Below are 62,473 nucleotides of genomic sequence, written 5' to 3' on the forward strand. Positions count from 1 at the left end.
TTATGAATGAATGAATAAATAAATAAAGAGTTAGCAACTATTCAAGCTACATGGCAGAATGAACCAATGACACTCCATGGCTTAATGATTAAAAAAATATTTGGGAAAGAAAGCCCATTTCCCAGTTTCCTACAGACATTCCTGGTAAGAAACTAACCTCCCAGACTCTACCTACTTCTGGTGATGGGTAGAAGGAAAATTCAACATTCCTCTCACAGGAGTCTTGGTGAGGGTTTCCAGAATTCAGGGACCTGCCTTTCTGTTTTTTGTGTGCTAAGTAATACACACAAAAGTGTGCATTATTTCTACCTATCACCAGAAGTAGGTACAGTAAGCTGGGCATGGTGGCTCACACCTGTAATCCCAGCACTTTGGGAGGTCAAGGCTGGCAGATACCTGAGGTCAGGAATTTGAGACCAGGCTGGCCAATATAGCAAAGCCCCTTCTCTACTAAAAATACAAAAATTAGCTGGGTGTGGTGGTAGGCGCCTGTAATCCCGCTACTTGGGAGGCAGAGGCACGAGAACCACTTGAATCTGGGAGGTGGAGGTTGCAGTGAGCTGAGATCATGCCACTGCACTCCAGCCTGGGTGACAGAGTGAGACTCTGTCTCAAAAAAAAAAAAAGAAGTAGGTAGAGTCTGGAAGGTTAGTTTCTTACCAGGAATGTAGTAATGTCTATAGGAAACTAGGAAATGGGCTCTTCTCTCCCAACTATTTCTTTAATCATCAAGCCATGATTAAAGCCTTTTTTTTTTTTCATTTTTTTCAGGAAGGATGGTCTCATTATGTCACCCAGGCTAGCCTCAAACTCCTGTGCTCAAGCAATCATTTCACCCCAGCCTCCTGAGTAGCTGGGACTATTGGTGCTTTCTCTAGGTCTGGGCAAAAGAAAGTGTGTTCGTTGCTCCTAAGTTTGCCAGACTTAGCAAATAAACCACAGCTAATAATCCCCAGTTAATTCGGAATTTCAGATAATGAACAATTTTTTAATATAAGTATGTCCCATGCATTATTTGGGATATACTTATATTTTAAAATTTTCATCATTGATCTAAAATTCAAATTTAACTGCATATCCTGTATTTTATTTGTCCCATGCTTTAGAGGACCTAACACAATATAAATGCACTTAAGCAAATAATAAATGTAGTAAAAAACAAAAATTATAGGACACTCTGGTATTTGTCATGCAGATCTGGTGTTCATCAGTGGCACAGCATAGCTTGTAACCCTAAACATTATATTTTATAACTAAAACATTCACATAGGTAACACTGCTCAGGCTCCACAGAATCACTTGTCCACCTTTCTTGCACTTTTGTCCTTGAACTAAAACAGAACTGCATCCAAATGCCATGAGGGCTTATGGGTTGGGCCACAGCCAAGGTCGGAAGTAGATATTACTTTAAAGTCCTGGGAATTTTTGAGTGATCTTCCTTTCAGATAGCATGGATGATACAGACTCTAAAAACTTAAATATAGGTTCACAGTAGTGCTGAGTGACCTATTTGTGCTCAAGTGTGTGGTTCTGGAGGTAGAGTCAGTATCCATGGATCCCATAGCATGTATTCAACAGACCATGGATAGAAAGTAGGAAAAAAATTAAAAATAACAATACAACAGTAAAAAAAAATACAAATCAAAAAATAAAAATAATATAGTATAACAACTGTTTACATAGCATTTATATTGTATTAGGTATTACAAATAATCTAGAGATGATTTAAGGTATATGAGAGGATGTACCTAGGTTAGACGCAAACACTCTATCATTTTAGTTATCATTTTATATCAGGAACTTGAGCATCCACTAATTTTGGTATCTATCATGGTACTGGGACCAATCTCTGCAATTACTGAGGAATGAATGCACTTGTAAATCAGTGGAGCATTTGTGACATGACAGGAAAACGTTTTACAATATTAAACAAATTTGTATATTAAATTTGTATATTTATAAATACACATATGATTGCATAAAACATGATAGTGATTCTTTATGTTGGCAACTAGATAAATAATGCTAGAAATACAGACAGATTTACTTTTATGAAATATTTAATAGGATTTCAATATTTGCAAAACTAAATTTAAAACTCAGCTCTACTTAAATCATTTTGATCTAAAAGTTTAGTATTCATTAACTATTGTTGGTAACTTGCCTTTTAATTGTAAAAGGTAATTTTGACTATTTTAAGAGAAAAATAACTGTCTTAAAATGTATATAATTCTAATGTTTCATATTTAAATTCACTTTTTAAATAAAAATGTATTTGTAAGATTTTGTTATCTTTTAACAATTGCAATGTATTTTCAATCTTTTATATCATTATTATGAAGTGAGCATAAATGATATAAAAATCTTGATTAGAATAAAACAGTGACCAAGCTAAAATAAGATGAGAAAAATTAAATGTATGTACCAATTACATAAGAATCATTAGTTAAGCCTCTATTCATTCATTTATTTATTTTTGGAGACAGAGTCTTGCTCTGTCACCCAGGCTAGAGTGCAGTGGCATGGTCTTGGCTCACTGCAACCTCCGCCTCCCGGGTTCAAGTGATTCTCCTGCCTTAAGGGTAGGAGAAGCTGGGATTAAGGGTGCCCACCACCACGTCCGGCTAATTTTTATATTTTTAGTAGAGACAGGGTTTCACCATATTGGCCAGGCTGGTCTCAAACTCCTGATATCTTGATTCACCCAGCCTCAGCCTCCCAAAGTGCTGGGATTACAAGCCTGAGCCACCACATCCGGCCTTAAGCCTCTATTAATTATTTATGCAAACATTGCTAGCTCATCAAAAGATGACCTAAACATGTACAATGATAATTAAAATCAGTAGTCTATAATATTTTGCCAATTATCAGTCAAGTAAAAACAACAGCTTAACACGTATTTTTAAATTTTGTTGCTATTTTGCACTCTAGGCAGACATAGTACATTTTATTCACCAGTTTGTTAGCTCCATTAATAAGTTTTTCATGCTTAGGTTAGACAAGTGGGCTGTGCTTCTTCTTTGGAACTCTTGCTCTGGAGCAGTCCAGATTGCCCAGGTGAGAAAGGGACCTGGCTAGATACTTTATCTTCCCTGAAGGAAGAAAAAGAAAGACATACCAGTGGGCTCCTGCACGTTGTCATAGGGGAATTCTAACTCTCTCTCCCTTATAAGACCAGAGACCCCTCTAGACCCTGCTGAAGAGGCAAGGTCAAGGCAGCGAGCGTGGGATTGGAAGGAAATACAGAAGGACAGGGAGAGATCCAGCTGAGTCCTGTAATGCTCAGAGAGAATCCTGGGATGCTTCTTCACAGGGGCCTGGAACCTCTCCTAGGAATAGAGTTAGAGGGACATGTGTATGGAGCAAGCTGCAGATGAAGCTGATGAGGCCTTGCATGGAAGATATCCTGGCTAAGGATGAGTCCAAGGCCAGGTGAGGGAATGTGATTGGAAGAGCAAGTGGAAGGCTGTGAGAAATCACCTACACTAGGTCTAGGATGGCATAAAAAAGCACTGTGCAGTGAAAAGGGTCCAAACATCCCTTCCTTGGGTGGTAGCCCCTCACCTCCAGCAGCAGGCCCAAGTGCCTCACCCCACAGCCCTGCCCTGGACACCAGCCTCCCAGCTTCAACTGCCTGGGGCCCACTGAACCCCACAACTACAATGGGTGGTAAGCAGGAGGTGCTGCCAGGGGTTCCCCATGCTGTTTCACTTGCACATGCTCTTCCCTCTGTCCACACCCACTCCCTGACACCCTCTTTCTGTTTCTGGTAGACCCTCATGCACCTTCAAGACGTAGCACAGAGCCACCTCTCGTCCACTGCCCATCCAAGAGCAGGATGATGGCCTTCCCTGGGCGCCCCTGGGCTCACACAGAACAGACTCTACCCCAGTGGTGGTCATCCTTTAGTATGGAACAGATCACACCTAAAGGTTCTGCCTCCAGGAAACTGGGAGTGTTTGAGGCTCAAGAACCCTTTCATCCCTTGGGCCCAGTATCTGTTACATGTTCCTGTCATGTAATCGACAATAAATGTCTATTGCCTGAATTGATCATAATCTTCCTTGATCCTCATTATACCAAGTAGAAATTGGCATATTATAGTATCATCTCATTCGTGTAGGTGAAAACAAAGCCTTAAAAAAACCTTAAGTTCACTGACCAAGGATCTCAGTGCTGTCTTCTGGCTTCTAAGGCATACACAGATCTTTCGACCAAATGGGCATTAAACTAAATGGTGCTTTTTTTAAAAAAAATTTAAGGAGGTTTTGATAGCTATGAATTCTGTTTGAAGAACAAAGGGAACAAGTGGTTCTCACCTTTGAAGCTATGGAGCAATAGACATACACTTTGAAGCCATCCTTCACCAGTGAGAATTGGTTTTGAGCCTTCCTTTTGCATAAGGTTGAGTTGGTATCATTAGTTGGGAAATAATTACACAGTAGAGAACATTCATCCCATGAGAGTCTTTGTTTTGTTTTTTTAATCAACCCTTTACAGGAAGTTGGTTTTCACCCAGGTAACTACTGCAAAATATTTATCCAGCTAAAAGAAACATTCTTCAGCCAATCAGACGTTTCTTCTGTGTGACTTCACCTACCTCATTACCATTTACTACCCTGGCCTTGTAATTACCTTCAGAAGGGAACACATCCTGTTTCTGCTTGCTCGAACTCTCTGACATTTTCTCTGACTTTCCAAAACTGTGCTGAGAAGTCTCGGTCAAACAGGTAATGAGGAGGCCTGGCTCTTTTGGTCAGAATGCTACCTCAAAACATATGGGGGCACAAGTGCACTTAAAGCCATCCCTAAAAAATCAAACACACACCTCTGTTGGGAATGACCCTCAGTCCTTAGGGGAATAACACAGGGATGGGCAAGGAGATGATCACCTGGGGAGGAGAGGCTCTCTCTGACCAGAGCATGGTAAATAATGCCCTGAGGCTCACACGTGTGCACCCTTCTCTCCCCAGGAGTAGACCTAAAACCAGTAACAACTGCCGCAACATTTACATGGGGCCTCAGCTGGGATGGCCATTCAGATCTGAGAAGCTGATTTTCTATCCATTGGTACAACATAATGAGCGAAAAATAGGTTAGGAGTTTTAAAGGGCCAGCCTCAAATACCAGCTCTGCATCTTTGTAGTAGTGACCTTGGGCAAGTTACTCAACTCACCAAACTTGTTTCACCATTTCTAACATGGGAATGAGAGTATTTGTCTCACAGCTAGTGTGAAGATTCAATAACACAGGGTATGTAATGTGCAGAGCCCAGTTGTCTAGCACTGGAGCTGGATGCCACCAAATATTAGCATTCTTCCCTCTTTTGCCCTCTGTCCCTGGAGAAGGACATTGTAAGGACCTACCTGCGAGGAGAGAGATCCAAGATGACTGGTCACTAGCAACTCTGGATTGTAGCTCTCAGTGAAAGTGCAGAGAATGAGAGGATGCCACACTTTCAGATGAATTTTTGTTGCTCATGGACCAGGAGATTCCCAGCAGAGGAGGCCCACGGGTTGCCAGCACGACTCTTGTGGCCGGCGAGGCGGTTTTGCTGGAGCCTCAGCACAGCAGTTCTTGGTGCAGAGTGAGAGGGACTGGGTCCCCTTTTGGCCGATGTTGTTTGGAGCTCCAGGAAGACAGAGTCGCCTATTCAGCTGATTGAAGGACGGACTCAAGAAGGGAGCTAGACCAGAGATTCCTGGGCAGAAAAGCACCATCAATCTTAACACCGCTGTTTTGGCCGGTGCAGTGGATTGCTCAGATTTTGGCGCTGGGAATCAACAAGTTGGACGTACACTCAGAGACCTTATTAGAAAGTCAGTAATCACAAAGACGACATGTGGATAAATTTAAAATAATGGGAAGAAACCAGCATAAAAAGGCTGAGAATACCCAAAATCAGAATGCCTCTCCCTCTACAGGGGATCACAGTTCCTCATCAGCAACAGAACAAGGCCTGATGGAGAACGAGTGTGTTCCATTAACAGAAGTAGGCTTCAGAAAGTGGATGATAAGAAACTTCTGTGAATTGAAAGAACTTGTTCTAACCCAATGCAAAGAAACTAAGAACTTTGAAAAAAGGTTTGATGAAATCCTAATGAGAATAAACAATTTAGAGAGGAATATAAGTGAATTGATGGAGCTGAAAAACACAACACGAGAACTTCGCGAAGTATGCACAAGTTTTAACAGTCGAATTGATCAAGCAGAAGAAAGGATATCAGAGGTCGAAGACCAACTTAATGAAATAAAACGAGAAGTCAAGATTAGAGAAAAAAGGATAAAAAGGAATGAGAAAAATCTCCAAGAAATATGGGACTATGTGAAAAGACCTAATCTATGTTTGATAGGTGTACCTGAATGTGATGAAGAGAATGAATCCAAGTTGGAAAATACTCTTCAGGAGATTATTCAGGAAAACTTTCCCAACCTAGTAAGGCAGGACAATATTCGACTCCAGGTAATACAGAGAACACCACAAAGATATTCCCCAAGAAGACCAACCCCAAGGAACATAATAGTCAGATTCATTAGGGTTGAAATGAAGGAGAAAATACTAAGAGCAGCCAGAGAGAAAGGTCAGGTTACCCACAAAGGGAAGCCTATCAGATTTACAGCAGATCTCTCAGCAGAAACCCTACAAGCCAGAAAAGAGTGGGGGCCAATATTCAACATCCTTAAAGAAAAGAACTTTCAACCCAGAATTTCATATCCAGCCAAACTAAGCTTCACAAGTGAAGGAAAAATAAAATCTTTTGCAAACAAGCAAGTACTTAGAGATTTCACCATCACCAGGTCTGCTTTACAAGAGCTTCTGAAAGAAGCACTACACATATAAAGGAACAACCAATATCAGCCTTTCCAAAAATATTCCAAAAATACATCAAAAAGTAAACAGCATTAACATAATGAAGAACTTACATCAACTAATGGGCAAAACAGTCAGCTAGCATCAAATGGCAGTATTAAACTCATATATATTACCTGGATAAAAAGCCAAAACCCATCGGTATGCTGTATCCAGACCCATCTCACATGCAACGACACACAAAGACTCAAAACAAAGGGACGGAGGAAGATTTACCAACCAAACGGAGAGCAAAAATAAATAAATAAATAAAAAGCAGAAGTTGCAATTCTCACCTCTGATAAAGTAGACTTCAAAGCAACAAAGATCAAAAGAGGCAAAGAAGGACATTACATAATGGTAAAAGGATCAATGCAACAAGAAGAGCTAACGATCCTAAATATACACGCACCCAATACAGAAGCACCCAGATACATAAGACAAGTTCTTTATGACTTCAGTATTAGACTGATCAACAAGATAGAAAATTAACAAGGACATCCAGGACTTGAACTCAGAGCCGGAACAAGTAAACTTAATAAACATTTATAGAACTCTCCACTTTAAATACACAAAACACACATTCTTATCAGTACCATATCACACCTATTCCAAAAGTGACTACATAATTGGAAGTAAATCACTCCTCAATAATTGCATAGCATTTCATAGGTTTAAATGAAATATTGGTTGGCTGCTTGTTTGTTATTTTCTTCCCTTATTCCTTCCTGTCTCCATTGTTAAGCACAATTATTGTCATAAAAGAGGTTTTCAATTCCCATTTTTAGACTGCATTATAGCCTGGGCAATAAAGCAACACTCCCGTTCTCTCTCCCTCTTTCTCTTCCTTTTTCTTCCTCCTCTTCATTCTTTTTTTTTCTTTCTCTCTTTCTTCCTTTTCTTTTTTCTTCTTTAAAAAAAAAAGAAGAGGAACAGACCTGTTTCCTCTAGTGTCCCCTGAGAGCTGATAACTGGATGCCAAGAAGTTGGCCAGATCATGCGGGATAGACAGCTGTCTACATGGTGTAATTTGAGGGGTTTGAGGAAATCCTCCTTCTTAAAATATCTTTCCCAATGGCCCTGACACATGCCTAAAATAAAAAAAAATAAAAATAAATAAAAATAAATTTAAAAAAAGGACCTACCTGCTCAGGGAATGCTATTAATACTTAATGTTCATGAAGGAACATGAGGACTGGCAGTCACAAAAAGCAGGAGCTGCAAATTCAGCTTCCTATGAGGGCCAGGCAGGGGTCCCAGTGTGTGTACAGGGGGTACGACAAGTAGAAGAGAACGTGCCCCCTAAACAGACTTCCCGGGATTATTTTAAATACATAGACAACTGGCCTAATGTTTGCAGAGCTTAGTTTTTTGTTTTGTTTTGTTTTGTTTTTTTGAAATGGAGTCTTGCTCTGTCACCAGGCCGGAGTGCAGTGGTGCAATCTCGGCTTACTGCAACCTCTGCCTCCCTGGGTCAAACAATTCTCTTGTATCAGCCTCCCAAGTAGCTGGGACTACAGGCGTGCGCCCCCACACCCAGCTAATTTTTGTATTTTTAGTAGAGACGGGGTTTCTCCATGTTGACCAGGAGATCTCTTGACCTTGTGATCCACCTGCCTTGGCCTCCCAAAGTGCCGGGATTACAGTGAGCCACTGTGCCCGGCCGGAGCTTCAATTTTTTAAGAGAAGCAAAATGTCAAGATATTTACTTGAGAGTTCCTAGTTTTTAAAAGTTGAATCAAATTAAAATAAAAATGAATATTTTATAAGCCAAATAAAACACGTTCCCACAGGCTACCACCTGTTTGCAATGTCTATACGAAGTAACAATACAAATGGTACAATACCTTACATAGGGAACTGAAGCTGAAAACCAGCGCGAGTCTTGTTGTACTTGCATCATTTACCGTGATCTGCAGTGCCATACACAAATCAGACGTGTGTTACACAGATAGCTGATATCTAATGAGCACTTCCTGTGTGTCTGCATCACCTTATCTAGTCCTAGTAATCCTATAGGGTAGTTGCTATTATGCTCACCATTTTACAGATGTGGTTTAGAGATAACTCTCCCAAGATCATCTATTTGTTAAGAGGTGGAGCTGAGATCAGCTATCTCCTGTACTCCAAATCCCAGGTTCCTCAACGCCACCCAATGCCTAATGTTTACGTGACCTTGAAGAATAAGGGAGAGAGGCCCAGAGAGAATCTTGGTCAACAGGTTATTGCCACCATGTCTCTGGCATAAATTTTTAAGGTGAGATGTTGCTCCTCTCTGGGAGCAGAACATTTTCTGCCAAAGGTCGTTGCCTGGAGGTGTTTTCTATACTGCATGTTTATCCAGAAGACTGGCTTTAAATGTGCCCAACCAATAAACAGAGAGAAGTCTACACTTAAGAAAATTGGAGTCAATATTTGTTATGGCCCTGCAGTCCTTCAGACTAACAGGATGTGGGCACAGAGGCAGTCATTGGCCACAGAGGATGACACAGCTCTCACACACGCTGCCAGCACCCTGGCCCACCCACCACCCCTGTCTCCTTGAGACACTTCAAGTGAGGATAGAGAGTGGATTGTAGATGCAACTCCTAGGAGGCTGAGACCTGTGGTGTGTGGGCACAGTCCACATTCCTACAAGCTTTAACACATGTCAAAAATAAAATATCACCCATCAATGGAAACAACGGAGCTACCATTTCCCACCCATCCAATTGGCAAAATTTGAAAATACCAATTCTTCGTATCGTCAAACATGTGTGGGAAATGAAAATTTTTGCACATGGCTGATAGTATAAATTAGTTCAAACAATGGAAAACATTTGGTATATTGAAAATATGAGTGGCCTATCACCCAGCTATAGCATTTCTAGCTGTATATTTCTGGAGGAAATGTCCCATATGTGCACAAGGAGATGTGTGTAAAAAGGTTCACTATAACATTGTATGTGATGTCCAAAGATCAAGGGATTAACAGATTTTGTGACCTGTTCACACTGGGGAACACTATGCAGAAGTTGAAATGAATGAATTAGATTATTATAAATCCACATGGTTACATTCTGGGAACATAATGTTAACTGAAAAAAAGAAAGTCACAGGATGATAAATACAGCATGTCACCATCTCTGTGGGTGTTTTTAAAATACACTATTATGATGTGTTATATGAGGAAAGACAAAGACACAAATTGAAAGGTGCACAATAAATTTCTGATAGCAGTGACCTCTGGGGAAGGAAGAAGTGGAAAGGGACTGGGAAGGGGAACAAAGGGGACTTGGACTTTCTCTGAAGTAAGAACAATGAAACATGCACATCTGTTCCTTCTGGCGGGTGGGCACGGGGCATTTGTTACATTCTCTATTGTTTCTGTACTTATATACTTGTCCAAAATAAGAAGGAGAATGGCATCTTGAAAAAGCAGTGCTCTGGAAAGCAGTTTGCACACCACCTTGGCTGTGCCATCGCGCCTCCTAACTCTGGGGTGCAGGCGGCTTCCTTCCCAATGAGGGTGTAACACCTCCTGTCTTCTGGTAAGGACCTGAGCAAGTATTGGGTCCAGTCCAATTTTGGGGTCAGTTATTCTGTGAAAGTCAAATGTAACTTGAGGTTTTAAAAGGAGGAAAGTATAGCTAGGATGTAGAACGTTGCCAGTTGTATTTTAAGAAAATCTCCTAATCCTAGTCAGAAAAAGAGTAAAACTTCCTGATAGGTCAATGTACAATAAATTCCAACATGGTATGATAGGGTTAGGAATCAGACAGACCTGGACTTAAATTCCAGGATCATTATTTCCTAGTTTTGAATCATTTGGCAGAGAAACATATTTGCATCTCAGGCTCCTTTGCCACAAAATATGACTCTGTTGTGGGAACTTCACGAATGAATAAGGTCTATCCTTATTCATTCCTCAGGCAAAATAGACACCTATAATCCTGACCATATTTCATTACTTCTAAGCCACACAGTTTCTTCCATTAAATAATCTCTGAAATCAGGGCCTACTTATAATCTATAATATCTTAAAATTATAATTGGTGGAATTTTTTCTTATTTCTTACCATGAACCACACAAAAATATGTCTTATAATTAGCGAGGTTTCTATTCTATTAAAATATAGTATTTTCTGACTTTTCTCTTTCATATAGTAGGTATGTATAAATCTAAATTAATCAGTAATGTTATTGGGCTGTTACCTGATCTGTATCATCAACCCTGAGAAAAATGCTCATAAGAACTTACCTCTTCTTAATCAGTCATAACAGCCTTCCTAGAGAAAAAATAAATAAATGGGGTTCCCTCCACAATGGAAGCTTTGGCCCTAGAAAGGATATCTCCCTAAAATCAATCATCATATTTTCAACATGTTTTATGTTTCTCCTGAAAGACTGCTGCTGGGCAAGATAGGCATATCTGAAGAAAGCATTAAGCACACAATAACAGCCGTAAACAAGCACTCAGCTCATCTTCAGTCTAGTTTCTTAACAAGCAACAGAAGCATTAGCTAAGCATTTTTGAGAAATGAGGAACAATTTGGATAACTTTTGAAACATAAAAAATGTAACAGGACAATAAGGTATAAGTCTCAGGAAATGTATATAATAAGAACACATTATGCTTTATATTTTTCGAAGATTTATCATCTATTTTATTGGATATGATTGCCATGAATTAAAAGAATATTATTATTCTTTTGCACATCAGACTAATGAGGCATGGAAATAAGTGGTTTGTTAAGATCACATAACTAGTAGAAATAGGAGCAGAACCCAGATGTTCAATTTCTCATCCCTTTTTTTCACTCTAACAGCAACCAAGAAAAAAAAAAGATTTTATTTGTGTCCTCTTATGGGCTTGCACACCAAATATTTTATTAGATATCTTGCTTTTCTGATCACCCTTTCAACCTATCTCATTAGCAACAGCCTTGAATTTCTCTTTTTCTTTCCTTCCAACGTATGGATCCATAAAATCATTCCTTCAAAATATTTGACAATCTGCTATGACAGGAAAAGCCAATGTATTCACTTTTGTCATATCCCAGCCTGGCAAATTTGCCTGTGTTTTCTGGCATATTCTAATGAAATTACTGTTCAACTTACAGTGTACTTCCTTACAGCCCTGAGTGAATTCCCCTGCCCCATTAATCTGTATTTTCATCTATCCAAGATGTCATCTTATTTTCCATTCTGCCTAACTCACTAGCTACACAATCTGTGAAACAACACATCAAATGGAAATTGCTCTGAGAAAATGTGGCCATAAACATGTGTCAAGTTTATCACGTGCTGGGATTTTTTAAAAATACAGTTCAGATAGTATTAGGATATATGTAATCAAAAACACATCTGTGTTTTTATTTTCAAACCAGCAGAGATTTCCAGAACTCTTTAGTGGCTTTTATCTTCAAAAAACTTGTTGTGGCCCATTGCCGGTCATTCATCCATTATTTTCCTGGGCAGAAATGATATGAGAGGGTTAATTTGTATCCTGTGGAACCTCCAGCTAAAACAGTTGGTCAATAATAATTGCTACTTTTCATTGAATGGCTACTACGCATCAAGTGCTATGCACTACCTGAGAAGATTAAGTATTATTAAACTGGTTTTACAAGTGATGAAGTTGAGATTTAGAGACGTCATAATTGTCTTAGGTCACCTAGCTAATAAGTAGAAAGTCAGGATTTGAACTCAAAGCCTATGCCCTTATCCACTCTGATGTGAGTTTAATTTGATCTGAACTTCTATCTTTAAAAAACCATTGAAGACTTAGAAATCTGGAATTCTGACTGAATGTTGAGTAACTCTTTAATCCTATTAATACTCGTGTATTTTGGTTTTTATGTATTTAGTCAACTGATACCATTTTTCTTTATTCTGCTTGGTCCTGGGGATAACACGGTGAGTAAATGCAGATATGGTGCTCATCCTCATGGAGTTTACAGCCCAGAGGAGACACCAACACTAATCAAATCACACACAAAAAACGTAAAATTACACTTTGGCCAGGAGCAGTGGCTCACACCTGTGATCCCAGCCCTTTGGGAAGCTGAGTAGGGTGGATCACTTGAACCTAGGAGTTCAAGACAACCCTGGGCAACATAGTGAGACCCTATCTCTACAAAAAATACAAAATGTAGGCAGATGTGGTAGTGTGTGCCTATAGTCCCAGCTACTTGGGAGGCTATGCTGAGAGGACCACTTGATCCTGGAGGGTAGAACAGGCAATGAGCTGAGATCATGCCATTGCACTCCAGCCTGTATGACAGAGTGAGACCCTGTCTCAAAAAAAAAAAAAATACATTTTAACATCCTATACCACATTTAATCCTGTGAAGGAGACATCTGGTACCTGTTCATGGACTCTGACTGAGACCTGGAGGTCATGCCAAAGCTTTCAGAGTGGGAAATGTTGTGATCCACAATCCATAGAGCACAGCCTTGGTTGCTGTTTCTAAAGCTGAGGAGACAACAATGAAAAGGATTTGCAGCTAAGTCCGTGGTCAGCGCTTTTGAACTGAATCGGCTGATTCCCCGACTGACTTGCTCTCGTAGTAATTTTCTTATTATGAAGGACACTGTCTCCATTCCTTTTGGCCGAACGTAAGTATGTTTGCAATAGCACACATCCCACTGATGGCTTGGCCATGAAGGATGGCAGGGAGAATAGAGTCAAGGATAACTGTGAGAATATAAGCATGGGCAATTAAGAACTGCGGACCGTCCCTCACTAGCAGTAGTAGAGCTGAGCAGCAGAAAAGGTTTGGGGGAAACTTGGATTGCAATAATATAATCCATTTTAGACATAGAGATTTAAAGGATGGTAAATATTAATAGAAACACCTTGCCAGACTGGGCAACATAGAGAGACCCTGTCTCTATACAAAGTAAAAACAATCAGCTGGGTGTGGTCCCACACACCTACAGTCCCAGCTACTATTAGGGAGGCAGAAGCAGGAGGATCACTTGAGCCCAGGAATTTAAGGCTGCCATGAGCTGTGATTGCAGCACTGCACCCCAGCCTAGGTAACAGAGCAAGACCCTGGAGAGAAAGACAGAGAGAGAGGGGAAAAGGAAAGGAAAAGAAAGGAGAGGAGAGGAGGGGAGGGGAGGGGAGGGGAGGGGAGGGAGCAAAAAAGGAAGGAAGAGAGGGAGGGAAGAAAAGGAGGAAGGAAAGAAGGAAGGAAAGAAGGAAGGAAAGAAGGGGAAGGGAAGAAGGAAAGAAGAAAAGGACCTTGCAGATTGAGGGGAAAAAAGATGATAACAAAATATAAAAATGGGGATATGAATGGAATTTATCTGAAGTCTGTAGTAATAACCCTCTATAATTACATTATCATCATTTCACATGGTGCTTACTCATGTCTACACACATGTTAATCTCAGAACAAGCCTGAGAGGTGGGTATTGTTAACATCCCCATTGAATGGATCAGGAATCTGAGACCCAGAGTGTCTGTGGCACAGCCACAGCAATAATGCTGAGTTGGATGCAAACCCAGGCAAGCTGGTGCCCAAGACCACATCCCTAACCACCCTGTGGCTCCCTACCTAACACGATAGAGTATACCTCACTTGGGCATCTAATTCCACACTTCATTCTCACAGCAGCACCATGGAGGAAGAACTGTTAATTCATCTCTACAGACAGAACAACAAGGCCTTCCCAAGTCACAGAGTTCCAGATCCCAAACTCATGATTTCTGGTTCCAAATTTAGCGTTCTTTCCGCTCTCCCTCAGCTGCCCCTAAGAGCTCAAGAGCTCCCGCTTTAGGTAGCAAGGAGGGAAAAGAAGGAATTTGTACAAGTGTTGAGGGGAAAAGAGGTGATGGTAAAGAATGAAAAGTCAGAAGAAAAAAAAACCCCAGAGAGCTTAAAACAGATATTTTCCCTGCTAGTAACAATCTGGTCAAATGATAACTGACCACCTGCTGTGGGCAGAACTAAGTTTGGTTTGGTGTTTGATGTTTGCTGAAGGGCAGGTGCAAAGAGAATACTGATTAGACCTGATTCTTGCCCTAGATGAATTTATAATCTTATTGAAGCATAAGTCAGAACTTAAACAAAGATAAGCATTTTTCCAAAGTAATATGTGGTCTCAGCCGGAGAACTCAAAAGGAGAGCAGCAGGATGTCGGCAGAGGCAGAAGTCCCAGCTGAACTGTCAGAAGAGGCTTTGGGAGGGCAGGTGCGGCCTGAGTATTCTATTAAGAGAAGCATTTTGTGCTGTTGCTCTTCTGTTTATTTATGCATAACATTTATAAGGCTCCTGAAGCCTTTTCTAACAATTCAGCCTGGGACTTCTGCCACTGCACATTTACCTTGATCCTTTCTAGACCAAGATGGGAGAAAACTAATTCAAATCCTTTCCTCCCTCCTACTTTTCACTCTCCAAAATATGAAACATAATGACAAGGTCATGTGCTCATGCCTGTGATCTCAACGCTTTGAGAGGCTGAGGCAGGAGGATCTCTTGTGCCCAGGAGTTTGAGACCAGCCTGGGCAACACAGGGAGACCCTGTTTCTACAAAAATTTTTAATATTAGCCAGGTGTGGTGGCGCACACCTATAGTCCCAGCTACTGCAAAGGCTGAGGTGAGAGGATAGCTTGGGCCCAGGAAGGCTTCAGTGAGCTATGATTATACCACTGCACTTCAGCCTGTGTGACAGAGCTAGATTCTGTCTCAAAAAAATAAAAAAGAGAGATAACAACAAATTATCTAACCATAACACTGAGATGGTTTTTGAGTGGCCTGTCCCAGAGTTTGAAAGTCCTTTGAATGAGCCCAGAGGCCCACACTCCAACTGTTAAACTAAGTCACACAGTCCCTCAAGGAAATAACCTCCCTTTCAGGACTCAGGATGCCTTGGCTGCAGTTAAAGGAACATTAGCCCATCCATATGATCCCTGCTTCCCAAGAAGAAGCTAACCCAACATGAACAACATTTGTTAAAGTGATTTCCTTTTCATGTTACAGGAATCACCAAAAGCTAATCCACCAGGAATCTTGGGTTTTATTCATTTTTAAGCTTTTTTTATTGTTGTTTCTGTTTTTAGAGACAGGGTGTGGCTCTGTCACTCAGGCTGGAGTGCAGTGGCTCAATCCTAGCGCACTGTAGCCTTAACCACCTGGGGTCAAGTCATCCTCCCACCTCAGCCTCCCAAGTAGTTGGGATTGCAAGTGCACACCACTGCACCCAGTTAGTTTTTTATTTTTGTTTGGTAGAGATAGGGCCTCACTATGTTGACCAGGCTCGTCTTGAACTCCTGGCCTCAAGTGATCTTCCCACCTTGGTCCTCCAAAGTTCTGGGATTATAAGTGAGAGTCATCACACCCAGACTGAACCTGAGGGTTTTTTAATTTTGTCTACAAGTCCAGCTGTATCAAAATATATGCCTGAAGTAAAGCCCAGAAGTTTTACATGTTCCTTTCCCTTGATGGGGAATCCCATTTCTGCTATTGAATGGGATTTGTATACATTGAGTTCATTAAAGGGAATTATATAAGGAACATAGAATAGGCAAATTCATAGAGACAGCAAGTAGAATAGGGGTTGCCAGGGATGGCAGCAGGGGAATATTGGGAATTAGGTTCATTGGGTATGGAGGTTCAGTTGGGATGATGAAATAATTCTAGAGACGGATGTTGGTGGCGGTCGCATGACAATGTGAATGTAGGTAATGCCACAGAGCTGTATGCTTAAAACTGGTTAAAAGAGTAAATTTTACATTGTGTATATTCACACGATTTCTTTTAAAAAGTGGAATAAAGAGAATTTGTTTCTAAACCAGTTACTAAAATCTCCTAAGGGCCATAACCAGACACCTTTTTATGACAGACACATTTTTAGTAAACTCTTGGAAAATTATCATAAGGAAGGGAAAGAAGAAGTGATGGCTTTGGGCATAACATCAAAGAAAGTCAAACTGTTTGCTAGGAGTCATAGTGTGAGTAACTCAGGTCAATCATGGCTGCTTCCTGGATTACTTAAGGAAGAACTCGGACCCCAAAATGGTCACTCATCGTCTAACAGAAGTGCCTTGAGGCTTCCAGCCAATTGCTATGAGTTTAAGAAACCCAAGTCTTCAATTAGGTTGGTGCAAATGTAATCACAGTTTTTGCCATTACTTTTTTTAAAAAAAACCAGAGTTTCACTCTTGTTGCCCAGGCTGAAGTGCAATGGCCTGATCTCATTCACTGCAGCCTCCGCCTCCCAGGTTCAAGCGATTCACCTGCCCCAGCCTCCTGAGTAGCTGAGATTACAGATGCTTGCCACCACAGCCAGCTAATTTTTTGTATTTTTAGTAGAGACTGGGTTTCACCATGTTGGTCAGGCTGGCCTCGAACTCCTGTCCTCAGGTGACCCACCCACTTCGGCCTCCCAAAGTCCTGGGATTACAGGCATGAGCCACCTTACCCAGCCTTTGTCATTACTTTTAATGGCAAAAATTGCTAATGGCAAAAACTGTGATTACTTTTGTACCAACCAAATATATTTCAGTACCTAGAACAGGCAACTTCACTGACACAGAAGAATAGAGGTTACCAAGAAATGGGGGGATATTGTTTAATGGGTGCAGTGTTTCCCTTTGGGATAATGAGAAAGTTCTGGAACTAGTGGTGATGGTTGCACAGCATTGTGAATGTACTTAGTGCCACTGAATTGTACACTTTAAAACGATTACATTTTATGTTATGTATAGCACTACCATTTTTTAAAAAAATGTAGACCACTTCAGCTATTTGCAACAACTTCTGGAAAAAAGAAAGAGTGAATCCTAAGGGAAAAGACCAATAAAGAATTGGCAGACATTGGTGGGGCAGGGGAGGGAGGGCATTATATTTCAAAAAACAGGCTATTTTGGACATGAGACAGCATTTAGTCAGTCAACTCTGCAGACGTGTCCCAGGCAACCAACTGGCAAGGCCCTTGTCAGCCAGAAGTTTTCCAAGTGGCCCAGTCACTCTCTCCTTGGCCTCCCGTCCCCTTCCTCTTCCTCCTCCTGAATTCTTTAGAGCCCTGACTGATCATTTTCTCCCTTTTATATTGGCAACCACCCACATTGAATAAACAAAATACACAGGATGGAGGGGGATGGTGAGGAGGAGGCACATTTCAGAGTTAAGAAAACAAATAGTCAGCGAAGCACAGGAGACCACAATTTGACTTAGACAGGTTTAGCTATGGAAATAAGTGTCAGACGAGTTGATTGTTTCCAGACCTCAACAGGCCAGAGATGGAGAGAGCAAACCGTACCATTTATCACAGCAAGTTCACAAGGGGTGGAGTCGAGGTTAAGGAAATGGATGGGAAGAAACAAGAAGGGGAGTTAAGGTCCCTTTTCATTAACTTGTCACTGAGAAAGCCAAGTGTGTAATAAAGCTCTGTTGGGTACTGATTAGACTCTGTGGGTTTGGGCAGGGAAGGAAAAAGGAAAACCCAGAGAGCAGGAGGAACTGTGAAAAGATAACGTAATACCAATCATGACATGACTCTTGATGGAACAGAGCGGAAAGGATTGAACCAAACCAAACCCAGAGCCCACAGAGTCACACAGCCACTCATGGAGAGGTTCCCATGGGCTGTCCAGATAGGAGCATCTCCAGAGGGATGAAGAAGCAAGAGGAAATGTGGACCGTGGGGGAAGTAAACAGTCTCTTCCTCTTTCGCATCTTGGCCATCAAGAGGTAAAGAAAGACCCAGATGGACCTTGTCCTTCCATAAGCTCTTCACAGTGGCATGAGCACAAAGACAATCAGACCCTTAAAAAAAAAAAAAAGTTGTGGCTGGCAAAAAAAGTTGTGGCTGGCTGTGTGTAGATGGAATTGATGAAGGCCTTGTTTTCCAAGTCAGATTATTATAATAGAGCTGCAGAATGAGCTACATGCATTACAAGTCAAGTCTTCCCTTTTGAGAACTATCGATATAAACAGTCAGCTCTTTCTTATTGCAAGGGGTCAAAATGCTAGATGTGCATTCAGGCAACACCATTCGTATTCTAGGACAACTTTGCCAATCAAAAGAACATATGCCTGAGTGTCCTGGCCTTTGAAAGTTCTGTTAAACACTGTGAAAAGTGCCATAGGGACCATGGCCAAAGACAGAGAGGACAGGTCAACCAAATACAAACCAAGTGAACACACTCACTCGTGGAGTACCAATTAAGACAAAGGAATAAAGCCCGAAAGGAGCCCCAAACTGCTGAAGCAAAACAAAGTTTAGAGGGAATCAAAAATGGGAGCTACCTGGGGAACCAGGTTTGCAAGTAAAATTGTGAACATTTGGTATTAAACCAGCAATGCTAACATCATTAACCACCACCCAGCTGAAAGAAACATATTTTTGCTACTTCAGAGCAAAGGAACAAAAAACCTTCAGCCAAACCTGTCATATTTTTTTTTCCTTCTAGACTTTGTTCCTTTAACTGCCAAGCTCTGTGTACGACTTTTACTGGAGGATTATAATTAACTGTGTTAAAATGAAGACATTTTATTTTAACTTTTTGTGTCCTACATATTATCAAAATGATCGGGAAAGCAGCAGAAAATGAGTCCCCCTTCCTTACACACACACACACACACACACACACACACACACACACACACGCTCACACATTCTCAAATTCAATGAATCCAGTTTTTGCATATGGAAATCATCACTCTCAGTTACCAAGCAACTGCCATGATTCGTTTTTCTATCTTCTGATGGTTCCTTTGTGTTGGCTTTAATGGAGAATTGGACTGGTTAGTGCCCAAGGTCCTTTTCAACCTCGAGGTGCCATGAGTCTATGAAGGAGGTAGGATCATAAACTGTCAAATCGAGAGTTCTAACAAAGAACAGACGGGCGAGGTAACCCTCACCCTCACCCAATGCTAACACTGGTACCGCCCTCAGGCAATCGTGGTGCCAATCCTGCAGTGACAGAAAGGGACTGGACATATTTGAGGTTTTCTTAATTTTATTTTTAATGAAAGATGCTCTGCAAACACAACTTCAAGACATATTTGAGCCACTGTCCCCCCTGCCCCACTTCTTAGCAGATTGTTGTCCCTAAGGTCGTCCTATATAGGTGCTCTCTAGTGGTCACCATCCGTGTGCTAGTTTCTCAGCTGTAAACTTGGAATAATAGTAACACCAACCTCTCTCTTCCAGTAGCAGTGGTGTGGGGATTGACTAATTAAGCCCTGTGAAATGCCTTGAAAAGTAGACAATAGAACTCTGTGCCTGTCAGAAAGAATTCACACTATTCCCCTAATGCCTGACCCGAGGGTGGCGGCTGCATTTCATGTCTCCCTATGCTGATATTTCATCACACTTGGACAAAGGGCTCTGGAGTCAAAGGGCAGCTTAAACCGTACACCCAATATCACGCTTAGAGGAATTCCTGGGAATCAGTTTGGTGCTGACAATTGCCCGCTGCTCTGAATCACTTCCTTTCTTCCTGCAGATTGGCTCTTTCCTGATTTTTGCCCCCAGACAAACTGGGTTTGCATGTCTGTTGTGGGAGAGGAACTATAACTCTGGCCCCAGGCTTGTATTTCCAGGTGACATGGGGGCTCCAATGCTTCTTTCTACTGCGCACCAGGTAGAGAGACCCCTTCAGAGCTTCCTCTTCGTGCCCCTCACCCATTTCCTCATCTTGGCTCAGGTTTCACTGTGATATTTATCAACTTTAGGAAAATCCTTGACTAGCAAGCAATTCCACCAAGATGAAGCTCGGTGCTTACCACTTACATAATTACCCAGGGATGTTGTATGATTAATAAGTTGCTGTGGTCTTGGTGCAAACAGGTCCCTGAAAACATCTGGGCTTTCTGCAGATGGTTTACTAATCCACATACATCATTGCCAATAAGCTCTTTACAAAACCCTCTTAAAGCATATTGGATGTGACAGGTTTCCAGAATTTTTAGAAGCAGGGATCCTAGGTTTAATGTGCGGACGTTCAGAAAGGCTGGTAGCACTTTGAGCATCTGCATAGCTTCTTCTGAATAACCTGGTGATGAAGTTATTGCAAAGGTGTGGACTTTTCTTTAAATTTGATTTAAAGAAAACAGAGATCTTAAAAAAAAAAAGCTATAATGAGAAATAGTTAATGGCATTCATTAAACATGTATGTTTGTGTATTTAAAATGGTAATCTAACTTTTCATTTAGATCAAAAGAAAGTAACCATCAATTAAATGAGGGCTTAAATTATCTATTTTAGATGGCTGGGTCACAGCTTGGAGGATGAACCTGCTTTGTGTATCTAACACAAGTTGACATGTTCTCTAAATGAATGAAATACAAATTGTATAAACCACTGAATAGATATTTAGTGTAATCAATACCCAAATCCCCCTAATCCTTTCAGTTTTTACGTCATCATGCTAGCCTCTGGGGATATCATGATGAACACACATGGTATAGGAAGAAGCTACCATTGTAATGCCTATCTGTCCATGTTCTCCTCTGGTTCCCACTGTGACTCACAGACCGTGAAGGATACGACAAATTCACTACTTAGTGGACAAAGTCATGACGTTGGCCTAATAAACTGTAGCTGTATCAACTCAATCAAACTAGTAAACTCTATAAACAGAAAGAAGTAATGCTACTTACCCAGAATTGCTTGTCCAATGTCATATAACTATAAAAAAAAAACTAGCCTGAACATACTCATAGACAATATGGAGGTTTATAAAGTGATAAACCTCTCAATTGGAGAAAGTGAGGATAATTTGGCAATTTCCATCACTTCTATGCACGTAAATTTTGACCCAGTGAATTACACTTCTAAGAAGTCCTCCAATAGACAGATGCATGTGTGTTTGCAAAAACACATATACAAGGCTATCTGTCAATTTATAGCAGCAAAAAACTGAAACAACCCTATTCATCCGTAGGGGACTGGTTGAATCAATTACGGTATCAGCACGCATTGTGACACTATGCGGTCATTTTTAAAGAATGAAATAGATCTAAATGTAATGATATGGATCTATCTTTTTTTCCCCCCTGAGATGGAGGCTTGCTCTGTTGCCCAGGCTGGTGCAGTGGCGTGATCTCGGTTCACTGTAACCTCCACTTCCCAGGTTCAAGCAATTCTCCTGCCTCAGCCTCCCGAGTAGCTGGGACTACAGGTGCTCTCCATAACACCTGGTTAATTTTTATATGTTTAGTAGATACGGGGCTTCACCATGTTGGCCAGGCTGGTCTCAAATTCCTGACCTCGTGATCCATCTGCCTCGGCCTCCCAAAGTACTGGGATTACAGGCATGAGCCACTGCACCGGCCCTGGATCTATCTTTATGAAGTATTATTAACTGAAAAAAAAGCAAAAATATGGAGCAGGTTATAATGAATAACATGATAACCACTGAGATTTTTAAAGGAATTAAAAGAATTTTTAAAAATATACACAAATGAGCTTTTAAAAAATAAAAAGTTTTTAAAAATATATGATACACAAATGAGCATATAATATATGTACATATATCACAAATGTATTATGCATACATGCTTGAATATACATAGACACTTGCAGAAGTAGTAACAGAGGTTGCTTTGAATTTAGTTTCGGGGATAACGGGAATCTACATTTCCCTATATCCTTTTGATAAGGTAATGCTTGAATATTTTTCCAGAATTTTAGAATAATTAACAAGAAAAAAATGACCTGAAAAGCTTTATCCCCATGTCCTGTCTCCTCCCACTTCAATGTGGTCTTCTGTGCCTAAAACACCCAGTATGTTTGAGTGCCTCAAATGGACTCCAAACTACTTGAGGGCAGGGACTATGGGTAACTTCTGTAAATCTGTTTCCTTGATAGTAAAATGGGAATGATCCTAATAGTGGTTGCTGATATTTTTGAAGTGACTAGCACGGGTTCAGGTTCTGTGCTTAGTGCTTTGAATGTGATTGATTTATCCAATCTCAAAACAATCCTGATTAGTTTTGCTATCATCCCCATTTTATAGAAGAAAGAGACTTATTTTTATTTTTGGAGACAAAGTCTTGCTCTATTACCCAGGCTGGAGTGCAATGGTGCAATCATAGCTTGCTGCAGTTTGAAACTCTGAGGTTCAAGTGATCCTTCCATCTCAGCCTCCCTCCTATTCCCCTCTTCCCAAGTAGCTGGGACTAGAAGCATGTACCACCATGCCTGGCTAATTTTTTAAGATTTTGTGTACAGACAGGGTCTCATTATGTTGCACAGGCTGCTCTCGAACTCCTGCCTCAAAGATCCTCCTGCCTCAGCCTCCCAAATCACTGGGATTACAGGTGAGCCACCACACCTAGCCAGGAAGAAAATTTGTATCATCAAACTAACAAGTGGAAGAGTCAGGAAGATGTGTCTGTTTCCAGGATGCACATTTGTATAGGGCTGTGTTAAGAAGTGAGAAAGTGCAGGTGAAGTGTCTGGCCCTCAGTAGGTGCTTAGGAAATGCTAGATATGATTACTGATGATACTATTCCTGCCCTACCAGAAAACTCTTTCAGCCATTAAAAACATGCACCTGACTGAGCAGAAACAAGGTGGCTTTATCCTGAGATAACTGAAATTGTAGGAGGCACATGGCCACAGCTTGGGCTCAAACATGTGGAAGCATCTCTCCTCTCTTCAGTTGTGAGTGAATTGCCATGGGAGGTCATTAGGGAAAGTACTATAGCAGGGTGTGTATTTTTTCCTTCGGGATATGAAGGTTTTACTGCTATTAATAACAGATGTGGCCAGGCAATTACAGACTCAAGATGGGTGATCACATCTTGCATTTTAAAGCTTAATCTGATCACCTCCAAGGTCAAGGAATTATATAGCTATCATAATGGATAAAGTCTGTCTTGTGCCACCACTTGTGGACCAAAGTTCACGCCTTTGAGGTCTGAAACATAGTTTATCTTTGTTCTGCAGAGTGTGTGTCTGTGTGTGTGTGTGTGTGTGTGAAAGAGAGATTTATTTTCTGTGCATGTATAAGCAGAGAGAGAGAGAGAAAGAGAGAGAGAGAGAGAGAGAGAGATAGGAGATTTATTTTCTGTGCATGTATAAGCTGCTTCAAAGCTCAGCCATGAGGGTGCCCTGTTACCTTGGCTCCCGCTCAAGTTCAGCTGGTAAAGCTCCTTTGGAAAAAAATGAGCAGTCAAGAGGCTTCAGGTCTGCTACAATTCCCTTTGCAATTCTGAGGCTTTTACTCATTTTTGAAATTTGGACAATCTCATGACATTTACTTATTTATCCTCTCCACAAAACTTAGAGCTCTCTAAAGCAGAAACTCTTCTAGCAATCATTGAATTCTCAGTGTCTAAAATAGTGTCTGGTATATAGCAGACACTCAATAAACACTAAACTAATGAATAATGACTGTCTGGGTTCCCTTCCAGTTACAACATAGCATGATTCCATAAAATTGTAAACTAGTGCATTGAGTTGATGCCTCTGCATGTGGCAGATAACACTGGCTCAGCTTTTTTTTTCTCCTGCCCACTATTGAGACACCTTCATGAACATTTCCACCAGAATGTAAGTAACATATACAAAACGAGATGATTTGAGATTTGCCAAATTTTCCTCTTCTCTAGCAGTACTGAAAATGGTTTGGAAAAAGAAAAAAGTCTTCATTTGAAGTGTTGGTGATCTGCTGGTTTTATTTACACAGGGCGTGCCTGTCAACCACTCCCATCCATAATTGAGGCATGGCCACCCACAGCACCTGTCATCAAGGCCTCTATACTCAGTTCCCCTTAGTGAGATAAGGTGAAGAGAGGCCACTAGCTAACAATGTGTGAAAGCTTCAAGTGACTTGACAGTCACTCTAGATCTGGAAGGGGAAATGACAAAAGAAGACATTCTGGTTTTTTGTTTGTTTGCATGTGCATGAGTCAGGGTTCTTGGTTGTAAATAAGACACTCACTGTGGCCAACTGAAGCAGAAGAATTTAATTTAAGGATTTCAGGTACCACCAAATAAAAAGGATACCATCACTGGTTCCACCACGACTGCTAGGTACTGCCAGTCTCTGGAAACCCACCCACCAAGATGAAGTTTAATGTGTCTCTGTCTTTGCATCACTTGATCAAGATTTAAAGTTCCCAACAGGAGAATCTCATTGGCCAGATCACACACTGCCCCAGCTGTGAGGGGCTGGGAGACCAAGTATCTGGCCCCTTTATGCTCCACGGTGGGAAAGAAGGTCCTAAGACTCTCACAGTGATGGAATGCCCCAATATAAAGAATGTTTACATACTGGTCAGCCACAGAAAAATGAGAAATGTCCACTGCATCACAGTTTAATAGTGTAGCATCATTTATAAAGATGGGTAAAACTCGGTCTATATAGTCACACATCCAGTGCCCTAAGTGGGGCAGATTTATGATTAATGGGCATAGGCTTCTTAGGAATTCTTGCTCTAAGGGCTGAAAATTGGCTGGGTATGGTGGCTTACGCCTGTAATCCCTGCACTTTGGGATGCTGGGGCAGGCAGATAACTTGAAGACAGGAGTTCGAGACCAGCCTGGCCAACATGGTGAAACTTCATCTCTACTAAAAATACAAAAATTAGCCAGGTGTGGTGGTGCACACCTGTAACTCCAGCGACTCAGGAGGCTGAGTCAGGAGAACCGCTTGAACATGGGAGGCGAAGGTTGCAGTGAGCCAAGATCACGCTACTGCACTCTAGCCTGGGTGACAGAGTAAGACTCTGTCTCAAAAATAAAAATTAAAAAATAAAGGCTGAAAATTTTACCAGCCAAAATTAAATTTGAACCAGTTAGCAGTTTCCTGGTACTTTGTCCATAACAATTTTAACAGTTATGGTTGAGCACAGCATGCTAGTGGCATATCACAAAACTCCTGCTGCTAGCATAGACGAACCCAGGGGAACTTTCTCCTTAATCAAGTTTCCATTTTCCCCTCCTAACCCCTTGAAAGAACAAGATGACTCCATGCTTTGCTCCTTCCTAGTCTAGTAGCGACTCTGGAACTCCAGGAACACAGCTTATAGACTTTAGCCCCAGCTTCCCACAGACCGGTTTGGAGGCTGAGTATAGGAAGGGCCAGGGTCCATGCTGGGAAATTGCTTGGTTCATGATGATGATCCTCAAGGCAATAAACAGGACTGAGACCTGCAAAGGAGCTGGCCTGACTGCAGAGGACAAAAGCATAGGTGTGAGTAGGTAAAGTGGAGTCACAGCACAAGGTTTCTTCATCCAAGCAAGGACATAAAATGTTGCAGCACCTTCACTTCCAGGAATCTAATTCCACAGTGTTGTGACATAGAAGAAACCAAAGTGTTTTCTCCTACTCTCACACAGCCAGCAAAATTTTAACACTAGATGTGTGGGGGATGTTTCCCCACAAACCAAGCAATTCTCCAACAGACACAGGCTGGGTGTCCTTTAATTCAATTCAATTCTGGCACTATCTACCTGGAAACAGTCTTTGGTCCCAAAAGACTGCCCCCCATTTCAGATGCCAATCCCACATAGTAGGTTGTTTCCTGTACCTCTGATTGCCCAGCTATAAACTGGAATTCCCCCCACCCCCTCCTCATTTGGGCTAATTTGCTAGAGTGGATCACGGAACTCAGTGAAACACTTTACTTCTGTTTGCCCATTTATGATGAAGGATATTACAAAGCATACAGATGACAGTGAGATGGAAGAGATGCACAGGGCAAGAAATGTGGGAAGGGCCGTGGTGCTTCCATATCCTCTCTGGGCATGCCACCCTCTAGGAACATGATATTCCGCTCTCCAGAACTCAACAAACCCTGTCCTTTGGGCTTTTATACAGGCTTCATTGCATATGTCTGATTGATTACATCATTGGTCATTGGTGATCAACTTAACCTTCAGCCTCTCTCCTCTCCCCAGAGGTTGGGGGAGGGGTGGGACTAAAAGTCCCAATTCTCTAATCCTGCCTTGATCTTTTTGTTGACCAGCCCCCATCCTGAAGCTATCTACGGGCTCCAAGTAACCAATCATCTTAACAGCATGCAAAAGGTATTTTCATCACTCTGGAGATTCCAAGGAATTTAAGAGCTTTAGGTCAGGAACAGGAACTATAACCAAATATCTATATCACAATATCACCACAGATGCACCTGCACAACTACATACTGATCTATGTACAGGGATATTCACTGAAGTATTGTTGGCAACCACAAAAAAAAAAAAAAACTGGAATATATCATCCACATATGATTATATCAGTTCAATATATTACTGTATAATCATACTATGAGACATAATGCAACTATAAGAAAGAGGTCATATATAAGTCATATGATAATGTTGATACATTAAGTTAGAAGAGCACGTGGCAGAAGGGAATATATGAATAGTCTTGTATATGTATAGAAAGCACTGGAAGGGCAACCTAGGAACTGTGGGGACTGTCTGGGGAGGGTAGCAAGGAAAGAGAGACCTTTACTTTTCATTTCCTACCCTATTTCCGTTTTACTATTTACTGTGTGTATGCAGTCTATTTATAATTAAAACAAACTAAGATGCCAGAAAAGTGAAGCATAGCAAGAGAAAGGAGTCAAGGGTCAAGAAATAATTTTTCCTCAAACGAGGCTTCTTTCAGTTAAGAACACTTCTTAGCTGTACTCAGGGAATGTGAAGATCCAAAGGGAAAACAGTCTGACTGTATCTTTTCCTTAATGTCGCTCAGAGCCAGGCCTCTACTCACCTGGTGAGGGCATGGGTCTGTCTCCTGCCCTGGCATTTGGATGTGATCTGAGAGGAGCAAGTCAGGTAAAGGAACCTTCTGAACCTCAGACGACAGTCAGTTTTAGCAGGTGTCACAGAGGTAGGAATCCCGCCCACCCACCCAACCCCCTACAAAAGAGCCAGCAGTTATTAAAAGCATGGGACTAGAGCGGGGCAGACTGGGTTTATGGTCCTGTTACAATGTGGTGAGTTAACAGTTAAAAGGCCATGGAAGCTTGTTTCAAACTAATTGGCCTATAGAGTAGAAAAAAAAATGACTCTACTAATGACCCTAGGTAATTCTGTCTTCTGGGTTACAGCAAGCAGCCCCCAGAATGGCCTTTATTGAAGACTTAGTGACAAGAAGTCTGCAGGGCAGTAAGGGGGACCTGCTTGGAGAAAGACCCCAAAAGAGAGGAGCTCTCCCTAACACTCCAATGACATGGGAAATTTTTGCTCACACAAAATTCCCTGGAAACCCAGCCACCCCCCTGCTACAAGAGAAGGCCTAGAGATGCATCGGCCAGAGCCGGCTTCAGGCCACAGCTCTTCTTCCCCATGCTGGGAGTGCTGCTGCTTGCCTTCACCTTGACCCTGTGGCCCCACTTCCCACCACCCCAGATCTTCCAGGCCGAATGTCCCCTCTCCTTCTCCACTCTTCTGAGCTCTAAGAGCTAACTCCAATGTGTTCAGCATATGCAAAAGTGAGGAACTGAACCCCTTCCACCCCTGCCTCCCTAGGCAATCTATAGAGCGCTGCTCTACAAATTGAGCCCTGATACCAGCGTCTGGGAGGCGCGTAAACGCTTCCATTTTGATCCTTCCACTGCAAAAAATGCCCGGTTTAGTCAGGGAGACACTCAGACCCCTTGGGACAAGGGTGGCTAGAGGAAAGTCCAAGCTGCCCTGGGTGAGTGGGAAGTCAAGGCAGGCCAAAGCTTCAGATTTAGGCAGTAAGCACCAAATCCGACCTGGGCTGCAGGTCCAAGGCCTTTTCCTCTTTCCTGCATGCTCCGCTCTGACGCTGGCCCATCTTCCGATGTAACCCCTACAACAACTACCAAGGCAAAAAGGCCTGTCCCAACTCCATCCTCATGGCCCGGATCCCCAACCCTCGGGAGATCCCGCTTCGTGTCTCTTTTCTATTTTACAAAGCGGCGCTCCTTGCAGCCCTCGCGAAAGGTTCCGCAGTGGGGTCTGCCAGCGCGGGGCCCTTCCCCAGTTCCCTAAAGAGGAGACTCGTTTGGCGGACCAACCCCCAGCAGCGCGGGCCCAGCCCTGGCCTTTCTACTTGTCTTCTGAGGACCCTGCCCGCCGCCTTGGGTCCAGCCGTCGTCCAGGGGGCGGCGGTGCAGGAGAGACCGCGCGGCCTGGCCTGAAGCACGGCCGCCCCCATCCCTTCACCGGACCTGGGGTGGGTCCCCGGCCCACAAGCTCAGGAGGAGCCGAACCCCTGTGCCCGACGCGCTCACAAACGCCGCGGTCGCCCGAACCTTCGGCCCCGCCACGTTCGGCTGCAGGACCGCGACACTACTGGGCCCCGGCTCTGCGCGCTGCGCTCCAGCCGCTTGGCGCGGGAGGACGCGCGGCCGCGCCTGCCTCGGTGGCCGCGCCGGGTAGGTAGTTGCGGGGACCGGAAGGATGGCGAGGAAGTCGGAGAGGGTTTCCTGAGATGAGAGATTACTTCCGTCCGGGCTGCGGCCTCTCTCTGGAGCCGGCTCGCAGGGGCTCGGGGAGCGGGGAGCGGGCTGCGCGGGGCTCGGGGCCGCGCCTTGCCACCTGCAGTGCCCGGGCGGGCCGCGGGGGTCTTGGCGGGACGCGCTCGGCCCTGTCGCAGGGGCTAACGCGGGGGGATCCTTGCAGGTGGGAGCATTTCAGAGCGCCAAGCCATGGTGGCCAAACAGCGGATCCGGATGGCTAACGAGAAGCACAGCAAAAACATCACCCAGAGGGGGAACGTAGCCAAAACCCTGGTAAGGCGAGGTCGAAGCCGGCGGGGCCCAGCCGGGCAACCGGGCAACCGGGCAGCCGGGCGGGGTGGGGCGGGGTGGGGCGGGGGTGGGGGCGGGACCGGGCCGGGCGGTAGCGGCTCAGGGTCCGGCCTCCCGGCTCCCGGCCCGCCCCTTCGGCGGGGTCCTGCAGAGTGGGGGCTGAGAGCTGGGCTCAGGGCGGCGCGGTCCGCTTGTCGTCCTCGTGGGCGGAGAGGGCCCTGGTTGGTCGTGGCCCCTCTGGGAGTGGCCGCCTGAGCTACCGGGGAGACACAGAGGAGCCCCCCTTCCCCTGGGAGACAGCTGGGCCTTGTCCCAGGGAAAATGGAACGCCTCATCCTTAGAGGCCAGTTAAGTCAACTACATGACATAAAACCTGCAACCTAGTGTGTTCTAGAACGTTTGTTGAATGACTGAATGAATGAATCAATGGCTAAATGGAGGCCACTTGTCATCTCCTGCTCCCAGACTCCACCCGTCTTCCCTTCCCAACAGACTTGCACCAGGATCAGGTTTTCTTTCCAGCCCCTTTGTGAGGGTTTCCCTGGAGATGTTGAAAGGACTCAAAGTAGGGAGTGATATTTGGGCCCACATTCCCTCCAGCCTCCTTTTTCTCTTTTACCTCTCTCTTCCAGTGAGACCTCCCTGAGTCCCTAGGCTAGTCCAAGGGCAGCACTGCTATTCTTTCCACTCTGTGAATTCAGACTCATTCTGATGGTGTAACTTTAGAGACCAGTTTATGGCCAGGCGTTGGAGTCCCTAGAACTGTAAATTGAAACTTTGTAACTGGACTTTTAAGTAAAACCTGTGCCTTGCACTCAGGGGTTTCTTTTAGCAAAGCAGATTATCTTCAACAGAAAATGCTAGGCCTGTGACTCTGGACATTCAAGAGACATAAGTCGCATGGGTAGTTTGGGAAAGCTGGTCTCCAAGTGTATGAGCAAAGGCGCCTGGGATCTGTTATCCAATACAGTTAAGTGGAAAACTAGCTGAAGCTTGAAGTTTGGCTGGGAAAGCTTACAGATTTGATGAAGCAGTTCCTTTTAGCCAAATAAATTATACTGGTTTGATTAAGTAAAAAGCTAGATCTGTAATCATCACACCAAAATTCTTGCAAAACCAAGCAGTATTATGGCAGAGAAACTCTAGGATCAAACTCAACTCTACTCAGAGCTTTATACACAGCTCTAGGCTTAAGTAATCCTTAAAATTCTCTCATTTAGGAATTAAATCACTTAGTTGTGATTCGGGCAGCAAAATGCCAGATGCTATCAAAGTGGAACCATTTTGTCACACCAATTTATTTTCCCTAGATATTTTTACTCAGGAAAAAAAAAACAAGCTGCCCAAATTGACATTGAGAAACAACTTATAATTGATGTTAGGGCATGCAGGGTTTTATATCTCTAAGAGATCAATTCTTCCTTCTCAAGATATCAGATCTGCTAACTGACACAGTGAAAAATAGCTAGTCATGTGGCTCTTTTTCATTAACTAAAAATCCAGAGTTCAGATGTCAGATCTCAGTGGACAACTTATCTGATTACAAAAGTAAGAAGAAAACGGGAACTAATTTGCAAGGCTGTTTTATCCACTGGGCTCTGTAGACTCAGTGTCTGCCACCTCACGTTCTTCAAGAAGACTAGAAAATATTTGGGACCCAAAACAAAAATTATTGGCTCCAAAATAAGAGAAGAAAATGGAAAATCTGGGAAAACACTGTTTAAATATCTAGAAAAGGTACCAATCACGTACCATTCAACTCAATGTTCAGAGCTACATTTAAATTATATTTAACATACAGTATGAGTGCATTTTAACATGCTCTGATATGTCATAGGATGACCCCAAAAAACTCTCATAGTGCCTTGCACCATGAGAGTTTTTGAATGGCCCGGCTAAATTTGTAATGATATGTTTCCAGACCAAGCCACAATAAATGTATACTTTGCACTGGTTTGGGGGGGATTTTGGTTAACTTTATTGTAAATAGATCATTATCCAATAGAAAAATGAAATTTTGTTTCAAAGAGAAACTTGATAAATCCTAAATCTCATTTTCTCAATTACAAGTCAAATACAATTATACTTTGTTAAAAGTAACTTGCAAAAGATCACTATTCAGGATGAAATTCATTAAATGGGAACATTTGTATATATTCTAACTGAAAATTCAGACTAATTGTTCAGAAATAAACTCCTTTAATTGTATGCAGATGCTTCAGTATTTTATGGTTAATCACTTAGGAATAAATTAATATTATTCCCTCAGATAGCAGACTAACCCAAGAAACGAGGCCGGGCTTGGTGGCTCATGCCTGTAATTCTAGCACTTTGGGAGGCCGAGGCAAGTGGATCACCTGAGGTCAGGAGTTAGAAACCAGCCTGGCCAACATGGCGAAACTCTGTCTGTACTAAAAATACAAAAATTAGTGGGGCCTGGTGGCGACTGCCTATAATCCCAGCTACTCGGGAGGCTGAGGCACGAGAATCACTTGAACCCGGGAGGTGGAGGTTGTAGTCAGCCGAAATTGTGCCACCACACTCTAGCCTGGGTAACAGAACGAAACTCCATCTAAAAAAGAAAGAAAAAAAAAAACAGAGAAATTGAATCATCATTTTGTGATTATACAGTATTTAAACTCCAGAATGAAGGGGGAGTTTAAATTTCAGAGTTCTGAGTTACCCTACTGGTATCTTAATCACAGGGAAAGCCATTCCCTGACATTTTTGGAGCCTCAAGAAGTAGCAAACTCATGTTTGGAGTAAACCATGTCATTTGCAGAATAGCTACTAGTTTTCCCCACCTTTTCCAGCCATAGAGTCAGGTTTATGTGAATTGTCTCATGGGATTGTGCTGGGCACCCCTTCTAAAAACTAGTCACCTAAGCTGTCAAAAAAAGATATGTGGGTAGTAGGATCAGCCAAAGTCCCCAAATAATGTTGATTCCCTGGAAAATGTCATCCAAAAGGTTTTTGTGTTATATGCTTTAAGCTCTGCATGCTGATCATCTGTTTTTCTGCATATGAAAATTAAAGGACTCCATTTGGTATCTGTCCTGGGCAAATAATTCATTTACAGGCTCCTGAATTCACTTATTAGTTTTGCTGGAAATATAGATAAATGAATTTTTTTATATAGCATTAGTGGCCAGACAGCAACAGAACTGGTTTCTGGGCAACTGTGACAAGTTCCTGGGAAGGTAGCGGAAGAGGGTGGGGAAGGGCGAATGTCACACTTTGTTCAGGTAGCTTTATAGGTGTTGTTTACTTGATCTGAACTTGGCCTGGCCTTAAAGGCCAAAGAATGGCACAGTTATCTTTTGCAATTATTTAAGACTGATTCTGTCCTCGTTTGATCAAGAGTAGCCACCAATTCCTTTGTAGTGTGACTTGCCAGCATGTAAGTTGTGGTAGATACAGCCGTAGTGAAGGACAGAGAAGTGAATGTCTTAATCCTTAGTCAAAGTCTACCTGCCATTGACACTTTAACTCATATTTCTCATGTAGGAGAGATGCAGGGATAATCTTACACCAATAGGAAGTATTAATAAAAAGACAATATCCTTCCTAGAACCTGTGCTTACTCTGCCTAACCTAAGAAATCTTATTTAATGAAACTTGTATGTTTATTTGTTCTTCGATGAACGTTATATTATCTCCTGTGTTTAAGTTCTGTGCCAGGCATTTCTATACATTGGTACATGAACAAGACATAGTCCCTGCCCTTGTGGGGTCTACAGTCTCATAGAGAGACAGATATTAAACACATTATCACAGGAATAAATATAGACCTACAAACTGTGACAGACGCTATCAAGAAAAAGTACATGGCCATACAAGTGACAAGTGAACCCAAGTGAAGTCAAAGAGGAGGGCGCTTTGGTAAGCTGAAAACCAAGGAAGAACTGTTGCCTTATCGATGATTCCTTTTTTAGATGAGAAGCCAATTTATATTTGCATGAGCCTAGAACTTAATTTTACATATAAATACAATACATCATAGGTTTTGCAGTTTTAATTTATGATATATTTTTCTAGGAAAGCAGCTACAGTGAAAATCAAGGGAAGATTATCCTTTTTAAAGAAGTTTTTGTTAGAAACATTACTGAAACTTGTTCAACAATTCAAAAACTTACATCCTTGATTATAGAAACCACTCGTTTTTTTTTTTTGAAACATTATTACATACCTTCACTCTGAATGTCAAGCTGTCATATTTGTATGGATATGAACACACTTTTTAGTCCATATTTTACAATGTTGAATATAATTTTTAAATGTCAACAACATTTAATTGAAATCTGGAATTGGGTTTTGTGATTTCAACCACAATCAATATTTATGAGCATTCCACTCTACCAACATGTTTTTCTTTGTGTGTGTTGCATGTGAATTTTTTTAACTTATATTGAATGCAGCCTACTTTTCAAACTAATCAGAAAAGAATTAGAGTTCTTTAGGGTTTTTTTTTTCACTCTCCTTTTTTTTTTTTTTTTTTCAATGAATGAGAGGTTCTCATATTGCCCAGCTTGGCATCGAACTCATAGCCTCGCCTCCTCAAGCGCCAGGACATCTGGCCAGAGCCATCGCGGCTCCCTTCACTCTCCTTTTCTATTTGAGAAATTCACTTCTTTTCTGATGCATCTCTCAGGAAAAATTTTTGTTCTGATTGATTTGGGTTTAAGGACCAAGCCCTACCTGCACTACCTAGAGGTGTTATGGAGGGAAGATCTTATTACGTTCGTGCTTTTGCTCTGAAAACAGCAGGAGGTCTGTAGGGCTTTATTCACACAGGTTTGAGAGTTCCCTTCTGCTTCCCGGAGAATTCAGAGACCTCTCCCAAGTGCGAGCTTCATTAAGGCTTAGGAGCTTTATTATAAAATTGCTGCTTCACTCATAGCCATTCACAATTGCTGTGGTGCTTCTACTGTTCTAAGGATTTCCACTGTACTGACTTTCTAATTTAGGGGTATGTAAAAGGTCTTGAGAAAATGTCTGTGCTCTCTGATCCTGCTTGGAATTCACAGATGCAGAAACAAAATATTGAATCTATTAATGGAAAACACCCAGGCTTTGTAATGAGGCAGACCTAAATTTGAATCCCAGCTCTTGCTCAAGTTAACAAAGCTTGAGCCTCAGTTTCTCAACTCCAAAATGGAAATAATGATACTTGCCAGAAATAATAAATGCAGACTGCCTAGTATAGTGCCTGGCACAGAGCACACCTTCAACAGATGGAAAGTTATTATTAATATCATTTTGGTCCCTAAATCACCATATTGCTTTATGTATTCACACCATATCTGTCCCCAGAATATTAGAGACCACCAAGTTCACTGAGTTACAGGAATGTTAATAAGGTTATTGATGAATTTTTACAAACCTATCTCAATCCTCTTAATGGACTTTATTCATCTATAAATAGGGATTGAGACCAAGTCTGTCCCATTCACAGTAGAATCCCCAGCACCTAGCACAATGCCTAGTGATACTCAAATAAATGTTTATTGAATCAATGAACCTAATCTTTCTTTTTCCCATTCCCTTTTAGAGGCCGCAAGAGGAGAAATATCCTGTGGGACCATGGCTGTTGGCACTGTTTGTTTTTGTTGTCTGTGGCTCAGGTATGGGTGTTTCACTGAACTTACATCCCATGTTCTCCACTGGACTTTGAAAAACACACATTTTCTTCACAAAGTAAATAGATGAAAAACAGATTGGTCTGGGATTCAAGTTTATCACTGCCTTGAGCCTTAATCTTAATGGGTTTTGATTTAGTTTCTATTCCAAATATAGGTAGAGTCAGAATTGATACACTATCAAATCCTAATCATAAAATGATTAACTGAGCACTTAATGTGGCTATATACACTGTAAAGTTCAGTGAAGCCTTTCTTTGCAGACATAACCTTAAAAGGGCATTAGAACAGAAGGTGAAACACCTGTCTGCCTGTGATAAACCCACATTCCAGAGAAAGGGAGAGGCTTTATGCCTTATAAGAAGGTTCTGTAGAACTCCTAGATACAGCTGAGCCTTTGACCCAAACCTTAAGGTATGGGTCACCTGATACTGTAAGGTGGCAAGTTGAGAACTTTACTTACACACATGCAAATACACACGTACACACACACACAGGGAAGATGAGCAGAAGCATTGTGCCGTTGTTTGTAGTTACACGCTGAACTATCCTTGACGTGGTTCCTGGTCCCCATATGTTGGGTCTCGGAAATCCTTGTGAGTGGAGATCACTTCTAACTACACAGCATGCCGTTAGGGATTCCCACCCTCCATCATCTCACTGTTGCTGAGGGCAGGAAGGCAGGATTTCCACATCTTTCTGCTCAGGTTTAGGCCTCAAGACAGCCTCTGCCCCAATGACAAGAGAAGTCCATGACTAAAGATGGATCATGCATTCAAAACTAAAATCATGAAAATTTTTTAAAAAAAGCATTTTTAAGATGGATCAGTTCCTTTTATCTTCAAGAGACCACTCTTCCAAAGAAGCAAAAACTCTTAGAAGGAAGGATCCAAAGTAATTGGCATTATTGTTACTTGTGGTTCAAATATTTTAAAGATGACTTGACATTCCAAGATGAGAAAAATCTTCCACCCAAAGAAACACAGTTCTACTCTATTCCCAAAGAAATATCCTTAAGGACATCTTTTGAACAACTGTTTACTCAATCTCTGTTTGAATACTTCTGAGGATGGGGTGCTCACTTCTTCAAAAAGCCTATTCCATTTCCGTATGGGTGGAATTCTATTGGAAATGTCCCTCCTCCTAGGATAACACAGAATGGACTTGTTCTCCTCTAAGCACCTTGAATCATCAGATATTTTAAAGATCATTGCCTTGTGACTCCTTCTGCAAACTAAGCTTCCCTAGTTCTCTCCACCTTGCCTCATAAGATGTAGTTTCTAGACTCCTCTTCTGGATCTGCTCAATGACTTTCTTAAAGTATAGCATTTGGTGGTGCATACCTATAATCCCAGCTACACAAGAGGCTGAGGCAGGAGAATCGCTTGAACCTGGGAGGCAGAAGTTGCAGTGAGCCGACATCGTGTCATTGCCCACTCCATCCTGGGCAACGAGAGCAAAAATCTGTCTCAAAAAAAAAAAAAGTATAACATTTGCAACTGCAGAAGGTGGTCTAGAAGCACTGTGATCACCACAGAGGCAGTTAGAGGCAGTAGGATTGTCACTGCCCTTGATTTTGCTCGCTCACCACTCTGCCTCTATTGATATGACCCAGGCTTGCAGTTACTTTTTAACAGTTGCGGCACATTCTTGACTCATGTCTAGCTGATGGCCAGAAAGGTGCCACCCAGCTCTTCCTCACATAAACTTCCTGCAAGCCTCAGAGACACATCTACATACCCCTTTGCCCCAAATTATCTCCTGTCTCTATCACACATTATTTATTTTACTAATGGCCCTCATCAGCAGTTGCAGTTATCTACTTTCTTATGTTCATTCCCTCCAGCGGGATATAAGCTCAGGGGAGGCAGTGTTTATTTTCCATTAAATTTGTAGATCCTAGCTTAGTATTTAGCATATAGTTAGTGCTCAGGATGGATGGATGGATGGATGGATGGATGGATGGATGGATGGATGCAGCTAGATATTTCTCATACTGTAGATATCTAGTTGGCCTTTTTTGAGACCTAATATAAAACTTTATGACTATTTCTTTTTTATTCTCAAAGAAGAATGATTACTTTTATTAAAATTTTATTGTTGGTTATCATTTATCTTTTTATGTAATGTCCATAAAGTTCAGAAACATAGAAGAACATGTATGATAAATGGCTTACTGATATTACATTATAATATACAATATGGTCAGTGACATTACATGATATATTCATGTATTGTCCTTCCTTGGTAATGCGTAAGTCCAAGTACTGTGCAAAATCGTAATGAATACGACACATTAATGCAGCATTTCCATCAATACCTACATATTCATCTGTGATGCATTACCTGAGATGATCTGTCTCTGGTTTTCAACCAAGAACAAAATAAAAACAAACAAACAAATAAAACTGTGCCTTTAGCATGCCACAGGAAAATCAAGATAATAAACCTGTACAAAAAAGTTAGCTATGTTTTCAGGCTGTATGACCAGTCTGCAGATTGTCAGATCTTGAACTTTGAGCCTCTGACCTACTTATCCTTTTTTCCCACCGTTATGGTCCCTGAAAGTATATTATTCTTCCAAGTCACTGATAAAAGTCTAGACTTGGGGAAACCCACAGAACACAATTAGAGACAACCTCTTACAGGTTGACTTTGAACCTCTAAGCAAAACTCATTGAGACAATCATCGTGTCTTGAGGGTCCCCTCTGTGCCTGGCGCTGTGCCAGGCTTTGGAAATATCATCCTTTTCGGGTGCTTGCAGGCACTGGGAGAGGCAGATAAGGAAGCTGTCAGTTGCAGCCCAGGGGAAGCATGCTGCGATAGTGACAGCAGAATGTACAGGGTGCTTGGCCAGCATCGATAAGGAACTTCTAAATCATCCTCCGCAGAAGAGAAAGTTTCCAAGTGGGGGTGCTGTTTGAGCAGAGTCTTGAAGAACAAACAGCCAGACCAAGGGTATGAGGAAGGTGACTCTGCATGGGAACACTACATGGCGGTGGCAGGGTGGCTTCAGAGAGTGTGCTGGGCTCAAGAATATAAGGTGCTCAGAATGGCCAAAGCCTAATCTCAGGCATCTCTGAGTCCAGTGACCATGCCACCTGTATTGCCAAGGGTCTAAGTAGATAAAGATATATCTAGGCTTCAAGTCACACAGTAACTGTGGTTTTCTCCAGTCTACCCCCCGGGCAGCCTATAAGCAAAAAAGCCAGTAGGGTCATTGGCCTGGCTTATTTTTCTCAAATCCATGCCAACTCTCAAAATCCTTCTCTTCCTTTTTGAAGGGCTTAAAAAACCATTATATGACCTAAACTTTTACCTGGCTTACCAGCCCATACTGCAGGACCTGTGTCTTTCCCTCTCTGGTAAATTGGGACATTTGCTAACAAGCATCTTTTGAAACTCTCCCGGACTCCAGTGGTGTCCCAGGGATTAAGTGTGGTAGCTCCGCCTCTCTGGAGGTTTGTGCGGGGCCATGGGATGTGAGCCTGCAGAGCCTGGAGATCTGGATGAAAGGGCCTGAGAGGACCAACTCTTATTACCATACCATAGCCCCTGCTCTTAGTGCCCAGGGCTCTTTTAATGATGCTGATTTAAAGCTTTCTAGTGATAAAGCCATTTTGCTTTTATGGAGAGGTTAGACATGGAACACGAGTTGAGCCATCTTACTTTCTCTGTCTTCTGTTAACATGCCATCATGATCCCTAAGCAATGGGCCTCATCCCTCTTTTAATCACAACTAAAAATAATTCACCACCACCCTTTTTTTCTTCCCAACTTTAGCAATTTTTTTGCAAGCCTCAGCTCAAGTCGGGCACGGTTCTCACAGAAATGTGTCACTCTTCTCAGCTTGTCCTTGGTACCGTGCCCTTCCTTCTAGCTTTGTACACGTCCTTTTCTAAACAGAACATGTCATGGGAAACACAATAGCTCCTTTAGCTCCGTCCCTGTTGCCACCTCTCTGGGATTAGTCATGATTCATTTAATCTTGCAGAGCCGACTATTCCCTCTTGAGTGTCTCCCTTCTCAGGGTCACAGGCCATGACTGCCTACTCACCTTTTCTCTACATGTAAAAGAATGTGCAGTCCTCAAGTCTAGCCCCATTTGTCAGCTGCTTTGCTTTAGGTAATGAGCTTTCTGGTAGGTGTTAGGACAGTTGAGGTCCCCATCAGTGGTCTGTCTCACCTCTGTTCCAGCTTTGCATCTGAAATAGGAAAATCCCCTACATCTCACATCTGCCTGGCTGTCTGCAGCATGCACACCTGCACCCACACACCTGCCCTGGCCTGCAACACTCAGGCCAAATGCACTGGAGTGTCTTGTAGGATCTCCACACCTCTGCAGACAGATAGACCCTTCTGTTCCTTTCTATTAGCTCTCCTTTAAACAAGATGCACCCCTATGCCAGGCTCAAGTTCCATTTCACCAATTTCCGGTGGGACCTGGGAGGTCATATGGGCTTTCTTTGCATTCATGTGGTTGGTTACTCTTATTTTGTGTGTTTTTATACAGATGCTAAAGAAAAACACGCATAATCTTCTAATATTAATAAAGATGTTGATCATTGATGGGAATCTCTTGAAAGTCTCACTTGCTTTCATTACCTCACTCTATTAACCCACTTTTCTCATTGATAATTGGTCGGGCGAAGTGCTCTTTTTAGAAATAGTGCCAGTGTACCCAGGGTAAATAAATATTCAGGTCAGGCAGACTGTAACGAATGCACGTTTTATCTGTTTTTCTGGCTGTCTTCTGGGAAAGGGTTAGAACTGGTAAAAAAAAAAAAAGTTGCCATTTATATGCTCACTTATTGGTCACCCTTTCTCTGTTTTATGCAAAAAAAACAGGTTAACGAGCCTGTAAAAAGTCTACAGAACCCCTTTCTTATAGGGAGTCATGGGTCACTGCCATCACTTGCCTCCTGTTTCTCAGCTTCTCTCCTGTGGCTTCCTCCTCCTCTACATGGGCCTTTCATGCCTGCCATCCTGATAAGAGTAAGATAGTAACAAGGAGGGAATGAGGACTGGAGAGTAGTGAGGGGACTCAGTCCAGGCACCCAGAGACCCCTGGCATAAACACACACCCAGGGAATGCCACCCCTTACTGCGAAGACAGATAGTAGCAATTGACCTCCCGGGGCTGCCCCACACCCCCCAGATCCAAGCGCAGCCCAGCCCTGTTCTTTCTTAGGCACTTGGTGGTAATCTCTAATACATTGCCCTGGAGAGAGGGAGTTTGGGGAGGTTATCTAAATACATGCTCTTCAGAATAAGCGAATTTCTACTTTCCATGATTGCAAAAGTTCTCTTAGGCAAGGGACTGCTTTGAAAACTGACCAACTGGCACTCATAGAACAGGAGGCCTCCAAGGGGAGGATAGTTTTAGAATCTGCCAGATGTCAGTTCAGAGCCTAGATTCACTTTTGTCAGCTGAATGACCTTGGACAAGGTATTTACTCTTGGTATTGATTCCCTTATCAAGAAAATGAGGACAATGAGCAGCTCTCCCAAGGTGTCCTGGCTTTGAGGACACCTTGGCTCTAGGGATCTAAGTGCAGGCCCATAGCAAACTCACAGCCTGCAGCTACAGTCACAACCACCTGTGTCCTTATAGACTGCATGGGAAACAGTGGCACCACGGGACTATCGGTTTACTGTGGGACACTTCAACTTCCACACGCCTTTCATCCTTCCAGGCTGCACATTCAGTTGCAGACTCAACCTCTCACATTGGTCTTAATCTATCAGCAAGCTGTGGGCCCTGCCTCTTCACTCCAAGGATGAGTGGGAGCAACGTAAGTGGTAACATTTCAGGTGCATGAGACTGTTCTCCCACATGATAAAGCATCAAGTCTTCCCCACACAGGGAGAAGGATCACCAACTTGCAGACCACAATCAATGAACAGCAGTTAGTCCTTTAAGTTGAATATCAGGAAAAAAAAATGTGAGTTTCATTTCCTTAAAGCAAGCTCAATCCACCAGTCTTTTGCTGTAGAAGTTATCTTTATGAGATACAAAAGCTTTGGGAACAGTATATTCTTCTGGGACATGCTATTATCCAATTAGAACATCTCAGGGCTGTATCCTGTTTCATTTTGTTTAATTTGATAACCAGCTTTTTTGTTTTTTGGTTTTTGGTTTTTTTTTTTTGAGACAGAGTCTCACTGTTGCCCAGGCTGGAGTGCAGTGGTGCCATTTCAGCTCACTGCAGCCTCTGCCTCCCAGGTTTAAGCCTCTGCCTCCCGGGTTTAAGCGATTCTCCTGTCTCAGCCTCCCGAGTAGCTGGGATTACAGGTATGTGCCACCACACCCAGCTAATTTCTGTATTTTTAGTAGAGACAGAGTTTCACCCTGTTGTCGAGGCTGGTCTCAAACTCCTGGCTTCAAGTGATCCGCCCTTTTCGGCCTCCCAAAGTGCTGGGATTACAGGCATGAGCCACCATACCCAGACAGCCTTATGAATATATAGATTATGTAAGAAATCAAAAACTCATTTATTAATCAACACCTGTTATGGGTCTGCTCAGATTATTATCCCAAATAGGCTAGAAACGTCTTGTCAAACCTGAGCCTGGGATTTTGTTTTGCTTGAGCCTGTTTAAATGGCTGGATTTGTCTCTCCTTTGATCTCCTAGGATCCACATCCACATCTGAGGCCAAAGGATCTCAGTGCCCTCATAAGAGATGTTGCCCTTTTTTTCTCTCCTCTTTTAATAAAAGCATTATCTTCTATTTCTGCAGGCAGTGGGGCCTCTTTGCAGATAAGCAGCTCATCCTGGCTCTGCCAGTCCCAGGTTTTGAAACCTGCCACTTTGGAGAGCTGTTTGAAAGCTTCTGAAGGATGCTTGCTTTTATCTCAAGACTCAGAGGCGAGCCTTAGCTGGAATGTCTGTCTGAGACTGTTCCCCACAAAGATACTGTCACACAGATAGGTCAACTGCTATCTTCTCAAGGCACTTGCAGATTTGACATGCTTCCCCAGCCCATTCATGGACCTAGTCACTGCTGTTTGTGTCCAGAGCCCTCGCTCCAGGTGTTTTCTTTCCCTTTTTTCCCCAGCTCTTGTATGAGCCTTACTGAGAAGGACTCTCAGGCTATACCTGCGCTGAGTGGGAAAGTGGGCTGCAGTCGATTGGTAATGTCTGTCCTGAACACGGTATGGCTGGCAGGGCCACGTCCTCATCTTTGTTATCCTTAGCCTAAACTTTTTATAAGGTGATTGCCCCAGTATTCACAAGACAGCTGTCTTCAGCATTCCAGCTTTCCTCTTTGACCAGAATGCCTCCTGGACTTGGTGAAATGAGGTCTTTTCCTTAATATGCTACCTGTTCTGATCATTTTGTTTAGAGTCAGCCTATACATGTTTCTTGTGGTCTCACAGTATTATTTACCTTTTCTGAGCTCTGGGTGCAATACCCTACATTGACAGGACGCAGCAATCTGAGACGGCACTCTTTGCAATGTGCTTGTATTTCTCTGTGTCCTAATGCCTCAATGATAGTTTCAAGCAGCATCAATGGAGTCACCATCTAATTCCCAACATCCTTTTACTCTCAGAGGGAAACTCTTAAATACCAGCCATGCCCCAGTTCCCTCCCTTAGACTAGTTCTCCCTCATGTATTCCTAATTTTAATTTTATTTCTCTTTCACTGGCCAACCCTGATATTCATTTTCTAATTAGAGATTATGAGAATTTTAATGGTGACCAAAGCCTGGCTATTCTTGAAACTGACAAACATTTATCCCCCATCAAAGGGAAATCTCTAGAGTAACAGGATTAGCTAGTGACTGTTACTTTCTTCACTGTTTCCTATAGTTTCCAAGTTTGTCAAAGAGCATATATTACTTTTATAATCAGAAAAAAATGTGTTTTTAAAAAAATCTAGACTATTTGTTTTCAGTCTTTTTTTAAAGCTGCAGAACTTTGTTAAAACCTTAGAGGGAATCAAATGAAAGAGCAGCTATTCTGGTTGAAGTGAAGCTTGTGCGTGTATGTTTCTGTTTGCATTTGCGTGTGTGTTTGTATACGTGGGTTTTTTGTGTGTTTATGTTTCCGTGTGTGTATTTGTGAATGTGTATGTATGTGTTAGTGTGTTCATGAATATATGCATATGTATATGCAGGTATATGCATGCTTGAGTGTGTGTGTGTGTGTGTGTGTGTGTGTGTACAGCATACCTCCCTATGTTGCTGGATATTATGACTTTCTCATCCCCAGAAGGGGGCACACATCTGGACCCTCTTTGCCCATCAAATAGGAAATTATGCCTGGCCCCAGAACTGGCCTCTCTTACTGCAGAGTTAATGCCTTTCAACAAAGAGCCTGTGAGGTTTATCAGGCACCATCCGTTGGGAGTCGCTCTGCCGTTTCTGGGCAGGGACATGCCTTTCCTCTGTCAGTTAACAGGCTGTACTTTCCTCCTCATTCTCCAGGGCCTCTGCCTGCTAAGGGTGGTGTGCAGGGGAGAAAGATCATGTCACAGACAGGTCCTTTTTCAGGACAGCCTCTTCAGAACAGATGTGAAGAAGTGATTCTCTGAGACGTCGTTGGCAGAGCCTGAATCCTCTCGTTCTCCCAGCCTTGTGTTTTGGATGGCCCAGCTTTCTCCCTGTATGAATGTGCTGGAGGCCTCTCCATTTCTGGAAAGGCCACACCCAAACCTTCCCCAGGACTGGCTCTTCTGTTAAGGATGGTGTGGAAGAAGCAAAGTACAAGTCACACACATGCCAGGGACATACGGGAAGCCAAAGAGCCACTCTTTTCGCTGCCCTCTCTGCCCACTCCCTATGTGGCCACCAGTTTTGTGGCAAACTGTCTTTGAGCTCAAAGGTTGAGGAGCCAGAATGGAGTCTTTTGCAACAACTAAGAAACGTTTCTTTGTGAACCGTTAGCTGCTCTCTGAAATCTTTCAGGAATACAAAATTTGAGGAAGATCTGTATTTTGGGGTATATCGGGTGAAAGCTACCACATTATCATGTGCACATTCCATGGGGGGAAATTACATGGTTGCTAAGAGCTGCAACTTCAGGGCCAGACTTTGTGGATCTGAAGCCACCTACTAGCTATGTAGCCTTGTCTACGATACTTATACCCACCTGAAGCCTAAGTTCTTCCATTCCTAAAAGAGGATGGTACTGGTTCCTAACTCCTGGGACCCTCAGGATTATTCATCCTGAGGATTAACTGAGGCAATACATGTGGAATGCTCAGTGGAGTCACAGTATTGGCTTTATAAGTGTTTGCTGTTCTTGTAATTATGTTTATGGTTTTGCTCACACTGCCTTCCCACCTCTCCACCTCCCTGGAAAGGTTCTCACCAAAGCTCTGGTTGCTTACAAGGGAAGAAATAAAATTTTTCCCATTTTGGTAGCTTTGCTTTGTAATGGTGAGAAGACTTACAGTGGGTGAGCACTGCACTGAGATATTTAGGAACCTGCCTGAGCCGAGACCAGCGGCCCCTCTGGATAGGTAGAGGATAGGGTTTGTAAACCAGAGAATCAGTGGGGTCACCTCTGCAGGGATAGCTGGAACTTCTCTATGTCTGGAAAGAATTCTCTATAAACTAGCCCATGGGGGTGAGCAAGATCTATTCATACAATTATTTTGGCTACCATTTCTTGAGGACTGACTTCTTGTAGTGCCAGGCCCTACACATACATCTTCTCTGTCACACAGTCCCTGCAAAGATGCCGTTACACTTACTTTTCCAGATCACGAAACTGAGACTCATAGAGGAAATTGGCCAATGTCCCATAGCTAAAAAGTGAGAGAGCTAGTCCCCAGACCTAGTTCTCTCAGACTTTAAAACCCATCTGTTTTCCATTACTCTGCGTTCCCTCTCTCTTACTGTTTCCCTAAAAGTTCTATGGAGCAAAAGTTTTCCACCAATTTAGGCCTTTAGCATATGACTATGTGTTAAAAAAAGCTTCTGCTAAAACATCCCCTGTTTTTCCTGCCAGAAAAGGTGTGTTTTCCAGAGGTTCCTGATGTGCAGTCATCCTGGGCCTTGCTCCCAGATGGAGAAAGACTTGACCCAGCCACAGGCTGCTTCTTGTTTGGGCCACCAGTGCCCCCACTCACTCCCCTGGACACTTGCTCCAGAACAGACTTGAATTCACCATATTTGCAGGTCAACCACATAAACTGGCCTTTCCTGAAGATTGCCAGAACTTTCTCAAAACTGTGACATCCAGAGGGAGTCACCCCCATCGACCAGCAAGTGGGATGTTTGTGGAACTGGCCAGCCCTGGAGGAAAGACTAAGGCCATTCATCTGCTCTGGAGTTCCATCCTCAGGATCTGAGACACACAGCCTGGAGAAGACATGTCATCAGATCATCGCTCCCTCAAGGTGACCTATGGCCTCCCTTGTGCCCTGGGGGCATTTGGGATTGTGTAGAGGCTCTCTCAAAGCGAGTTTCTGATAGAACGCTTTACATTCTTTGCTAATAACATCTGGGTTTTAACTGCGCCTTGTTGCCCTCGCCTGTCTTTGGCATCTCTTTTTTTTCCCTCTTCTCCATCTCTAGAGAAGCCACCAGAAAATGGTATCGTGCTTTTGACTCCCTTTGTGCTGATTCTTTTAGAGAATTTAATGATCCGCCTTGCAATGTCTTGTCTCCTGACATTTCAGCTTGTTTCTCAGAGGGCCCGCACTTTGCTTTCTATCAGCTCTTTGATCATTTTCGTTTTCTTTAATGAAAAATAATCAAAATCGTATGATTTCTAGGTTGTCTTCTTCTCCTAAAGGATATCCTCCTTCTGGTCTCTCTTAATCTCTCTTCTCAGCAACTCCTTTGATCTCTTTTATCATCAATTTATTGTCAATAAAAGCGGCTTTAGCAAGCCTCCTGTTGGCTGACAAGTTTCCAGCTTTCTGACACTTTCCTATGGGACCCACTTGTTAAGTCATCCCTGTGTCCTTCTGGCACTCCCCTTAACTGGGGAGGGTCAGTCCCCAGGGCGAGAGTGGGTTGGGGTGGCCCCTTCTCAGGCCTTTAGGAGCTTATGGTCTTGTACTTCCCCCTCAAAGACTGAGCTTTAGAGACATTTGGATCTAAAGGCAGCCATTTGATGCTGACTCTTTTGGTTTGCAAAGTAATCATTTGAGGTTTTTAAAATGTATTTTCCTCTGTGCTCTTTGCAATCATTCACCTTTCAGTAATTCAGTAACATTTACAGAGGATCTACTTTGTGCCATACCTGGTCCCTGTTATCCTGGAATTTATAGTCTAATGGTAAAGAAAGATGAGTTAATCAAGTCATCACACCAAAACACTTTCAATTCAGCCATGAAACTGTACAATTTCAGCCATGAAACTGTTTAAAGGAGAGGCACATGGGGCCATGAAAGCACATAATGCAAAGGGCTGGTGTTCTCAAAGTGTGGTCCCTGGACCAGCATCTCAACATCCCCTGTGAACTTGTTAGAAACACAGATTCTGAGTCCCTTATCCCAGACCCAGTAGATTAGAATCTCCAGGGTATGGGGGGAAGGTGTCCAGCATTTGTGTTTTAACCTGTCACCACAAGACTGTGATGCATGCTCAAGTCCGAGAACCTCTGCTCCAGGTGATCAAAGAAGGCTTCTCTAAAGACGTTAACTTTTGGGTGATGAAGGAAACTAGGGAATAGGGTGGGATAGAAGTATTTCAGACAGAAAGAATGGCATGTGTAAAAGCCATGTGGTGAGAGCATGGAGCTTTGGAAAACATGAGGGAGTACCCCAAGCAAGGAGAAGAGTGATACAAGGTGAGTCTGACAAGTGGACAGGGGCCAGGAGTGCAGGTCATGGTGGCCTCATCAGGGATTGGGCAATGGGAAGCTGTTGATGTGCATAAACACAGGAGTGACAATATATTATTTGTTTATGTTGAAAGGCTAATTCTAGCTACAATATGGAGAAAGGATGGAAGAAGAGCAAGAGTAGAGCAGTGGGAGGGCCTCACTGGGGTCTGGGGGAAGATGATGGTAACTTGGACTAGGGTGGCTTCTGAGGAATGGAAAGAAGGGTGCATAATCATAAGATTTCCAGGTAAAATCCACAGGTCTTGGTTATCCATCGGAGATGTCAGGGAGGACTGTGGTATTTTGCGTCTACATGCAAGATGGTAGATAACAATGCCAGTTTTAGCAATGGGATGAGATCATGAGAAGGTCCTGTTGAGTCCGAGGTACCTCTGAGCCACCCAGGTGTAGATATCAACTAGATGGTAGAAGGCGTGCTGGAGCTCAGAGAAGTCAGGGCTGGAGATACACATTTGTGCATCATCAACAGCTAGGTGGCAATTCAAACTGTGGGTCAGGAGGCATCGCCTAAGGAGAAGGAATGTAATGAGAAAAAAGCCAGTAATGCTCATTGCAGAATGTCAACACCCATGTTTAATGGTCAAGTGGATTGTTTCCTCTAAGATAAGCTTAGAGGAAAGAGCCAAGAGAAGGAGGAAAACTAGAACCTAGAAGATCATGGTTTCACAGAGGCCAAGGGAAGACAGCTTCCAGGAGCAAGTGCCCAGCAGGGGCGAGTCAGGGTAAGGCAAGAGAAGGTGGAAGAACGCCTGTTACACTAAGTGACTCAAAGGTCATTTGTGACTTTAGCAAAAGATAGTCCATGGAGGGAAGAGAGCAGAAGCTAGAATGAGGTGGATTGAGGTGAGAATAGCAGGTAAGGGAGGGCAGAAAGTGAGCGTAGACAGCTCTTTAGAAATGGTTGTGAAGAGGAAGAGAAGGTCCCATCGATGGGGATGTGCAGTCAGGCAGGTAGCTCTGGATTGTTTGATTTCGCAGTGGGAGTGCTCCCAGCATGTTACAACCTAAGGACTTCGTTGAAAGGGGGAGGTTGAAAAAAGAGAAATGGGATCATCTAAGGTTACCAAGGGCCAAGTAACAGGTAGGAGGATGCAGAGGCTTCGTGGGTCTGGTAGCTCCTGCTCTCGCCTGGACTTTTCTGAACCTCTGTGACCTGCCCACGCCCTGATCGCCTGCCCCGGAATGCCTGCCGTCCCTCCCTTTCTTGGCATCTCTCCTCCCTGCTGTCTCGCCTGCCCACAGTTCCTCTCCTGCAGCCTGCTCTGCTGTTTTCTCAGCTTTGTTCACCCACTGTTAAGTTATTAACTTGTCAGGGTCTAGACTCCCCGCTTCCTTTCCCTCTTTTGAACTCACTGCTGGCTCCCTTCCCGTTTGCCGCCTCGGAAAGTCAGCATTTGGAAGGCCGAGGTTACTCTCCAGGTCAGTATTGGCAGGCACACAGAATTACAGTTAATATAATTAGCATAAGATGTGTAAGTTTTCTTAAAGACATTGATACAACTGAAAAAGTAATAATAAGCACAGCCATCTCTCTATTATCTTGTGGAGGTAAATGGTGAACTTAAAAATGACTTTATTCAAAGTAGTGTCTCCAAGAAGGTTCATCTGTGAACATGTTAAGGACCATTGGACTCTTACATGTTAACTCATGGATTCAATTATGATCAGAAATGATCCTCAGTTTTTAAAGCACACTCAAAGAACTACGTAAGTTGGGATTTTTTGGTTTTTTAGTTTTTGTTGTTGTTGTTATTGTTTTTTGAGATGGAGTTTTGCTCTTGTTGCCCAGGCCAGAGTGCAATGGTGCTATCTCGGCTCGCCAAAACCTCTGCCTCCTGGGTTCAAGCAATTCGTCTGCCTCGGCCTCCCGAGTAGCTGGGTTTATAGGCATGTACCACCATGCCTGGCTAACTTTGTATTTTTAGTAGAGATGGGGTTTCTCCATGTTGGTCAGGTTGGTCTCAAACTCCTGACCTCAGGTGATCTGCCCCCCTCAGCCTCCCAAAGTGCTGGGATTACAGTCCTGATCCACCGTGCCTGGCCAGGTAAGTTGTTTTAATGTAAGTGTTGCTGTTCTGAGACATGCAAACTATGCCTTAGATTCTTTAGAGAGATTTGTAACAGTTCCTTAAAAAGAACTGCATGGTTTCTTATCATTACCTAGAACTTTTGAAGTCATGAATTAACTTAATATGGGTGGTACATGGACTAAGACACAGTTGGTTTCCTATTTGTTGACTTATACCCTGCTGATAATTTTCTGTCTAAGGGCAAGAGTAAGTGAAAAGTAATATTTTTGAGCATATACTTATGTCATCATATTTATTCCTCGCCATCCTTTGAGGTGCTTCTTATCCACAGTTTTACAGGTAGAGGAAAGCAGGGCTCAGAACTGTGTAGTAATTTCCCAAAGTTCACAGCTTTGCGGGTGGCAGATAGTGCTGAGCGCTGGTCCGCATGCTCGGATGTGAGAAAGCAGCAGTTGCTGTAGTAATAGTAACAGTGATTATAGCAGTGGCCAGCAAGCATGGAGTCCCCTATGTGTGAGGACCCTTCCTATATGTCATACGTTTTAATCCCTATGACAGTCCTGCAAGGGCCATCATCCTCATTTTACAGAACAGGAAGCAGCCTCAAAGAGGTTAATTATTTGTGCTGTCACACAGCTCTTCAGCAAAGGGAAGATATTCAACCTAATTTTATCTGATCCTAACTTTCTGCTCTAAAGTCAACTTGTTTGTCAAGATTTGTGATAGTTCCCTGATCCCAAGAACAAGAGGCACGGTAGATGTAAATTTTTTTTGCCTAATGCTGAATATACAGCTGCCTCCTGGCATTCCTATTGAGCCAGAATACAGAATGTTTATTTAATTTTTATACCTTGTCAGCCTTGGTGGGGAGGAAAGGAACATCAGATATTTACGCAAGCTTATAAATTGTTGTAGGGTACTTTCTCTTCTATCTAGCAACTGCCCTGTCAGGACCCACCCAGGAACCCAAACTGAGCTAAGAAAACATCTGAGCACATCCAGAATTAAATATCACAAGTTGTTGAACCAGCGCCTTCACTGTATCCACAGATAAGTCCCTGACACTCACATGGAGCCGACTGACTCTGATTTGACACGTAATTCTAACAGCTTCTGTTTTCAGCTTAGTCTACAGCAGAAAAATAATAGCAGAGGGCCCACTGCAGATTGATGTAGTAATACCAGAGACGAGGCCAGAGATGAGGAGAAAGAAACCCAGAAAATGATCAGAAGCAGAAACGAGAGCCCAGAAGTGCAGCCTACCAGAAGCCTTTCAGTGTCAGCTCAAACGCAGCCTCCTCTGTAGCCAGATCACAGCACCATCTCATCAGTTACTGGTTTTCATTATGGTGACACTGAACACTCATGAAAAGTTAGCATTGAAATATGTTAGTATTTCCAATTTAGAAAGGTAGTGATGATGGGTACAGTGTTTTTTAGGAGGAAAAAGGCCAAAAAATGCATTCATGTTTGTCTACCCTTAAAACCCAGCTGTCCAAGAACAATTCCCCAAGCTTCTGTGCATCATTTCTCTTTGTATCCTCGAAGCGCGGTGTCTGACACATAGGATGTGCTCACTGATGCCAGATGATGAAACGCTGAATGCCTTGTTTCCTAGGAGTCTGGATAACTCTGTTTTATTGTGGATCCTGGATGTATTCCAGGATGACTTTATGAAGGCGAGAAGATATAAGACCCCTGAGAGCTCACTGTTTATTCTGTGTTTACACATGGCTAGATGAGATGATACCCACCTTCCTTCGAAAAAAAAATTCAGTACATGGTAGTTACTCTAATCATTACCATTGTTTTTGTCAACACTGACCAAGGTTGCTCACTGGGAAAGATGTGAAAAAGAAGTTAGGATCTTCCTCTCCTGGGACACATTTGAAAGCCAATAGCTGGAACCAGGCTGAAGCCATCCAACCAGCTCTAATCCACATGGGCAAGGGCCCCAGGATTCTCTGTGGGCTTATAGGCTACCCACCCCCTTGACAACCCCAGTTATTAAAGATTGAGCCCTGAATAAATCAGCGCTGCTCTCCCTGAGCGACAGCTGCCTTTCAGAGAGTTCCAAGCAGCTGGAAGACACACACACCTGGAGGGTTCTGGGCAGCCAGAGGCCAGGCGCCATAGGCTGCTCGGAGCACCTGGTCTGCCTTCGCTGCACAGGGCTGATTGTTTTACAGGTCACAGCCATTTCAAAAAGGCAGACTCGCTGACCTGTTTAATGAGTGCAGTTTCTGCACGAAAGCCCATATCCCTCTCCCAGGCAGCCCCAGAACTTTGCTGGGGAAGGGGGCCAAATCTCTTCTCAGTGCCTGAGGGATTTCTGGCCTTAACTGCTGGTGGAATTAGCAGGAGTTATCTATAAATCCCTGAGGCATCCATCAGCCACTGGGTGAGGCTGCCTTTTTAAAGAAGTTCACTGACCTCTTGTTAACTTAACTCCTTGTTAGGAAATATCTAATCAGCTGTGAGCTAACACGTCAGGGCCCAGGGGTCTGCAGAAGCCGGGCTCACTATAGGCTGGGTTTCCAGCTGTGTGCAGTCTGGTGTCTGAGCTGTTGTGTTTTTCTCTTTCAGCTATCTTTCAGATCATTCAGAGCATAAGGATGGGCATGTGAGAAGGCCAGGGATTTGACACCACCTCCCTCCCACTGGAGGCGGGAGGACCACAGACGCGGTCAGCCAGTTTCTGCAGGAAGCAAGCAGGCCACACGGAATAGAAAAAAACACTCCCCTACTTGTTCCCTGATCACTTCATCGTGGATGTCAGACCCAATTGCCTTCTCACAGGACATCTTGGTGCATCCGTGTTCTCAAGCGGAAAGGACATTTTGCTTTTCTGTTGGCAGGATTAGTAGCCACGCGGGTCGTCCGCAGCAGTGCTGTCTTTTTGGTTTTTCCCTTGGTTTCACTAATGTGTGCATGTGGCCCTCTGAATGATCACTGGTTTACTTTCTATGGATACAATCTCTCCTCCATTGAGAATTGGTTTTACAAATAAATGTCTTCGTTCAACCTTATACCATGTGTGGGTTATAGTGAGAAAACTAAGGTGAAGAAAATAGCAGAATAGCTCAAGGGAGGTTGGGAGGTGGGGTGACTTGGTTATGCAGTTGGAGGAGGGGAGGGAATCTGGGACAGGGGAACCAGAGCTAGATTTACTCAGCAGGTCTCTGGCAAGACTCTCAAGATCTTTGCCTGAACAAAGCCCTGGGCAGCTCTAATGACCTTGCATTTTCTATACATTTGATTCTTCTTCCTTTTTTTTTTTTCTACTTTTTCAATATTTTTGTGTTGTCTTGTTTGCTGTTCTCTTTTTCAGTTCAGAAAAGGCATGCACAATGTATGTGAAGGTTCCACTAGTCATTATCTTCTCTGTGGTCTGCCTCGGAGCTTAGCAGTGAGCAGATGTCCCCTGCCTCTTGGTGAGAACCATCCAACCCCAGGGCCCAGCCTCAGCCACTCCAGAGCTCTGGGTAAATCAGGAGCCCTGCAGCCCTCTGAGGCTTCAGCTGGCAGAATGAGGGGGTGGGGTCCCCTCCCTGGGCAGCCTTCCCCACAGCTTCTCAAAGCATGGTGTTGCCAAAGGACGTTACAGGGACAGCCACAGGGTCACTGGAGGATTAGAGATGGTCACCCTGCAACATGAAGCATGCTTTTGTTTTTGTTAATTTTCATCTTTGCATTACCAATTTTTTTCATTCATTAACTTCGTGAGAGCTGTAAAAAGGGAAGTGACAGACATGGCCAGAGCCTCTCTGTACCACTTTACAGGTTTTGTTGTTAGTGGCACTGTTTGAATTAGGGGACATTTTGTTCATTGGAATCTTTCACTTCAGATCCTTTAGTGATGTTCTTTAGGGCCTTCTTTTCTCCCCACTTTTGAGTTCCCCTCCAAAAGCATCCCTTCCCTCTTTTTCTTCCTTTCCCGCTAAGAAGAGAAGGTACCTAGACGCCTCCAAAACCAACAGCCCTGGGAACAGTCTATCACCCTGTGCTCCCCTGCTGCTCCCACTCCCCAGCCCCCAGCCCCTCGCCCCTCACAAAGTGGCAGAAGACATTTCCAGTTACCTGAGAGTGGCACACAGTAGATGCTCTCCAAGCTAGTCCCCTCAACCCATTGGCTCTGACTATCCTCTTCTAAGTCACAGAGTCAGATCAGTGTGTGGTAAGAGATCAGCCCTCAGGGATTCCTGCTTGGGGCCCGGGAGCCCACGTTACCTGCCAAGAGGGGGAAGAAGAAAGGCTCCTTGCCTTCAGGTGACTGGGTCTGTGCTCCCACACATCTCTTTCCAACTCCTACATTGCCTAGACTTGATTTGAGTGCAGAATTTCTCTTTCTCCCTTAATGCCTATAAAAGCACACATCCCAAACCACCAAGAGAGGCCATTACTGGTCTGAGCTTTGTGGTTCATCCTTTATTAGACAGAATTTTTTTCCCTAATTTGGCCTTCCTCATAACAGCAATAGTCAAGAGGGTGATTATCCCCATTTCAAGGAAAGGGAAACCAAATCCTGGCCAGAGTCAGTTCCAGATAGACCCTGCTTGTTCCCAGGTGACAGGTGCGATGGGCTGCGTGTGGTGGACTGTTGGCTGCCATCCATGAAACTGTCCGAGATTGATTTCTCTCCTCAGGCTCTGCAATCATCCACAAACTGGTTTTCTATTAGTTTCCAGGTAGCCTCCCTGAAGTACTTGCACATAGCAGTCTACCCTCCCTGGTGACTTTTTCCATCCATCCTCTGCAAGCAGAGATGGCAGTTGCCTTAAGTAAGTTAGGGCCATTGTTGATTTATACTGTACTGCAGAGATGACAGCAGTTTCACCGTGAAACATAGTAAAAAACGCACAGCAGCCCAATGCACAACATACCCTTCAAAACAAGCTTTACAGAAAGGACTACGCTTATCCCTACTATACATGATGCACTCTGATTTTTTTCTAGTCTATTTTTGAATTAAACATTAAAATTTTCTAGTCTATTTAATTTTTTGAATTAAAAATTAATTCAAAATGGTTGCATCCTCAACAACTGATTTTATAACCCATGAATAGATTTCAACCACAGTTTAAAAAACACTGCTCTTCAGAAGAAAATGAAGCCCTTGGTTGAGGACAGATCAGCAGGGATCAGAAGGCAGTACAGCTGCATCCTGGTGAGAATTTAAAGTCCCATCTCAGTCAGAGCTAACCAAGAGCTCCAGCGGCACATGATAAGTGACTTCTTTTGGGATTTAAGGCACATGGGCAGATTCTGCACAGAAAGCTGGGGGCCAGGTGAGCCCGTGGATTCAGCACCACCTTGAGTCCATAGAAAGACTGTGAAATAAATGTCCATTTATTTAATAAGGAAATGTCCATGCTGACAGGTTCAATTTGTCAGCATTCACTTTCTGGGAGTCACAATCACTTAGGATGGGCATGGGGAGTTCTTAAAAGTAGGAATCCACCCCAAGCCAGCTGAAAATCAAACTCTCAGAGGAAGACATACATGCATATGAGTTTTGCATATGTGTTTTTCAAAAGATGTTCAGACAATTCTGATGCCGTCCATCCACCAATGAGCATTTGGGAACCAATTTACCACCAGACTTAGTTTAATTAAACCAAAGCAGGGACCCAGAGGCAATGCCACACACCTAACACTGCATTCACCCTGATCTCTGAGAGCTTCTCCTTTGATGTTCAGAAGCATCTCAGGGCTCCTGGGGGCTCAGCGGTGATGATACATTCTATTTGATTTTGCTCCAGGCCTTGTGTGTGTCTGTAGCCACAGACTGGAGCACAGAGTGCTTACTACTTGGCTTGAGTATTTAAGGCTCTGTAGGGGAGAAGAATTGTGCCTTACGGGAAGGCTAAGGACTTTTTCTAGGTCCCCTCCCTCCAGGACATCAACACAGGTCCAACACTGTTTCTGGGAAGGCCAGTGCCCTTGAAGGTGCTCCCTGCTTTGGAAGTGCCTAAACACACAGGAAACATGCCCTCAATGGAGGGGGGGCTGTGCTTTGTTATAAGACAGTTCTCATCCTGTCCAGATACAAGAACATTCTAACATAATATCCCTGCAGTTCTTCCACAGTTGGTCCCCAGAACTTTGGAGGCAAAATGTCATCTGGGTGATGTCCTTTATCCTACAGCCATCATCAGGCTTCAGCTGCAAGCTGCAAATGTATATTAATCACTCTCAGCAGCTGGTCCCTTTGAGAAATCTTCAGGTCTGAGGCTTCCATCTGCCAACCATGGGTCATGACTTCCTCTCCAGGGGTCAGCAAACTTTATCTGTAAAGGGCAAGTAAATATTTTTGGCTTTGCAGTCCACATGGTCTCGAGGCTGTTCAATTCCGCTGTTATAGCTTGAAAGCAGCCCTCGACGATATGTAAATGAATGACCACGGCTGTTACCCAATAAAACTCAATTTAAAATACAGGTGAAGCTGGGTGCGGTGGCTCTGACCTGTAATCCCAGCACTTTGGGAGGCCGAGGCAGGTGGATCATCTGAGGTCAGGAGTTCGAGACTAGCCTGGTCAACATGGCGAAACCCTATCTCTACTAAAAATACAAAAATTAAGCTGGGCACGGTAGCAGGCACCTGTAATCCCAGCACTTTGGGAGGCTGAGGTGGGTGGATCACCTGACGTCAGGAGTGTGAAACCAGCCTGGCCAACATGGTGAGACCCCATCTCCACTAAATACACAAAATTAGCGGGGCATGATGGTGCATGCCTGTAATCCCAGCTACTCAGGAAGCAAGGCTAAAGAATCTCTTGAACTCGGGAGGCAGAGGTTGCAGTGAGCTGAGATTGCACCACTGCACTGTAGCCCGGGTGACAAGAGTGAAACTCCATCTCAAAAAAAAAAAAAATTAGGCGGGCATGGTGGCACATGCCTGTAATCCCAGCTACTGGGGAGGCTGAAGTGGGAGGATTGCTTGAACCCGGGATCGAGGTTGCAGTGAGTTATGACAGTGCCACTGGGTAACAGAGCAAGATTCTGTCTAAAATAAAATCCTCAGGTGTTACCCAGATCTGGTGAATCAGAAACTCTGGAGATGGGGCCAATAGTGTGGGTTTTCGAAGCCTTCCAGGTGATTCTTCTGCAAGCTCACATTGGAAAACCCTGCTCTCAGTCTGGTGCCAAATCTGTCCGCTCCAGAGAGTTGCTGGTGGTTAGCCATACCCCCGGACAGGCCTCTTCCCCTTCCTCCCTTTCAAATTTAAGTATACCCTTAGTACTTAATTCACTCTTATGTACCTAGAGATTTGCTGTTTGTTTTATGTTGTTTCTATATTTTCTTTCCCAATTAGATTGAAATCCCTTGAAGCTAGAGTCTACGTGTGACTTCTTCCATCTCTACGCCACCACTGATCCATTTTAAGCATTCAATAAAGGCAAGGAAGGCCTTCACCTTTATTAACTTTTTTGAAAATTCCGTGCTTAACTATTTTCAGAATTTTCAGCCCACAATTCATTTTCCAAAAATATACATTAGGTGCCTATTCTGTGCCAGGCTCTGTTTTAAGGCACAAGTCCTGGCCTTCATGGAACATACATTCCAGTGGAGGAGACATAATAAGCATATAAATTATCAATAAACACTATGAAGAAAAACAAAGCAAGATAATACAATGGCGACTGGTGGGGTGACCGATTTTAAACAGCTTAGTCAGAACAAGGCCAAGAAGAGACTACTGCATTTTTAGGCTCTAAAAGAGAACATGCAGGCCTTTTATGTACTCCTCTTTACAGCTTGAGTGTAACTATGCTCGTTTCAGTGTTAGGCAGGATAGAATGCCCTGTGCTGCAGGAACAAAAGCTCATTGGCTGTGCACAGTAAGCGCTCACAACTCTCTCACTAATCACTAAGTCTAATGCAGGCTGCTGGGGGCTTCCCTCCACGTGTTGGCTCAGCATTCCAGTTTCTGCTCCCATCCCAACACTAGGTCGCCTGTGCACAGAGAAATGCAGGGGGATCACAGCTCCCGCTTTTAGTGAGTCACTTTTTCATTCACAAGAAATCTCCAGGTGCTGCTGAGCACAGTAGCTCACGGCTGTAATCCCAGCACTTTGGGAGGCCGAGGCAGGCAGATCACCTGAGGTCAGGAGTTCGAGACAGCCTGGCCAACATGGTGAAACCCTGTCTCTACTAAAAAAAAAAATACAACAATTAGCCAGGAATGGTGGTGGGCACCTATAATCCCACTTACTCAGGAGGCTGAGGCTGGAGAATTGTTTGAACCCAGGAGGCAGAGGTTGCAGTGAGCCGATATCGCATCACTAGACTCCAGCCTGGGCAACAAGAGCAAGAGTCCATATTAAAAAAAAAAAGAAAAAAAGAAAAGAAAAAGAAATCTCCAGCTGAGTTTTGCCTCAGCCAGTCCCAGGGTCCAGCGTGTGACACCTCTGACCCTCTCAGAAGCATACCCGGGGCCGGGGGAATGATGCTGGGAGAATAGTAGAAATTTTTTCAGTTCCAAAATCTGTATTACTTCCTTATAGGAAATGGCTTATTTTTCCTTGTTTTTCATCTGGCTATTACCATTTTGATAGCCTATCTTCAGACTAGATAAGCCAGGGGTGTCAGGGACAGGTCAGAAGAGAAAAAAGGTACATTTCTAGTGACAAGGCACAAATAGGCTTGTCGAGGAGCAAGAGGCACATGCAGGAGAAAGGCTCTCAGTGACGTGAACGAGCCTGTCTTTGGAGGTCAGTGAGGCAGAAAGCCAGGTGGGCTGGGTCCCCACTCCTTCCTGGGTTCCCAGGCTGAGGCTCCTGAAGGATTCAGGAGCACAGCGGCACCCCATTGACCCGCAGCACCCTGCATGGTTAGCCCGGTCCCTTCATGCTGCCGCTTAGTGCACAATTGAATCTTCCTCCTGAGGAAGTCGGTGGCTGCTGGAACACACAACGACATTCAATATGATGATGAACAAAAAGTGTCTGCAATTAGACACACCTCCGAAGCACTGGCGTTCGCTGTCTCTTAAAGGAGGTTATTTGGAAAAAACAAAGGAAGAAGAGAGGTTGGTGACATTGTTCTAAGCTCTGCATATGGGAACACTTGGGCTTTTTACACAGTAGGAAAACGTTTCATTTGTTTCCTGCCTGTACAGTCCGAGCTCCTGTCTGTGTGTTTCTTTCTATTTTTCAGCAAGTGCTGCCAATAGGCAAAGGAGCAGCAACCCTCCCTGTGAATCAGGGCCATTCACGGTCAGAGTCACCAAACCTGTATTTCAGGGGACATCTTTCCAGCTCCCAGTCTCCCAGCTTGGCCAGCTGCCCTGAAAAGGGACTGGGACTTGGCTCTTGGAAAGACGTGGATCTCTTTCAGGCTGAGTGAAACCCATTAAGAGTCTCCCCTGGTTTCTAATACCAGGGCTGGCTACCTGAGTTCATTGTTTATTAGTGTTGGAAAAGGTTCCTGCTGCTTTCCCACCTGGCCAATCTCCCCCCGGGGCTGAGAAGGGGAAAAGTCGATGATGTCATAACCCAGCTTGCTTTTGCTGCCAGTGGCAAGGGGGTAGGAGGAAGCCAGCAGGCAGCCTTCCCTGGGGCAGCAATGACCGCGTGGGGGCGGCGGCGGGAGGCCAAGGCCGGCCAACCGTGCAAAATAGGCTGCGAGCCTTCACAACAAAAAAGCCACCCTACAACATAACCCTAGGGTGCTGGGGGCCTCTTTATGCCTTTGCCTATCTGTGTATGTGTTTCTCTCTCTGTCTCTCCATTCCTCTGTGTATCCTTCTGTCTCCGTCTCTGTCTCTCTGTGTGTCTGCTTCTCTCTCTGTCTCCGTCTTTCTTTTACTAAGGAACAGCTCTTGCCACTTTATAGCCAACAAGACTACTTATTATTATTCTGCTTGAAATGCAGAATATGCCTGGGATGGGGGTATCCAGCACCATCACCTCTTCAGGCTTCATGCACTGTGCTCATAAGTGCCCCTCCGCAGGCCTGTGCTGGGCTGGACGAGCCCTCTCCTCCTCCCTCCCCAGGCCCAGGCAGCCAGCATGCCCTCCCTGCAGAAGGCTGTCTCCCTTCCCCTCTCCCTGCATGCTCCCTTCGGACCTCTTCCTGCAGCCAGGGAGAATCTGGGGCAAATGCAAACAGTTCTTTGGTCTGCTTATTTGCTTTTCATAGTGCAAAGGTGGAGGAAGAGTGTGGTTAGTACAGCCCCCATGGCTGCGAGGGACGAAGTCAGTTCTGGGTACGGGAGTGCCAGAGCTTGCCAGCCCTGCAGGACGGCCCCCCAGCCGGGCTCCTGTCAGTCTCCATCTAGAAACCAGACAGAAAGCTTTTTTGTAAATGTTAACCAAAAAGATCCCCCTGTGATGGCTGCGCTGTAAATTAAAGTAGACAATGTGGGGTGGGGGAAGGGCACATGTCTCTTTGGGGCCATCACAAAGCAGGGAGGGGGTGCTCCTTCAACTCTCAGGTCAGGGATAGAGCTCCCCGCTAGCCTGCACTGCAGAAGAGTTTTTAGGGCCTGGAGTCACCCAGAACCCATCTCTGTCCAGGGGTGCTGTATAAGATTCACCATTAATCCTACACATCTGGGAAGCAGTTCTGCTAAAGATAAGATGAAGCCCAAGTGATTTGCACTGAGGGCTGGCTTGGGGACTGGGGGGAGCCAGGCCTGGAAGGCTGGGCATGCAGCAGCATCTTAACCAGCAAGAGGGGATGCAGCCTCCTCGGCAGACTCCCACAGTCCATCCCCTGCCAGGCGGATTACCTAAGCACAGTGTACTGAGGTACGGCAGGGAATCCAGAAAATTATTTTGCTTTACACAATGGAGGCTGTGTTATTTAAGTTTAAAATACAACGGGAGAGGAAAGTAAGCATAATCAGCTTTATAAGAGACGAGTAGGCAAGGCAGCTCTCCCCAGATTCCACCCTTTTGTTAAATCGCTGAGGTTTCCAGACTGTAGTTCTTCCTCCCTCCTGCAGCCTCCCACCTTCTTCCTCACTCTCCCCTCTCCCTCTCTGCCTTTCTCTGTGTCTGTGCCTCTACAACCATAAAAATCATCAACACAGCCATTGCTGGGAGCAAGGTACTGTTCCAAGTGCTTTTCAGATCACGTAACCCCCAAAACTCTATGAGGAAGGTTCTGCCTGCTTCTCTACATCACACTCTCTTTCTCTCCTGCTGCCTCTGTCTGTCTCATACACACACTCACCCTCCAACACACACACACCCCTTAGGCCTTTCTGTATCACCTCCACACACACACTCACACTCATACACATACACACAGTCTAGTCCACACCGATGAGAAGCGGTTCACCTCCACAGGGAGGGACAACCTCAGAGCCTGAAGAACGTCAGCCTTCACTCCTGCACTCAGGAGTTCTCCTGAGCTACCCTGGGCTGCAGCTGCTCTGAAGACCTCAGTACTCAGATCTCCCTGAACTTGGTTGAAGATCATGAACAGGAAAGCAAGCTCTACCTGCCAGGCTGTGTCCCCCGCTAGCTCTACCTGCCAGCCTGCACAGCCTAGCAGGGCCAAGGCTGGGTCTACCCTCTCTTCTGTCCTTGGCACTGCTCTGACCTTTGCAAAGAGGGAGAAGCAGCCAGAGGTGAGAGGGAAAACAAAAGAAGACTCTTGGTTCGCAGCATCAGCACTGATAGAGAACAGGGAAGCCGCGATCCTGGTCCCAGCCACAGCCCTCACTGCACCTGGACAGCAGGCAGGACATTTAGCCTCCACGGGTTTTCATTTCCCTCACAGGGAGATGGATTAACCCCATTTTTATTTTAGGAACAGAGTCTCCTTTCCAACAAAATCAGAGAAGCCCAATGTGTAAAAATACAAAGCAGGAGCAGGCTCTGTCGAGCCCAGCCCACCCCTCCTCCTGGAGCAGACCTTTCCAGACTTGCTCACTGCATAAACCCTACTGGGGCAGAGACTGCGCCATCCATGGCATGAGGGGGTGCAGTGTCAAGCACTGCTCCCTGTCCCCCAGGAACTTACTGCTGAGAGGAGGAAAGCAGGTGAGCCAATCAAGACAGTCCCCCAACAGTGACATAACTAATAAGGGGCCATGTGCAAAGCATAGTGGATCAACTCAAGGAAAAGGGAGCTAAAACTGTCCATCTACTTCTAGGAATGCCCCCAGAAGAACAGAAAGAGAGACTTGGAGAGGTCCTTGCACAGTCGTGTTCACAGCGGCCTTATCCACAACAGCCAAGGGCAGAAGCAACCCCGTTGTCCACCAGCGGTAAAGGATGAACCGGGACACTAAACGTGGCACATCCACGCCGTGGAGCATGGTTCATCATTGAAAAAGGAGGACATTCTGGCACATGCCACCACATGGATGAACCTGGAGAACATTATGCTTAAGCGAAATAAGCCACTCACAAAAAGACAAATGCTGTGCGATTCCACTTATGTGAAATACCTGGAGTAGTCACATTTACAGAGACAGAAAGGAAACAGTGGCTGCCAGCAGCTCAGGGGAGGAAGGAATGGGGAGTTGGTGTTTCATGGGTACAGAGTTTTGGTTTGGGATTATAAGAACATTCTGGAAATGGTGATGATGACGGTTGCAAACAATCAATATATTTAATGCTTCCAAATGGCACAGTTGAACATGGCTAAGATGTTAAATTTACGTGTATTTTACCACAGTTAAAAATAATAATTAAAAAAATTGTTGAGTATGTGTCCAAAAAGTGGCCAGGGTTTGGCAAGGGATGAGGGGGAGAAGGACAAAGAACGCTGCACAGACCACGACAATAGGGCCCGAGGCCTGCCTCCACCCGCCGCGCGAGGCCGAAGGCCTTTGCACATGCTCTTCTTTTCACCTTTGCTTTTCCCGTCAGTATTTCCATGACTCAAATTCACTCAGCTCTTTGTTCAAATGTCACTCCTCGAAAAGCCCTCACTAACACCACTAACTACAATAAAGCAAATACGTGCACACACACACACACACACACACACACATTCTGCCCACCACGTGCCATAGCAGATTTCTGCACAGTACTAACCACCATCTCCTATGCTGGTATATATATACCTTTATTTATTTCTTTTCTGTTTCCCCAAGTAGAATATAAGCTTCAGGAGGACAGGGCCTCTGTTTTGTTCACTGTTCTCTCTCCTATGCTTGAAAGATTGTAGATGCTGAGATGAATTTGAAGGATGATGAGTAAACAAGGAAGCGAGGGTGTCTGCCCAGCTTGCCAGGGCTCCCCTTTCAAATTTGAGCCCAATGCCCCGACCTGGCCATATGCCCACCTACTGAGGCTTACCTTTTTTGCATTTTTTTCTCTCAGGAACCTTGCAGGGAGATGATGGCAGCATTTGGAAATTTGATTCAGAATCACAACTGTATAATATCTATGATCATCCACCCTTCTAGCCTTACTGTTTAGATACCAGGAGAATGGCAAGGAGTGAATTAAGAGGGGAGATTCCATTTTAGAGAACATACATAACTCAGTTTTT

At 43.8% G+C, this 62,473-nt stretch overlaps 1 protein-coding gene and 2 long non-coding RNA genes across 5 annotated transcripts; 1 reads left to right on the forward strand and 2 right to left on the reverse strand.

Annotated features, from left to right (window-relative positions):
• Positions 1–11,483: 11,483 nt before the first annotated feature.
• Positions 11,484–19,661, reverse strand: LOC105726371 (uncharacterized). The gene is made up of 3 exons (XR_001109518.3): positions 19,518–19,661; positions 13,200–13,307; positions 11,484–12,302 (listed from the first exon to the last, which is right to left on the reverse strand). It is a non-coding gene; the product is annotated as an uncharacterized LOC105726371 (long non-coding RNA).
• A 9,563-nt stretch (positions 19,662–29,224) lies between these two features.
• SERP2 (stress associated endoplasmic reticulum protein family member 2) lies at positions 29,225–52,043 on the forward strand. 3 transcript variants are annotated; one of them, XM_064373545.1, is made up of 4 exons: positions 29,225–29,515; positions 35,085–35,157; positions 45,307–45,527; positions 51,601–52,043. In XM_064373545.1, the coding sequence occupies exons 1-3, from the start codon at positions 29,432–29,434 to the stop codon at positions 45,477–45,479; spliced, it is 330 nt and encodes a 109-aa protein (XP_064229615.1). In that variant the 5' UTR covers positions 29,225–29,431; the 3' UTR covers positions 45,480–45,527; positions 51,601–52,043. The 3 variants fall into 3 exon arrangements, with proteins under 3 accessions (XP_064229615.1, XP_064229616.1, XP_064229617.1); XM_064373546.1 differs by lacking the exon at positions 45,307–45,527; XM_064373547.1 differs by lacking the exons at positions 45,307–45,527; positions 51,601–52,043 and adding an exon at positions 45,142–45,246 and having other exon boundaries at positions 29,366–29,515.
• Positions 52,044–54,607: 2,564 nt separating this feature from the next.
• Positions 54,608–60,653, reverse strand: LOC105726370 (uncharacterized). The gene is made up of 2 exons (XR_001109517.2): positions 60,269–60,653; positions 54,608–55,304 (listed from the first exon to the last, which is right to left on the reverse strand). It is a non-coding gene; the product is annotated as an uncharacterized LOC105726370 (long non-coding RNA).
• Between the last annotated feature and the right edge of the window lie 1,820 nt (positions 60,654–62,473).

Source organism: Aotus nancymaae, unplaced genomic scaffold (genome assembly GCF_030222135.1).
Source record: "Aotus nancymaae isolate 86718 unplaced genomic scaffold, 86718_ANA_hifiasm-v0.15.2.pri h1tg000009l, whole genome shotgun sequence".
Taxonomy (NCBI): Eukaryota; Metazoa; Chordata; class Mammalia; order Primates; family Aotidae; genus Aotus; species Aotus nancymaae.

Bases quoted from the DNA above. Each gene is read 5' to 3' on its own strand.
- SERP2 (XM_064373545.1), top strand. From the start codon at position 29,432: ATGGTGGCCAAACAGCGGATCCGGATGGCTAACGAGAAGCACAGCAAA. The intron at 29,516-35,084 runs GTAAGGCGAGGT...ATTCCCTTTTAG, and splicing joins GGAACGTAGCCAAAACCCTG to AGGCCGCAAGAGGAGAAATA. The intron at 35,158-45,306 runs GTATGGGTGTTT...CCATATTTGCAG, and splicing joins TTTTGTTGTCTGTGGCTCAG to GTCAACCACATAAACTGGCC.